Below are 72,089 nucleotides of genomic sequence, written 5' to 3'. Positions count from 1 at the left end.
CGTTACTACAAAGCTTTAGCATTCCGCATACTGCGTGCAGTGTTACCGTTGCCGCCATTACGTGACACGACTCGGCAAGCGTGAGCCAGTACAGGATTCCTGCCGTCCAGCAAAACAAAAAAATATGTTTTAGCACTCCGGGGAACCGTTCCGTGCGTATAGTGTACAGGCCGCAGGCTTTTTGGCCGCCTTTAAAAGTAAACTCATTGAAATATTGGGAATTTTTGAATGACGGTTGCCGCGCGTATGCTGCGCCTCACTAAACAGTTTGGCCGCCAGGAAAACGAAATTGTTACGACTGATTCCGCTAAGTCCGGTAGCTCAACATAAGATTTTGCCAATCCATTAATGTGGGCGAGTTGGTTGCTGGAGCATTGAAGCATATTAAAACAGCGCGGTAGAGACGAGACAAATAGTTGGTTAGTCCTGTGTGTCCTCCTCTTTTTCTCGCCTCTACCTCCTTGTTTTAATATGCTTCATTGTATATCGGTTTACTTGAATTAATTATGGATAGCATAAACCCACTCTAGTTGAGCAAATTATTGTACAGTGTCTGGTCAGTATTGATTTTTTAAATGGAAATGCGAAGTAAAGAAAAGCCAGAAAAAAAAGCTTCGCTATATCTTGACCACGGATAAGGGGTCGACGCCTAAAAATACTCCTTTTGACCCCCCCCCCCCCCCCCTATAAAAATATCCTTTTTTTTGTGTGCCCAGCTCTGACGAAACTTAACGGAATATTTCTGTAAAAAAGCCATCACCTAAGACAGTTGCCGTTGCAGTGGCTTATGCACCCATTTCATTTGTGGAGACCTAGGCGGGAATCGTCGATGTGCGATAGCTTTGTGTACTTGCAGGAGCAAAGCTGTGGTTACCCTGTAGTAAAAAGCCAGATGAGGCTCTCGTGCACAATTGTTGTGCAGGAAACTAATGGTGTAACTAAACTTCCTCAAATATGGCAAGAAACAATACATATGACAGTTTTTAATAAACACCAAGCTTAGCACGCTGCATTTTGGAAAACATCGCCATTTCGCTGATGTTGACGTGCTCTTTCACTCTGGAGTATTTCCTCGACATGGTGGTTCGGGTCAGAGTACCCGAAACGGCAATTAAGCGTACGGTACGTGGACTGCCGAAACTCTATTAATGCCGTGGAAGCAGCGCCTTGGATTTCGCCCTCAATTTGCGTCCGTCGGCGAACATTGTATCCGTTTCCGGTTTACGCTTGCACTGATGATGATGATGCTTCGCGGCTTCCACTTTGTAACTGGGTGTCCTTGCAGAGCGACCTTAGTCGTAAGCTGCTGTATAATCACTTCGCCACAAACAAATTACCCTTTATGGTATGTTCGTGCTAGCCTTATTTTCTAGTTTGGGTGTCTTTCTAGCTTATTCTCTGCTCTTTTCCCACCAATGTTCTTAAATTCTTTTACTAGCATCTACTGTTTTCCAATTCACTTTTCCGTTAACCTTAAGGCCAAAGGTTTCGGAAGCTGGATGTCTCCTTCAATGAGGACTGGGCGGATACCTTTGCCCTCCGTTAAAATATGTCGCGTGGTTTCTGGAAGTTAATATTTCACCTGTGTCTAATTCGGGTCAACTTCAGCAATGTGATGGCACCATCTGTTGTGCGACTGAGGAGTTTATCCTATAAATTATATGCTTGTGCCCGCGGGTTGGTGCACGAGCAGCTTATAGTAGCTTCGTTGGAAGATTTTGCGAGTTAGCAAAAACAAAGAAACCATTGGGTTCTACGCTCAGCGTAGGGATTGAATTTCGGCGATGCCGTGGTTCTTGGGTGTGCTATTTCATTGGTTGCAGCATTCCATGCACCCATCATCGAAGCGAACTCATCAGGTAAATGGCGGGTCCCCGCATTTTTTTCTAACGCATGCCGAAATTTTATTAAATTTGCGGCAATTGTTCATTCTGTTATTTTCTCAACAAAATACTTCCGGTTGCATACGAAACATAATCTACTGTTCTCTTTAGCGTCAGTCATTCGTCAGAACAATGGTGCGAGAAGGTTTGGACCAGAGGGATTCACGGAAGGTAATGTATTCTGCTCTTTACGGCCCGCCGGCTCACCCATTGAGCGCGCGTCGAACTGACTCACACCAACGGCTTTTCGACTCGCCCCGTGCGTTTACACAAGTCTACGTAACCCTGCGTTGAGTCGAAAAAAACCTATTTATCTCGACTCAACTCTCTTTCGCCGGGTTCATGTCAATGCTGCTATTGTGTTTTTAACTTCCTCTCCTCCATATATTTTGCGGTGTTGTTATGCTAAACAACGTGCACCTACCTACTCGCCCGATTGTACCTATAGATTGAAATGATTTGTTTTAGTCGCCGTTTCGTCAAGAGTTGGCCAGTCCCTCTATAGGGGAATGTGCGACTGCACACATGCATGGAATTACTATGCGCACTGGAGCCCACCAAACTGGTTGTGTGTCCGATTTCCCCCCGAAGAAATACACACAAAAAAATGCAACAATCACGGTCACCATGTCAGGCGCAGTAATACAGACCCCGTCGACGGGCAAACATGCCGACGATCGATACCGCGACGCTGTGCATTGCAGGAGCTTATAAGCGGTGCTGTTCGTCGCTGTTTTCCTGACACAAGGCGAGATAATTCAGGCCAAGGACATCAATGTCTCATCAAACGCGAAAAGAGACCATAGTCGCTGTCCGTCAACATGAGTGGTGCCAGAATGGCGCTGCTGTGAAAAGAAAAAGAAAAGGAACCAAATAAAACTCACTTAACAAACAAATAAACAAACAAACAAACAAACAAACAAACAAACAAACAAACAAACAAACAAACAAACAAACAAACAAACAAACAAACAAAAAAACAAACAAAAAGTCCCGGGCCATCTCCACTAACGTGAAAACTGGGGAGGGGCGAAGCATGCAGTGTCTAAGAGTATTCTTGGCGCCTTGGCATTTTTGCCAACGGAGGTGAAACCGTTGGAGGGGCAGAGGTATACAGCGTTGCTGTAAAAGTCTGGTGCCTTTGAAGCCCGAAGCGTTCTAGCGCGAAGCGTAAACGAGTGTCCCGCTGTTTTCTTAGTGCGCGCAACGAAGTTTCCAGCGCGAGGCGTAAGCGAGTGTCCCGGTGTTTCTTTAGTACGCGTTACGAAGCGTTCTAGCACGAGTCGTAAACGAGTGTCCCAGTGTTTTATTACCGTGACTACATGAGACGACGATTACGACTACGACAGTAGATGCGGACAGCCCGGGCACTAAATGGCCTCGCCCCTAAAAAAGAACACGGGTTGCGAGAGTAGGAGCACAGTGCTAACAACTACGCTAACCCGGCTCTCTGCCAGAATGCGACCAGAACAAGTATAATCCTCTTACGTGCCCTGCGACAGGTGAACGTGACAGTGCGTGAGTGGAACAGCTGTACGTGGAAGAGAGCTCTGGTTGTGGATAAGCTCCCGCGCGAATAGCAGCCAGTCTGCTGGTCGGAGTAATTTGCGTGAAAAGTCGAAGGAACGAAAGCAAAGAAAGAGGTTCCAACACGATGTAGCTGTAACTTTGATAAGCGCTGCACTTTTGCCAACTAAGCGCGCAAGTATACCTAAGTTCCCGAGCAATTATCACTCATGAAGCTCGACAACCGGTATAATTAGGCGAAATTGGAATTTAATTAATATAATTCTTGCGAGCCGCGCAATGGGGCCTATTCCCACTGCGAAGTTTAGGCAGTCTTCAAGGACAAGTTCGGCGATTGCGACACACGTGTAGGTAAAACATTAGAGGCCCTTTGGTGGCTTTTGAAGAACTTTTCTGGTTCCCCGAATGGAATTTCAGCGTGTTAAATATTGAAGGAAAGCGGACAAGACCACATGACGTAGACATCTGGTTTATTAGGAAAGGGCAGAGTTCCTTTAAGAAGTTTGAACAGAATCGATTCGGGCTCGGTAAAACAACTATATACACTCCAGAAACGCCATCTCCTTTCTTTAACGAAGCCCTAGCAACCGGCGCTTCATAAAGGAAGCATCCTTGCGAAATCAGGCTGCCACGCCGCTTTTAGACGTGTGACGCAACAATCAGTCCGCAAAACAAAAAATAAACAAAAGCTTACACTGAACAACAGTGGTGAGTAGAATTTGCGAAAGGTTTATACCGAACGTTTCTGCTTTGCTCTCCTTTCCACGCGCCCCGAAAATGGAGCAATTCCTTGCTCTTGGGCAACGCGGCGAGGTTTCGCAAAGTGGTGCACCGTGGTAAGAATATCAGGGTTGTCGCAATCTCGGGCTCCAAATTAGGAAACATAGTCTGTGGTGCGTGGGAGAACGTATAAGCGACCTACGTGCACACGTGTTTACTGATGTTAAAATGTTAAAAAGTGCCGCGTAAAATTGCTAAACCAGTAAACGGGTGGTTAGTTCGCTCAATCGATGTTTCGTTCGCCGTGGTATTTTAGGAGTTCAGTGTATAGAGAACTAATCTCCATCAGTGTACGGGTTGCGTAAGGTGAATTCTGTCTGGTTTCCCACCCTGGCATGATGAAATCCCGTTACCAGTCTCCGTGATGCTGCCTCTGGCTTTCTCGCTGATCGCTAAGGTGCCGTCTAGCGGGAACGCTCGTCGGAGGCTGCGTCAGTATCGGCACGCGGTCGATGATTACACTCGCGTCACAATAGTAGGGTCCTGTCGGCATCGCATTTTAAAGCGTAGCATTCTTTGCCGAGTGCCCCTACAGCCGGGACCGTGTAACGCCGTGCATATCCACAAAAATGCTGATTTCGCGAGAGTTCCACTTCTAATCGCTATCATAGCGTAAATGGTGATAAGGGGTCAGAAAGGCTTTAGAAAAAACAAAAAAAATTTGGCTGGAAAAAACTCACACTCGAGAGAAGCGGCATAAGATTGCTACGCAATAGTAGATAGTTCTCTGAATTTCTGCAGACTTTTTTTTATGAGTAGTGTTCTCTGGGTGACACACACTGGGGGAAAACAGCTACAAAAGCAGAATTCACACCAATCTCCTTAAGTGTGGTTCACTTGTAAACAGGAATGCATTGCCGGGAGGTCATTTTACCCGGGGCAGTATCAACCATCTTATATCAAAAGACGAAGGTCCACAGACCTTATCGGTGTAAGATTGACCTTTTCGAGCTGACAAAGCTGACACAGATCGCTTGAAAGTCGGCTACACCTTTAAACACAAGCAAATATCATGGAAGACAATCTTTTTGGGGCAATATAGGCCATCTTATGTCAAAATATGAAGGATCTAGGACCTTATTAGTGTAAGTTCGGTCTTTGCAAGCTGGTTTTCCCACATAGCGTTTTCCGCGCGGACGCCTAGAAATTCTTCTCCCTAGACATAGACAGCTTCGCTGTACAACCCTGTGGTTCTTTGCTCGGGCTGACAGGAAGAAGGGACGAGATGACAAAAACAATCGTGATGTACAGCCGACGTTTCGGAGAGTCCTCTTGCCCGTGACTTTGGAGTCATGTGTGTGAACCGGTGTGAACCGGCTCTCGGCGTGAACCGGCGGGGTCGTCTGCTCTCGGTTCCTCGCGGACTCTTCTCGTCACGGGACATATCAGGGCATATATGAACAGTTGCGATGCGGTTTGCCGGCTCCTCATCCGCAGCAGCAATGACAGCGCGGAGACAGTATTTCGCTAGCGGTGTTGGATCAGAGAGCAAACTATATAGAAGATATTGTTAAAACAAAGAAAAACAAACGAACCTGGGCTGGCCATGTAGTGAGACGAACCTACAGCCGGTGGACAGTTAGGATAACAGAGTGGATACCAATAGATGGGTATAAAAGAAGGGGAAGGCCAGTTGTCCGTTGTAGGGACGAAATAAGGGAATTCAGGGGGTAAACTGTGGACTCAAGCAGCGCAGGACAGGAATGGTTGGAGGTCAATGGGACCGGCCACCGTCCTGCAGTGGACCTGAGTAGGCCTAAGAGGACGACGACGACGACGACGACAATGATGGTGATGATGATGTTAAAATGGCCATGACGACAAAATACAACTTTGCTCAGTTGGAAAGAACTAGCCTCACTCAATTCATTTCCAGCGACGAATTACGTTTTTAAAGCAAAAACAAAAACGCAAGGAATGTTTAAAAACTATCAAATTTCGAGTTACCGCGACGGAGAATGGGTCGGAGAGGCGTGATAAAATTAAAAGAAAGATAGTTTACCAGTGTGTGAACTGCACGTTAGCATTAGTTTAAGTGATGCGATCAAACTGAAGTAGAGGCCCCACTACAATGGCCCTATCATGTTTCTTGGCGGTGGCTTAAGGGGGTGGCAGCCAGTCGCACAAAGGAGATTTTCTGACGTCATAGAGACGTCATCGGAAAGCGACTGGGAAGTCGCTACTGCCTGATCTGTTTCCCTAAATGTTTCATTTATTTATTTGAAGTTTGTAATAAATATAATACCAATATTATCCGGAGAGGGCAGTTCTTTTAAAGAAATCAAACTTGCATTTTTTTCTCACGGCCTCTTTAAATGACATCGTCCGAAGTGGACGCGTCATAAAGAATTTCTTGAACTCCTTGATGCACAAGAGCAAGCTAAGATAAACAGTTAGAGCTGCAAAAATTAATCTGCTAATTTTTTTCTTCTACGGACACCCCGTTGCTAAATGGTTCCCGGAAGATCTCAAATACATATGGCCTGGCTGAAGAAGCTGAACTTATGGGTGTCCTGGGTGCTGTCCATTCCATCCGCGACCATTGTGACTCACTCTAATACCAGACATTTCGCATCATTACGGATTCTCACGTCGCCATTAAAGAATTGAGCAGAAAATTTTCACCTGATTATACGGCCACAAATACACAATCCGAGACCTTCAAACGGAAGGCATCGCCATCCGCATCTTCTGGTCCTCCGGACAGACGCCTGGGGCACATGGGAACCACGCGGCTCACACCGCCGCTCGGGAGAGACGACACACCTCCAGTGGTTTCCAGTGCCCCATTGCAAGACCTACCACGACCAGACTGGCACTTTCCCTTGGGAAATTCAAGGCAGAGAGTCGCAAGAGGCTTCAAGATACCACCCCGGTGGGTGTACTGGGCCCGCTCAAGACGCCCACACGCTCGGGGGAGGTGGTAGCTAATAAGATTTATGCTAACACGGCCCTAACCCCTCCTGTACTACATAAATGGACCCGCGGAGCCAGCTCGCACATCCAACGCTGCCCATATTGTGACGAGAAGTGCATCCCTAACCAATATCATTTGATTTGGCACTGTGCACACTTCAAGACCGGTCGCGAGCCACTATTGAACCTCGTTTCTCCACCCGCAGATGAAGAAGCGCATTTGCAACGCGTTCGAGAGGACCCCTCAGTGCTTGAGAACGTTATTGAATACGCACTGACCAGCGGTCTCTACAAGTCGACTCCTGTCATAAACGTAGCACCTATCTCTTCACGAAATTTGCGAACTATATGTTCACGGAATTCAAAATGCTATCCACCATTTCAAGCGATTGAACCTTGAACAGAGTTCTTTTTAGCATATTCCCTCCCTTCCATCGTGTTCCTCTCCTTCCCCAACAGGGTATTCATGCCCCATCTAATAATAAAGGTATTTCTCCTCCTCTCGTTTCTTAAATCACCATATGTGACGGTTCTTCCCGAGGTACATTTTGTGACAGCTGTAACGGCAGTGTGTTGGTTAGTAGCAGTCGTATTGACTTACAGAGAATATTGTAGTAGTTAACGCAGTATTTTGTTTTTAATTCACGATTAGCTTCTGTTATGGCCAACTCCCCCTGCTGCTTCGTAGTTTTGTTTGAAGAAAAAATAGATAAAGAAACTAGCATTTTCCCGTTGAGGCGACGTCATTTCAAAAAATCAAAATTAGAAAAAAAAACCGGCACTATCGGGCTGCAAGGAAATTTACACCCGTTGGGATCTTTCACGCTGGTTGGGAGTTTGCATTCACAGCTTTTGGAGCAGCCTGTATTCGCCACCAGGGGCAGGGTTCTTCAAAAAATAAACCAACAGCAAACGTAATTTTTTTACGTTCACGCGTTACGAATACTCCTTAAAACGTTCAGACGGACCTTGTATTATTTTCTTGTTTTTTTTTTGTTTGGGGCATTCCATTTACAAAGTGGTTTGGTACGGGTGCACTGCATTTTTGTGTTGCTTTTGCGGTGTTTTTGGCATCGGTTATACTTTATGATAAAGTAACTATGTAGTTGCAAGGTCGGATGAATACCGATTTTTTTTTTAGGCACAGAAACTACGTAGCAAAAAATAACGGTTGCAGGACGGGAAAAAAACAAGCACCTAAAGAAACACCCGAGCTTGAAGGAAAATAAACACAGGAAACATAGAACCCCAATTCATATACCTAGGCGCAGCTTTGACGCGTAAAACAGCATTTGAATATCTTGGTTCAATAAGGAAACAAGGTAGCGAAATTGTACGTTCAGATGGTTTCTAAAATACAGGTGCTTTCGATGCTACCCAGGCCTCATGCAAATGGAACCATTTTCTTCCTGGCTTTTAACTTTCCCCGACAAATTTAACTGCGGCGTAAAACCGTGGCGCGTGCCTTGCTTTTCAACTCCACTTGTTACCTTGAGAGAGTGGGATGCGTGCACGTAATGCTTGCATCCCCACCATTACGTGCCAGGCTGATAACTTTACTTTATCGCTTGCTAAACTAAAATTGGAAGAGGAATGTCAAGAAATGAAAGAGGAAAGAAATCAAAACCAAGAAAAGAAAAACACAGTAAAACAAAATAAAACCTGGCGAGAGGCGCGTGAGTCATAGTCTTTTAGGCATGATTCCAACTGTAGTCGACGAAAGGCTAGAGCAGCTCGCCAAAAAGAAATGGGAACGTCTGTTTCGCAATACTAGCACAGTTGTATTCGCATGTACGGACGCGATAAAAAGAGGGTGACATAACCTTGAACGAACGACGTGCTTTTGCGTAAATTTTGTTCAAGGTTGCCTTATACGAGAGGTGAAGTGGCGGCAAGCCGTTCTGTTAGACGGCCGTACAGTTGAATTAAATACCCGTATATTTCGGCATTTAATAGGCCGGTGGCAGGCGCGTGTTAAGAAACGACTCAGGCACGTCTTGATTTGAACGCCCCACCCGTCGCAGATGCCTTCGAAAAACTGGCACAAGACGGCGGATTGACGGTAGCTTTGATGAGTCATTCATTTTATTGTTGCTTGACCACAGTTTGAACTACGTCATAACGTGGGCAAGCTTGACTGGGACAAACTAATTCGCTTGTAATATTTTTCCTCAATGTGAATGATATTCTGCCGCTTGAAACAAGAGCCGGTACCCTATCGGCAGCCGGTACACATCTTGAGTAAACGGAACGGTGTCGCAAAAAGAAAGACACTTGTACGAAATACGTCCCCCCCTTTGCAGATATTACTGGACACCTCTCTACTTTCTTTGCCGATGGGAAACTGTGTACACGTTGCAAGCCACGCTAACCTACTCCTTCGCATTGCGACCGCAATAACAGCAGCAACATGACCTTGGATTGCTGCCGATGGCGTTCTGTCGCCCCCGTAGGCGTTCTGTGAGAAAACTAAGCATTTCCCCATAGACCGCTTGGTCGACCCAAAAACTGTGATGAGATCTCTGGACACGCGGCGCGTGCGTCGAACCGGGCTTCAATTGCGTCAAAACGGTTCCTTGAAAATCGCGAAAAAGGAACGGTTCTAGATGAGACAATACACGCATCAATCATTAGGAAAGAGTACAATAGTACACATTCATCTCATAAACCACGGAGCGGCATACATTTAGATCGTTCGTAGATGCGTTTACTTAGTGCGGGAAAAAGTCGTCGCTTGGGTTCGTTCTTGGTTTGCGATTTGGTTCTTTGAAGGTTTGACGATTGATTGGACGCACTTTTAGCTGTCGCGCTTCCCTCAACTTTCATTAAGAAGGGATGGAAAGTAGTTGTGTAAGTGTCGCGCTTCACGTTTGCAGCAAGGAATGTGTGTACCGAAGCACAGCTAGCTACTGAAAAACGAACACTAACGCAATACCAAAACAATACACCCTGTACCTCGCTTGAGTTGTTTGTATAAGGCGATGACCCACGCCCTTAGGAAACATCCCAGCATTGTAACTATGGTCATGATCATCTTCCACGTCATTACTAGCTCCACTCTTTTTACTAGCAGTGAGAGGGTGCGCTGACCAGCTCTAACCCAGAAGGACAATAACGTCTGGTATATCGGGCGAAACAGGCCGCCCAGAGCCACAGCTTCCGGGTCGAAAAAGGCCTCTCACTAATGGTCAACCTGGCTCAATCAAACAAGCTTGACTGCACTAATAAACGAAACATTCCGTCTCAGTGTTTGTGCACGCCGGCACGTCTGGTGCGATTCTACAATTTAATTAAACGCGGTGATAGGCTCATCTACGCACCTAAACCAACATGAAAGGTGCCAAACCGTCCCTATTGACGAAAAGATTGTATTGAACTGGTTAAAGGGAGTATTTGTTCTATCAAAACACCCCAGAAATAAAAAAATTCACGCATCTCCACGAAGTGAATCATGACGAGTGGGCGAAGCACTGGGGATCGTTCTTACCGAAAATCACCCGTGGCATTGCCCACTCGCGCATGTAAATGAGAGGCAACGCGTGTTTACAGTATATACAATTCCAATCCAATTCAATCCGATACAACTCACTTCAATCCAATCCAATCCAATCCAATTCATTTCAATCCAATCCAATCCAATTCAATTCAATCCAATGCTCCTCGCGCATGCGCAACACTGTACACGGAGGGCAATCCCCGGACAAAGCGAGGTGCTAAGGTGCTTCGCCCCTAAAAAAAGGGAGAACTCCTGAGGCTCAAACCCACAATGTCAGCGTTAGAAGCCACGACGCTGCCCGCTATAAGCCATAGACGCCAAAATGCCAGCTCAACTTAGCAGTTAATCAGGGGCGGTATTCTTGAGTTTTGTCCCTTTTGCGTCCCTTTCAAAAGTGTCCCTTTTGGCGAGCCCCGATTGGCTAAAAGCAAACAACCGGAAGTGACATAACGCAAGCGCAACAAACCTACTGCCAACGCCCACTGCTTAACCGGAAGTACGTCAAGATGAAAGGGACTCAAAAGGGACGTTTTCAAAAGGGACAGTTACGAGAATACCGCCCCAGGAAGGTTATGACAGTGTTCCAAGCTAATCAGTATAGTAGATGCTAGGTGCAACAGATTGATTGATTGTAGGGTTTAACTCACCGACGCAACACAGGCGATGAGGTGCGCGGTAGTGGAGGGCTCCGGATTAATTTTGACCACCTGAGGATCTTTAACGTGCGCCTACATCTCGTACACACGGGCGTTTTTGCTTTTCGCCTCCGTCAGAAAAGCGGCTAGATGCAACAGGAAGTGCACGGCGTGCACTGAGTTGGAAACGGAATGTCGCCGCTAATAAACGTTTATTCACCATCTTCCGTGAGGCGAAATTCCGTACATGCATACAGAGACAAGCCAGGAAGTTAAGGTGTGGTGCAAAGAGCTAATTAAACGTGTTAATATGCCATCTCTAGCCCCTAAACCGTCCCAAAAATGATTAAAGCCGCCTTATTTACGAAATGAATGTGTAGAAGTGAGCCAACTGCATTTAACGATTAAAAAATCTCGGGTCTTGCAAATATTTTGTCGTAAAGTGGCTAGCTCGGCAAGTTGGTACGGGTCGCAAGAGAGAAGAAGAGAGAAGAAAAAATTCACAGCATATCCACGGGGTGAATGATGATGAGTGGGCGAAGCTCCTGAGGGGAAATCATCGGTAAAACCGTGACTCTTCAGTGAAAGTTCGCCCACTACATCTGTGTCCGAACGTAACGTCTAGAAAGTCTCGCTTAAACCGCGCGTCGGCACCTTAGGGCTGAGCTCGCCTGATGCGTTTTGCAGACGCCTCACGAGCTCTCACTGCATCGGGGTCTGCCTGCCGATACGCGCGCTTTCTCGCCGCTTCCCGTTCTCTGACGTTTTGGAGATCCTCTTCGCGCCGCAGCTGTGCCGCTTCGCGTACGGCAGGGTCCTCGCGCCGTTGCCGTGACGCCTGGGCCTCTCGTTCTGGAACGCTGGGATCTTGGCGGCGTCGTCGCGCAGCCAGACGACACGCTTCGGCCTCCCGCTCTCGTACGGCAGGATCTTGGCGGCGGCGTCACGCAGCTTCACGGAGCGCTTCTGCCTCGCGGGCTCGCACATCTGCAGCCTTATCCATCGGGCGACTCCGAGCGCGCGCCAACAGCGAACGGATTTTATTACAACGCTCCCGCCATCTAGTAAACAATCCAAGAACTAAACTAGAGGTAGCCACGCCATCTAGTAAACAATCCAAGCGCATCTTTTCATCATATAGAAGTACCGCCATCTAGTAAACAATCCAAGAACTAAACTAGAGGTAGCCACGCCATCTAGTAAACAATCCAAGAACTAAACTAGAGGTGGCTACATACCTACGTCGAGGATGGACAGACCCACGCCCTAAGGAGCTTCGCCCCTAAAAAGAAAGGAAAGGCCGGGAGGTCAACCAGGTGTAGAGCCCGGTTTGCTACCCTGCACTGGGGGAATGGGACTCAGGGAATAAAAAGGGGGGGAGAAGAAGAAGAGATAGGAGTGGGAAAGCGCGCACGCTAGTCCCGTTTCGGGCACTATAGTCTTTCAAGTAAGTTCGTTTCACTTAGGAAACGTAAAAGGGCTTTCCCCGCCTTCTGCGAGGTCGATGGTAAAGACCGATAACTTAGAATAGTTTCCACCGTAAATGGTCGATTGTCCAATCGGCTCAGCGCGGTGGCAAGCACGCTCCTCTCCGACGAGTATTCGGGGCAGCGACACAGCACATGTTCTATAGTCTCTTCCGCCCCGCAGGCGTCACAATGGGCGCTGCTGGCCATCCCGATGAGGAAGGAGTAGGCTTTCGTGAAGGTCACTCCCAACCACAGTCTACAAAGTAAAGTTGACTGGGGTCGAGACAGCCCATACGGAATACGGCGCTGAAGAAGAGGATCCTGAATATACAGACGGGGATTCGAAAAGTCCGGCTACGGCCCCCTACACCAACTGGGGACAGAGAAAAGAGAAAAATTCCATCAAGCCATCACAGCCGGCCATGGCGTAATTTTCCAGTGGCTTCCAGGTCACTGCGGAGTCATCGGTAACGTGTTGGCGGATGAAGCTGCCCGTACAGGCCATGAGAGCGACCGCACCATTCTGCTTCCGCTTTCAAGGACCGATGCCGCCAGGACGCTTCGCTCCCTTGCACGCAAGATTACCATGCAGCAATGAAACACACGGGTCGCAAAAATACCGAGAGATTGTAGGGGCATTTCACATTCACAGACCCGCCGCGGTGGCTCAGTGGCTAAGGCGCTGCGCTGCTGAGAACGAGGTCGTGGGTTCGATTCCCGGCCGCGGCGGCCGCTTTTCTGATGGAGGCGAAAAGCAAAAACGTCCGTGTGTATGAGATTTCGGCACACGCTGAAGATCCCCAGGAGTTTAAAATTAATCCGTAGCCCTCCACTACGGCGCCTCATCGCCTGCGTTGCGTCGGCGCGTTAAACCCTACAATCAATCAATCAATCAATCAATCAATCAATCAATCAATCAATCAATCAATCAATCAATCAATCAATCAATCAATCAATCAATCAATCAATCAATCAATCAATCAATCAATCAATCAATCAATCAATCAATCAATCAATCAATCAATCAATCAATTTCACATTCACAGAATGAAGGACGCGTGCGTTAGCAAGCCATCGTTAGCCCTGAGGAAAGCAGAAATTTGTTTCCTAGAGAAGACACTACGGCGATAAGAAGCAACGCTGCCCGTATGTTCATGTAACTTATGGGTTACCAATTCATCTACATTCATTTCTTGTTTCTATTTTTGCTTTTGTTGTTTCCTTATGTAATTTTTTTTGCCTTCCACGTGCCGAGAGTCATGACTCATTTTTATATATGCAGAATGCGCAATCAATAATCTTCAGCTGAGAGTCATCGCTCGTCCTGTGTTCCTTTCTTTCGTGAGTTGTCATTTGTGCTGTGCCACACCAAGAATGTTTTGTCACTGCAGCGCCACAACTCATGCTAAGGCCATCCGCGTTTAAACCCGCGCTTCTATTTTTAGGCTACTGAGGTAACACAGCGGGGTTCTTTTAGCAATGGACCTTTTCCACCTCAAGAACAGAGCTAATAGCGGCGAATACGAACATCACAATTGGTGGCTTTTTCGACCTGGATTGCCGGTGAGACTATTGTACGATATTAAGAACGTTTAAAAGGAATCGGTGCTTCTTACAGACGCGTCCTACGCCGTCTAAAGCGACCAGATGAAACCTCCGACGTCATCTTGAATATCCGGCGACGAGTCAGCACGCTGCGGACCCGCGGACGTCTTGTGACCTTTTTCTGAATACCGGCTCACGCGGGAATCTCAGGCAATGGCAAGACCCACGCACTTGCGCAACAAGCCTCAAGGGATGCATCAACTGGGAAAAGATGCATCCCCCGGGCTCACCCCTTCTTTTCTGAGCATGCACATTCTCCTGAGCATCCTTCGGTCGTAGTGCCATTATTTGCATCTCAGGATGAGCAGACGGATGAGAACTGTGAAAACACAGTGGAGGAACCCTTACCTACTTCGAGCTCGGAATTCTACACCCTCCGCAAGGCGGAAAGGAAGTTACAACTACGAGCGGCTCTAGGAGTTAAGCGTCAAGACATTCTTCAGAATTGGCCCAGGAAATGGCACACTATCGTTCTCAGGATTAGAACTGGATCGGAAAAAACACCACACGTACGCGCTACAAGATACGGCAGTCTAGATGATCCCGAGTGTTCCCGGTGCTCAGCCAATAACGACATTGCACAAAGCGTGTGGGACTGCCCTCGCTTTGCCGACTGTCGACAACAAGCCTTCAGAAACGTAGGATTGGCAAGCCCACCCAGCCTTAATGATTGGCTGTATCCAAGTCGTTCTAATCAGAGCGAAGAACGGCGCCTGTTCACTGCTCTGGCCTTCACCATGTCCTTTAATTTAACACACATTTGATGTATCATACTTTTTTTCCCCAACTCCCATTACCTAATCCCTCTCCCCTAGACAACAAAATTCTCTAAAGCGTAACATGGCGTCTTTTTATCCCTTGTAGATAAAATAAGTGCCTGTTACGACCACCACATAATCCCCGGGCGCTCTCGCGGTGATGGCCAAGAGGCTTTCTTTACAGTCGCATCATGCTGCGGTTCTTCTTTATGCGCAAAGGGCATTCTTTATATGCGCAGTTGACGAATTTGAGCGCGTTTCTCAGTGTCAATGATTGCTCGTCCAATGACTTAGCGCTTTTGCAGTGGCCACCGTATGGCAGTCAGAATATGCTTGATGTTTATACCTGCGTGGCCACGAAATCCGTTGAAGTAGCAACTCTGATTAGAGCAAGCCGCCAAAAGTAATGGTGGCGCCCGCAAGCGCATGCGCCGATAAACATCGTGGAAAAGGTCCATCGCTGAAAGCTATTGCCGGAGTGTTCGAAGGAACCATGAGATGGGGCTGCGTGCATACAGGTAGTGGTGGGCTTGTACCCACAAGAGAACGGAATTCCGCTTCCACGAGAAGGAGGAGAAACCAGAGAAGAAGAAGCAAATGAAGACGAAGAAGACGACGAAGGAGAAGAACATGCTGCCCGATGAGAAAGGTGCCCACGCTTCTGAAGCGCCTACAATGCCCACTCCCTGCAGTGTACACGAGAAGCGCCCCAGCGAAGTGCTTTGCGACGACTACCCGCAGCTCGTCGACCTGCTGATGGCCGCTTCTCCACCGACGTCGACCAGGCTGCGGCTGAGCGACCTCAGGCGGGTCCTGGGCTGCCGGCCGACCGGAGACCTACTCAGGGCTTACGTCGAGAGCTCGGAAGCGGAGGGCAACGACTCGCTCGCCCTACGCGAGTGCAGGGCCGCGTTCCGGGCCAGCGAGTACCTGGACGCGAGGCCCTGGCTGCTCCACATCCTGCGCTTCTCGACCATCCTGGTGATGGCCAGGCGACACCGACAGGCCGCCATCGTCAAGCGCGTGGCCAGTCTCACGTCTGGTGGGCAGGGGGAGGGCCGCGATGTCACCTGCCCGAAAACGATGACGTGTTGCTCCTCGGCGGGCATAGTCTTCGCTCCCGCTCCCTTCTTCATCTTGACCGTCTCGTTGATTCAGGTGAGTCGTCTTACAAGCTTCGAGAAGCAGAAAAAAATTGCATAGAAAGGTCCAATCTCAAGCCGGTAGCCTGGATCTCATTAGCTAGACTAACTGAGAGATGCAGGCAGAAATGTTTGGACAATGCAATTCGACTGCAGAATAAATAATGGTGGAAACTCGTTATCGTAATCAAGAATAAGCCAAGTTTAATTGGTCGTTCCGAAAAATCAACATGCCGCTCTCAATTTTTCTGCAACGTTGTCAGATGCGATAGAATTCAACGGAAGGTCTGACACTTATATACGCTGTTGATATTTAAGCCACATGAAAAGCTTGAAAACCCCAAAAAACCCTTTTTTTTTTCAAACGTGCCGCTTAGGGCATCACACACACGCACGCACGCACTTACGCCAACACACGCGCGTACGCACACAGAACAGAGCTCTTATGTAGGTATTTATTGAAAGGTTCCAGGGGCATTTTTGAACGCATGCTCATATTGTTTCCAGAACGATGTTTTTTTAACAAGGCACGTGTGTGTGATTAAGAAGCCGACTTTAAACAAAAGTTTAAAATGAATGAAAGAAATCGCAAATTTCAGTATAATCCCGCACCCTCTCGCGTGTTAAAAAACAACCAAATAAAAATATAAAAACGCAAATAACAAAACCAGAAGAAAATAAAATAGTTGCAACAGAATGAACAACATGGCAAGGGTCTTCTAATGCAGTACAATCACGGGACGAAACAAAAATAACAAGGAAACATGTATCCAAAAAGTTAAAAGCCTTAAACAAACCAACTAAGTCATAAAAGTATACTTATTTTAGCGCCCTCACGCACGTAAGTAAAAAGCAACACAAAAATTAAGAGATAGTTGTCGATACGTTCGGGTTATTCATCCCTTCCTGTTACACGGGGAAAAACAGTTAGAAAGCGGTTGAAACACGGTTTCACGAAACGCTTAGCCAAAAAACTGCTCGCTACACGCGCTGTTCGTGGAGATGTTGGAACGTTCATAGCTTCGATCCGAAAAAATAAGAGCCGGCCACCCAGCTCTCAGCGAGATGTCCTTCCAACGGAGTGGCTGCATGGCCTTTTATTATACAAGGTGCATAATAAGAGTATTTGCAAAAGGTTGTACATAGACCAACACAGAAGCCTCAACGTGTAATCTTGCTGCTGGGAACATCATTAACGACGAGTGCCGGCGTCAACTTATAAGAGCCGTTGCAATGACGTCTGTTGGCGTCCCCACAAGAGCAGAAAAGAGCAGTTCATTTTTATTCAGCTCTGCTTCGCGACACGTAAGCGCGACATTCGCTAACTTTTGCTAACTACCGTTTTTACACAAATTACACAGCAAAGAGGCAGTCCCCTTACTCTGTATCTTTTTTAGCGTTACAATGTGAACCTTTTATTACAGCCGAGCTACTACAGGCTAAGTTCTGATCATAACTGCTTGCGTCGACAGGGTGTTCAGAAAAAAAGTCGCGTCAAAAATTTGAATCTTGTGGCAAAGCCAACTTTCTCACGAAAGCTGTGTAGCTCTCCGTCTGTGTGTGTCCTATAAAAAGGCATACTTAAATTGGCCGATAAGACGACTTTATTATTACGGCGAGTTTAGTTTACTTGTCAAGAGGGCTTAGTTCATAGTGAAGTTACGAACGTTACAGAATTCCCGCCTGCTGTCAAGACATGACCGTCTATGGAGGGAATGCGGTCACTAAAAACGGCTGTGATTCTTGCTATATAGAAACTGTCCGAAACAAATTATAGGACAATTGGCTGCTAAGATGACTCTAACATCACGCCGAGTTTCATTTACATTTCTTATTTATGTAGTGCACAGTGATGTTGTAGATACTATTGTTAAGTTCCCGTCTGCTGTGAATACACGGTTCTGCGGGAGGGAAACGGACAGAATAACAGTGTAATCTGTCCACCAGAACAAAAGTCTAATCTGTCCAAGTTTCATTCAGATAATTAATTAAAGTGTACTCAATCACAAATTAGAAGCAGACGTGTTTTGTCTCGGGCACTTCTTGGACTGCGCCCAGCTCCGCTGGGCATCCTTCTTCATAGAGCGGAAGGGCGCTTAATTTTTTCTTGAAAGGTTAGCAAAAATAGCAGCATGTACCTTAAAACACGTGGCATTACATTTCAAAATTTCCCGTTCCTTGCAAGGCCGAGAAACTTCCTCATTGTCCCCCCTGTTCCGTCTCCTTCCAGGACGCGCTGGAAGCACCGAGAGACATCCTGCTAATTCCTAACCATCGCGTTGCGTAGAATAGACTCTTTCTTAATGGTAACGATGCCCACAACTTGGTTGTTACCGGTTTTGTTTGGTCCGGTACAGTGCTTGTCCTGAACAAAGGAGGCGAAGCAATTGCTAGCAGATCGATGCTTCGCTAAGGGAAGCCTACATGTACTGATAGGGCCGTGGAGTTCATTATATCCCTGTCGAAAAACGCAAAACAAAATTGAGGGCCATTTGGACCGGCCGAAACCACAACTGGTTCAATTGAAATGCAAATGGTTCCATTTCGTCCAACAGTGTGTTTGGCAAGTACAACTGGGCCTCCAATTGTTTTTCTTTTTGGCTGGGACAATACACTGCAGAAGTTCAAAATTTTCGCCATGCTCTTACGTGCGTGCTGCGTGCGCAATGATTGAAGTCGACGTTGATTTTCTTTCGTTTTGATTCTGCGTACAGGGTTAGAAGGCGGAAAGGCAGAGATCTTTCCTCTGAGAACAATCGGGAGGGAACGCTGCTTGCTGGACAACAAGCAGCTACTATTGCTTATGTACGCAGTACAAGGAAAAAAGAACTAGGGGCCACGTACGTTGGCTCGAAACTGCAACAGGGGAAAGAATTGAGTGAAGTATAAATCACCCGCGATCATCCAAGGCGTTTCAAAGTATCAAGTGAATTGAATTTCGTTTTTATATAAAAACATTTTGAAATGGTCGTTGTCAATTATCAGGCTGAGATATATGAAATGAGGTTTGGATTTATAAATTGAAGGACACTTAATTTCTTCCAACTACGGGAATGCAATGACAAGCACGTATCCTTCGACCGTAAGTAAGTGGTTTTCAAATGGGGGTCCCCAGACCCCAAGGGATCCGTGAGAGCCCTTCCCAATGTCCTCTACTCCCTCCGTGTCACATCCATCTTTCCTTTTTTCCGAACTTCGCCGCCAAAGCAGAAGAGTGGCTTTGTCGCATGGTGTAGGTTTTATTTCTCCGCGGCGCATGACGTTTAAAGTCGGCTTTTTTGCACAACACTCCCATCTTGCGAGAAGGCTGCACACAGAAAATGCGGGCGTTAAAACTTGAAATCTCTATGAGCGAGTTTAGCTGCAAGTGCATATTGCTTGACAATATGCAACGTATCAGCCCACCTTGTCGTGAGATTCCTTCGCACTTCTTCATGCCTAGAAGGGGTCACCGGCATGATCATTTTTGAGAACTGCTGCTGCAAGGAAACAACTGCTGCAAGTGAAGACGCTCGTATCGTCCAATGCAGGTGGCCACGTTCGCATACCACTGCGTGGTGCCATCTTGCGGCGAAGCATCCGCGAACCGCGACAAAGGCCAGCCCTGCCGGATTCCCTGCAACAGCTCCCTCATCTTCGACCCTCATCGACGCCACGAGGTCTGGCGGTACCTTTCATACGCCCTCGTACACGACGGCTTCCTGCACCTAGGTGGAAACGTGTTCTTCCAGGTAGCCCTGGGCTTCCCGCTGGAAGTGGTTCACTCCTGGAGGCCCATAATGCTCATCTACGTCAGCGGGCTGCTCTGCGGTCCGCTCGCCCAGTCTGTGTTCAGTCCCAGCGCCTACATAGCGGGCTGTTCGAGCGGAGTTTACTCGCTGCAGACGGCCCACTTGGCGCACATCGTGGCCAACTTCAGAGACATGGAACTGGTTGGAGTCAGGGTGGCCACGCTGCTGGTCCTGTACGGAAACGACCTGTACTGGGTGGTGGAAGGTCCGCTGCAATGGCAGGGTCAAGAGCTGAGCTACGCAGGTCACTACGCGGGGGCCTTGGCGGGCCTCGTCGTGGGGTACCCGGCACTCAGAACTGCGGGAACTCGACACTGTTGCTACTGGCGTCCTGCTCAGGAGGCCTGATCGGGAGTGTTTTGGCGGGCACACATTCTTGGTGGCCAGTGGTTTATAAATTTAATGGAAAACTTTCACCCGTACCAAGGACGTTTGGTCATTCAAATGCTTTTGTTATTTGCACCAAGGACCTTTAGTCATTCAAGCACTTTTGTTATTTGCCATTTATTCTAGACTATAGTTACGTAGTCTAATTTATTCTGTAGATGGTGACAGGAAACGAGCGTAAAGATTGTCGTCGTAGGAACAGTAGGGGCAACTATGTAGTTGGGGACATCTGAAGTATTTTGCATCCTTCCTGTTGTGAAGGGGACTGTATTTGTGGCTGGTATTAAAGGTTGGCGATATTTTGAAATTTAATGAGTACAGAGCCTGCACTGTGTTTAAACAAACCATGTGCAGGTCAATTTCTGCCCAATACTGGGCTGTTGTGCCTTAGTCTTATGGTCTGTTAGTTCTTGAATGCTATTGGCGCCGAGAATTTGGGTCAGAGCAATCGTTAGAAGCTGAGTAAAATTTTAATCAGCACTAAATTCTGTTCGTCTCGAATCGCGGTCTGTATATCATATGAAGGGAGTAATAGAACACAAAGCCTCCAGCATTACACCTTTCGTTGTTCGCAAAATTGACTAAGTGATGAACAAAGTTCTTCTTTGATGTCCAGCAAACAGGGGAAGAAAATTTTTAATTTTGCAGGGCCAAATTTTCTTATTTCGATAAGTGTCAAAGATAGTGTCAGGCTGCGCTATTCTATGCTACCAATTCAAATGACGAGCCATGTTTTTTTTTTATGAGAAAAAGTTGAGGGCGAACTGAAACGGCTCGGAAGCGTTGATGTGACGATCAATTGATCAACGGGACCTCCAGAAGAAGATAAGCCACCTAGCATAAATAGCACCTTAGTAAAACTCCTCTGTAATCAGCTGCGACGTCTCCGTACAAAAATCCAGACAGAAAAAATAAATCGGTTGTTTCCAGGAGTGGCGGCTACAGGGAAACAGACAAGGCGTCGCTCACGTTTCCCTCAACCCTTCCCTGGTAATTTGCATATGTCGACATATCGAACACGCTGAGGCGCGCCTGGTACGGGCTAACGCGTCAGCCACATCGCCATTGTAAATTTCTGCGTAGGCCTTCGAAGCGGCCTCTTCTGCAGTACGTGTCTCCATCTTAAGTTGAGCTCTGTGTTCGTTTCTTTCGCGATTCTCGATTTTCGTACGAACATCTTCCCAAAAGGTGTCCTTGATTGTTTCAAGAACATGGGTAACAGCGTGGCTGCCGGGCGCAAGCAGAAAATATGGCACGAGGAGATACCTTTTTGGACCAAGATCTACGAACAGTTGCAGCGGGGGGACAAGGTCTACGTGGTCGGGCTGATCGCATTTCTCACTCCAATGTCGAAATGCCCTCCTAGAATCCTTGACGAACTCCATGAGCTCGTCAGCGAGAATGAACACTCCGCTATAACTCTCGACGAGTTCCTGTTGGTAGCCACGTCGGGCCGGCCAGCCAGCGTCTCGCAGAGACGCTTTTACAGAGTGATCACCGTGGCCGCCAACGTGTACACCGGCACCATCCAGCGAGCCAGGATGGTTCGCATGGCCATGGTCGACTACCCGGCGTTCCTGATACCGCTGCTGTTCTTCGGCGCTGTCTCCCTGACTCAGATAGTCACGTTCCTACACCACATGTTCTGGTGCTGCCCTGGAGGCTCCGACAAAATTGAAGATTACTTCCGCTTCGACAACAAGTTCATCCTCTCCGCTGAGCGCAAGCGCGAGACGTGGCGCACCGTCTCGCTCGTGCTGTTTCACGCCAACGGGCTCTCCCTTGTCGTCAACGTGGCCGTACAACTCCTGGTCTGCCTCCCGCTGGGTTCAATCCACAGCCCCTGGAAAGTTCCCGTTCTGTACATGGCCGGAGCGTTCACTTCGTCGCAGGTTGCCTACGTCTGCGGTTCGCTCTTTATGGTTGGAGCATCGGGGGCTGTGTACGCCGTCCTGTGGGGTCATGTGGCTGACGTCGTCGTCAACCACTCCCAGTTCCCTTCAGCTGTGGGCCGCGTCATCCTCGTGCTGCTGTTTACCGCGGCCGACGTGGCCGAGGTGCACTACCTCAACCCGGTACCAAGCCTGGGGACCCTGCCGCACGCTACCGGTGTCCTGGTCGGCCTCACGATGGGCGTTGCTGTTCTGCACAAGTCGAAGGGCAGAACCTGGGAGAAAATTATAATCCGAGGAGTCGGGCTCTTTTACGTGCTTTTAATTGCATATTCCATTGCACTGATCACGTTTGGCTCGACGATGTGAGCGAGAGAAATAATACAAGCAGGGGATAGAAAAAGCACCCGCATACACGCGAACTTCGCCATCGTTAAGATCCCGTTACATTTGCGTTAGAGTAGCTGCAGTTTTGCACGTTTCGGTTTTAAGAACTTTCAGATTCATCCTATAAGCATTAGAAGCTGTCACGTCGCGTTCCGAAGGAGTGTGAAAGAATTAACGTGCTTCAAAAGTTAAACGCACCACAGCTTTTGTCGGACCCATTGTCTGAGCGTTTTCAGGTGGATTACGTGATGTGTATAAATTCCGCACTTATGAGGGACTGGGCTTTTTTCAACACTCTGAAGCCGTGCTGGGTGAGGAAACCGACACCACAAGTGCACAATTTGCCCACACGTAGCTTAGTGCGAGTACTTGTGTTACAAAATAAAAGAGGAAAACGGTAACAATAAATGCCACATTATTTTGAATATTTTTAAGAATTCTCTTATATTCTTAACAGCTGTCGGTCTAAAAATGAGTATAATAATACAGATAAACACGAATATGTAAGCCTGTAGCTGCAGACATCACTGTTTAGTCTCATTCAAGATATTAGTAGTTCTTTCAGAACCTAAATAATCTAGGAAGCATCTGTTGTTTTCTAAGCGTTAGATCACTATAACATTTAACAATAAAGAAACGCTTATTCTACTTGCGTGACGCTAGTATAACCTCGTAGATATTAATTAAACTGAATTACGTATCCCTCAAAAGCCACCAGAACACAGCAAATGCTTAAGTCGTCCCCTTCTGAAGCAGTTTTTATGAAACATCTTTTTCCCCGAAACATCCTGTAGTTTTCTTAAAAACGGAAGCGTGGAATTGACTTTTGTCGCCACAAAATATTTCTGGACCATAACAAGCTCATCCCCCCCCCCCCTCCCACACACACACTCATTGCAAGACGACGTGAATATAATGGTAGAGCAATATAAGGAGCGACAAAGTGTCCCCTCATCGCTAGACATAACGGGACCGCTGAGTTGGGAGACCGCGCTGCTCAGTACGGACCCCCAGATCCATAAAAAAGGGATCCACCTGGCTGAGGGTGCCGCTGGGGCCCACGGGTTCCTGGCCGCCACCTGAGGAAGAGGAGAAGCTACATCCTCCTTTCGAAGTGGATTCGAATTGAAGTTATTCTCTCTCTCTGTGGGTAAACCCTATGGGTTCGTTGCGTTTCATATTGAATCATGTGAACAAGATTAAATCATTGAATACATTTTTCTGTGTAGCTTCTAATACTGCAACTTAAAGTTGAAAAATGATTAAAAAACAGTTGTACTCATTCATATTTTTCATTTCACAACCATACTGAAACGTTCCGTATATACGGAATTATGGGAATACGGAGTTCATACGGATTATGCCGCCCCTAAGCACACCAAAAGTAGATGTTAGTATAAAAAACCGCGAATCACATTAGTGTGCGCAATAAAAACGTTTGGCCCAGGTTTCGTGTTTTTATCTTCAATAATAAGCAAAATGACGCTCCGTATGTTTTCCGTATAATCCGTATATACAGAATTCATACGGACAATGATTTGGCGGTTATAGTAAACTTACAGACATAAAATTGGGGTCAAATTTTTTAGATAAGTATGCGCTATTTCGTTCACATGTGTTTCTCAAAAATATTTCGTGTTTTGTTGCAGCTTTGTGCCATTCTAGGAAAGTACTGCGTATTCCCATATTTCCGTATATACGGAACTTTTCAGGAGGGATATATATATATAATTCAGGCGAAATCAGGCTCATGCGTTAGTGCTATCTAAATAAAAGCTAGCGCAGTGTTCATGCTAAATAAACTTCGACACCTGTTCAATATTGGCCCCAAAAAGCGCGAATAGAATAGAAAATTCGTGCAGGGTTTCACTGTTGAATAATTTGAATGGATGCTTTTAGGGAACAGTTTTAATTCGATTAAAAAGTTATAACGTGGTTTCTTATCTTTTTTCTTCTAAAAAAGGATGCGTAGTCTACAGCTGTGATTAGCAGTGTTTTCAAATATAACAAGAAAGCGTTTTGCCTTGCTCACTGTTTTTCGTCACACAGATTGAGGCTAGCCTGCAGACGAACGCGTGAGTATATATTTGTGCAACCCGTTCGTGTAGTGACAGCCTGCTTATTGGTTGGCGTCTCAGCAGCACCGGAGCTTTCAACGTATGCATTTTAACTTACTGAAAAAAAAACATGAATAAAGCACTGTTTGTATTCACAGACGAGTTGTATTGCCTGCGTTACGTCTCGAGTACTTGCTGTTTCTTGGCTGCGTCAATGCGCCATAGTGTAGAGTCAAATCTGGGCACACGGTACTTTTGGGGTGAATGTGTATAGTAAAAAAAAAAAACAGACTGCTAAAAAATTAAAAAGAGAAAGAAGCCTTTATTGAATAAACGATCTGTCACGAAGTCGTCGCCTGGGTGGGAGAGGTCTCCCTTGTCCCGGAAGCTCTGGGATGCGCAGATACCCAGGTCCAGCAAACCAGGTAGAGCGGATATTCCAGGCGGAAGCTGGGCATTCAGTGCCCCCCCCCCCCCCCCCCCCCCCCCCCCCCCTAGAGAGGCTGTTGTCGGGACGGGTGGCACCCGCCACGTGCCGACTTCTGAAAGAACACCCGCCTGTCCATCGGGTTGACATTGTGTGGGCTCCCGCCCACTCTGCATTGACGGGGAAAAATTTTGCTCATCGACATGCTCGAGACCTCACTCACCCAGCCGCTGAAACCGGGGCTGTTTCCGCACCTCTCCTCACCTACCAAGAAATCACCCAATACTACCGAACCACGAGACAGACATTCCCCAGTCCTCACACATCTTTGACCAAAAGCCAAGAAATCACACTCAGACAAATTCTAGGAGGTACTTTTCCCCACCCCATCCGTATGCATTTACTCTTCCTTACACAGTACTCTGATAACAGGCGCGTAGCCAGGATTTTTATTCGGGGGGGGCTAAGGTTGTTCTCGATCGCCCCCCCCCCCCCACCCCCCCACCGAAAGAAAAAAAAAAGCGCGGCAGTTTGCAAGCGCCCTTAAAGGCTACGAAGATAAAATACATGTTGGGTTCATTAAAAAGACTGTCTTGTCCCAATAACAACGATACCAGTTCTATCTCAAACTAATCAAAGGAATAATCGACATAATAAATTAAACATTGGGCGTTCTGCTGCAGAGCAAGAGGACGCGGGTTCGATTCCCGGGCGCAGCGGCCGCTTTTCTGATGAAGGTGAAAAGCAAAAACGCCCGTATGTACAAGATTTCGGCGCACGTTAAAGATCCCCAGGTGGTCAAAATTAATCAGGAGCCCCTCCACTACGGCGCGTTAAACCCTACAATCCATCAATCAGTCAATTAAACATTTGAAGCAGTGGCGAATCCCCGCCCACTTCCCGGTGGCGATTTCACTATGACATCACAGTATCTTGTATGAACGATTGGCCCAACGACCTAAGTCACCGCCAAGGAACATTGCGCGATTGTAGAGGGGACTCCATTGATCTTATCATTTGAATTCTAACGTGCAGTTAACATACTCATAACTACGTTTTAGTGCTGGCCTATATACATCACTCCTGCCCATATTACTTCACTGCAGCGCACAATTTGAAAATTTATGACATTGCATTGCTTCGATTGAAAAAACGTCTGTGATTGAAATGGAGCTGTGCGAGTTACCAGTGCTATTAAATTGAACTAGGTTGTATTTTGTCTTCAAATAGGCCCTTTAAGGTTCTCTCATGATATTGGTGTTGATTGTGATTGTATTTGTGCCAGGTGAAGTTGTAAACTGGGCGAAAATCCGCAGACCGCGTGGTGCAAATCTGCTCCCGTGATACGGGACGTACATTGCACGCACGGGCACATTGTGCAGGCATTGCACTAAATGGTCACAGTTTCACGTGATTACTTGCTTTATTTCAACATGTGCAGTATGGTGCCTGTGACATCCGAAATAACATTACGTAGGCCATAAAAATGAGATCTTTTTATTTAGTTGATGTTTAAATGCAGAAATTGTTTTGATTATAAGCCTTCTGCGCCCGTACAGAATCTTCCAGTGTAAGGCCAATGAAGCAAAGTTTGTGCAGAATACACCGAGTCTATGCACTTACGTTATATGTAGCGCAGGTTTTATCTTAAGAAAAAAAACGACAGGCTATGAATTATGCATACAAGAAGCGTTACACAGACATCACGCGCGAGAACTGCGCTGTTAACGGCGAAAATTACACAAACATGGTAGGATTAGCCCTCACGCAAAGCGGAATAATTCAGCCATCGGTACTGTCAAGCCATGTCAATTGAAATTTCGGTTCTGTTTTGATTCTGTGACGCAGTTCACCTCATAGCTTCTAAGGACGCCAGGTAGATATGAGAAGCTGGTGCTTTGTAACATCGCCAATCTGGTTAATGTTTCGGTACGCCCAAATGTCGACTCTGTTGTAAAAAGCTCGGCCTTGGTGTTCTGAAATACTTGCATTATTCTCTGTCAAGTTTTCAATTCTTCGTGCGTAAATTCCCTACAGTCTGCCTGAAGGAGTGTACAATTCAGCAACTTTTGTGGGGCGGCAATCCCCTTTAGGTGTAAGTACCACTCTTGGATGAGGTAGAGCAAATCACTGCAAAGTTCACTATTCAATGCAATAACGAACTTTAAATTCATCAAGAACAAATATTAACGCAAAGACGGCGTTGTTTGACCATACTCTTGCGGTTAGGCATGCAAGTTGAGCAAAACCTTGCTGCATTTGGAATTTTGTCGTGAGATCTCAGGAAAGAATTATAATGAGGTCCTACCATTCTGGTTTCAAATATTAATGAAAGGACATACTGTTTAGTGGACGCATGCGCTGCCATTGTTGAGCCGAGCACACACTAGCGGTTTTAAAGGTAAACGATAAAACAGCATTGGAGGACGCACAGGAATCTTGCGGTTTTCGTTAGCGACTCGGGAAATGGAAATATATTATTATGTTGGGACGCTCCTTGGTCCACCAGAAAACAGGGTGCAGTGGGAAGCTGCACATGACCTTCAGGCTTGGGTCGATGCTCGAAATGAGTCAGCATTTTGTTGCCCGCAGCACCAAGAAAACATGCGTAATGGCATGGCCCTGCGTAGATAAATGCCACAGACTACAGTATTTCAGCATGAAATGGGCACTAATGGTACAGTTATTGTGGTACAGCGACCGTGATGTTTAAATTGAAGCATGGTTTCAGGCTACGACACAATACATTGGCAAAAAATTGCAAATGTGTTTGCAGTGATAATTCATCGGTCATTTGGGTTACTTAAGTATTGCTCGAAATTTACTTCATGCGATATTTTAGAACGTATAACAGTAGTGGATCCCGGCAAAATCACTTCAGCGCGCACCCGTATGTGGGGCGGGGGGCGGAAGTGTACTGGTGTTCTTGAGAGGGCCTGTGGTCTGTAGCCTGTTTTTTTTAATTACGACATTCGTTCATCATGCCAAATCGTTTGAGCATTGAAAGAACGATACTCTTGAGCCCACAAAACTTCAAAAAAAAAAAAAGGCCAGAAAGAGCAGAAGGAAAATTCTACTAGAAAGGCACGTTGGTTTCTTCGCCACCAATACGAAGGTCCTTCACTTGCGCACACTGTTAAGATGATTTTAAAATTGGGTGTAGCAGTGAATGCGCGCGTCAGTGTGAAACGCGGCAACAAAAGTTCCGATAACGGGCACACCATGCGACAGCGCCTACCTCACATTGAGTTGCGTGAATGTAGATGAAGTTGCAGAGAACACAAATATATTTTTAACTCTTCATGTACTTCATAGACAGCGGTAACTTAACGCTGTCCCGATACGCTTTGAGTAACCCTCGTCAACTTTGTGCATCATAGGATAGTTAAGCATTTATATGAGTAGAATTTACGTTTTCCCTCTTTCAAAGGTACCTACCCGGTTCATAGCTGGCGCTCCTTTCAACAACCAATTCAAACGCAAAAATTGCATTAGAAATAAAAGTAGATATAATTTTTTTCGCTTGCAGACATAAAGGTACTGAGACGTCGTGTAAATATTAGGAAGCAATTATTTAAATATTAAAAGATACAGTGATCACGCAAGTCAGTGATCACGCAAGCATAAATCAGGGGTCAAGGGAAGAAAATGACTTACAATTGCGGCCTCTTTTGTGTGTTGCATGGCACTTCGAGTGTGAGCTTCCCAAAGCCAGGGCGCTTCTGCCCTTGCACCGTTCTCTCATGTCGGCGTTGTTGTGACTCAGGCCCCTGACTATACACAGCTCTGGGCAGCCGCCGCCCAGGCAAAAAGCGGCCGTGGACGCAATGGAGGGGCTTTAGTTGTGACCGAGGTCGAAGATGGCCATCGGGTATTGGTTACTGTCGCGACCGCCGTCTGCCCGTGGTAGGGCTGGTGACTGTCGCGCCTTCGCGCTTACAATAAAGCCGCGCCGGATTCGCCGAACCAATGCGATACGCTGCTGTCGCATTCATGTAAACCCGCTTTGGGGGCAGCGCGCCCTTTTTGTCAAGTGGGTGTTCCCCAGTTTCCTAGGTTAGCGAAAAATACCACCGAACGAATCTGCCTAATCGCGGAGGAGAAAATGTCTGTCTGGAACAGCGCTTTCAGGAGAGGACATGCAGTGCGCGCAAGCTGAGACCATACAATTATCCCACGCCAACACCCTCCCGGGCTCCACAGAAACGTGAAAAAGAATGAAGGGGTGACGTGCAGAAGAGGGGCATACTTTGCTGTGCGCCTCACCCACAAAGGCCCTCTGCTCTCCCCCCCCCCCCGGCAGTCATCCAGCTAAAGCAGACGTTTCGCCCAATACGCAGACCCATCGTTTTCTTCAGAACCACCACCGTTTACACGTGGTTCTGCTTACGCATACAAGGATCGTCTTTTCCCTTTCAGGCCTTCATCGTGCCAGTCTTCACCCATCAATGACCGGCGGTCCCTCTTTTTTTTGCGCACTCCATGCTTCCCCGGCCATACCGTGACGAGTCAATCTACTCTGCTGAGAACGACTCAGCCGGGCAATTATTCTCTGTGGGGCGACATGCCACACACAAAGGGACACAACGCACGCCTTTGGCGTCCCGTGGGCTGAGGCTGCTGAGCTTACCCGAAGGCGCCATCGCTTTTGGAGCTGCACCCCTCCGCAATTATCCTGACCTGGGTGCTTCGTTTTGTGTAAGCACAAATGCGTCAGGACAGGCATTCAGTGGTGAATGTTTTTAATAGTAGCACGTCCGAAGGTTATGCCCCTTTGTTCACAGGCGACGTACCAGGCAGCACGGCGCTGGCCGGAAAAATTTCGGGGGGGGGGGCTTGAGCCCGGTCAGCCCCCCCCTGGCTACGCCACTGTCTGATAAGTGTAAATTTTGCCACGAACCAGGAACTCTGACACACATATTATTCTACTGCACAAAAAACTCGGAGGCGCGAACCCGTCCCCCTCCCCTGAGCAGTGGGAGATACTGCTCTCCAGCTGTTGACCTGAGGACCAGCTCTTGCTTGTGACCAGGGCTACGGCAGCCTGGACAGCAGATGGGCTCCTGGATTGAGGAACCACTCTCGCATTATTGCGTAATAAAGCTCTCTCTCTCTCTCTCTCTCTCTCTCTCTCTCTCTCTCTCTCTCTCTCTCTCTCTCCCTCTCTCTCTCTCTCTCTCTCTCTCTCTTTCTCTCCAGGCGGAATTGGAGAGGAGAGATAAAGTTGGTGTGGGGTCGAGCCCATGGGGAAGAGCAGCTCTAGCATATGGAAGAATATTGTATGGGGAATTGCTGTGGAGAATAGTGCCGTGATAGTAGGCGTTGGTCTGGAGTGGGATCACGGCGACTGAATCTGCTTTGCTTGGTTCGAGGGAGCGTGGGAGAGGAGGCACCGTTGCAAGTGGTAGTTATCAGGAACGTCGGTGTAGCGACGAGAGATGGAGGAATCTAGGCAAATAGGCCTTCAAGGTGAGCGCCTGCTGAGGATGCTCGGTGTGGATGAGAGCTAGAGAGCGATTTCAGTGAGTCTCTATTTTGACCCGTTTAGAAAAAGGACCAGTGCAATTAGGCTGTTTCTTGAACAACAAAATATTATAAACCGTATCAATTTTTGAAAGCACGTTTGGTATGGTTGTACTCTCGTTAAACGCCTATTTTTCGTATAACTATTAGGAGTTGTCATCACATTGTGTTATGCTTTTATGGATGTCATGTGCTTACGTAACTTCTGTATTCGTCTGTTTAAAAATTAAGAAAAAAATGTGTGAACTGCCACGTTGTCAATTTACATGGGTCGGGGCGCATGTCAAACTGCTTTCACTGTTTTTTGTCCTGCCTGCTGCTTCCAAGCAAAATAAAGAGGTCATGATGATTTGATGTAAAATGTGGGGAGTCACTTAAGGCGCTGAATAAATTCGTTAAAATATGATTACGACTAGGCTGAGAAGTTATATTTTGGTAGAATATTCAATGGTCACTTCTTAAACAAAAAAAAAAGTTTGCTTGTAGTCGCCACCAAACTGCTGTTTTTACTTACGCGTAAGCATAAAACCTTACGAAATAGCACAAACTAGGCAGGTTTATGGTTACGCCAGCTAAAACATTCCTCCTTCTTCGTCTTTGTCGTTGGTTCACCAGTGGGTATAATTACCTCTGTAGCACTTTCTCAAATTATTTTTCACGATTACTTTCTTTCCTTAGAGGGTTACGCTGGCCCAATAACTGTTTCTGGGTCTTGGAGTGTTGCCACAGGGTTCACAATAATGAGAAATGATCGGCTGTCTTCTCAGTAATCTATTCAGCACGTCTACTAGTATTCTCAGTTATATTTGTTTATCCGGCTGTTCTATAAATTCCCCAACGAGCTCAGTAAGAAAGCCGCCAGAGGGACCAGGTGCTATTAGGGTTGTATTACGTCGCGACGGAGTTGTGACGAAAGGAAACCGGGCGGAAATATACCCCGTGATCTCGAGTCCATGCCTGGCGCTTTTTAATGCGAAATCATTAAATGCTACTTCATGCGCAATAGCAGCGTCAAGCATCGGCGTGACCCGAACATGGTGCCGAAAATGGCCAAAAGTGCGAACGGAATAAAAGTAAAAGACTAATAAAATTAGGTGAATTTGATTTGGGTTGGGAATTCCAACCCGGGTCCTATCGGATCGGCAGCATGACCGATGCTTGGCTCCACCAAACGAAAGAGTGACCCAGTGGGCGGTTGTGGCTTGTTCTTTGACGTGGGCACATGGGTTAGACACATACATTAAGATATACAGGGATATATTTTGCATGCTAATTACCGAATTAGCTAAGCACATTTACGATGATAGCGAATTTGTAGGGCTCTCAACACCGAACACGACAAGAGACAAAAAAACGACGCAAAGAAAAAAAAATGATCATGAGGGTGGTAATCAGTGGCCTCACCGCACCACTGGAGACCTGCAGGAGTAATGTTATCGTGGTAATTACAAAAGAAGCAAGCGATGTTGTCGCTAATAGCGTAAATGTAGCGCTAACAATGACGATTGACGGATACTCTCAGTCATAGTAATAAAGGCAATGAAACAGATAACGGAAATGGTAATGAGATGAGGCAATCGCACCACTGGACACGGGAACGTTTGTGTATGATAGGGCAGTCTCTACTGCGATGGACCCTCGAGCGTCTACCTAAGGGGTAGCTTTAAGAAAGGGTTTCCCGAGTAAATACGCATTCATAATAAGATGCAACGGAGCACAAAAATGACACACAGTGACCAAATAGGCAGGCGCTAGCTGCACCTAAGCTACCAGCACCCGCTTCAGGTCATCAGACGGCGAGGTAAAGATAGTCGCAACACGACGTAACCACCGCCGATCTACCATCTGACATAGAGGCATGGGTAGCTTGAAAGAAAATGTAGTGCTATCGCGTTCGCAAACGTAAGCAGTAGTAATTTGTGTCTATAATTTTTTTCGTTCCCGATTGTTATGTTAGTTTTATCGAAACCATTAGATGAGATAGTGAGAAGGGAGATGTTCTCCCTTGAAAAGAACCAGGGAAGCAAATTTTTCTTTGATTCGGCGGCGGCCTTGAAAATTCCGCCGGTCGGCGCGCAGTCCCAATCGCGCGTGCTTAAACCGCTGCAAGTGTTCCGGAACTCGTATTTCACTCGCGCTGTTGTTCGCCATATTTATATTTCCGCTAGAGTCGTGCAGAACGTATGTTGAGTCACATTTGGTCGCAGGTGGCGTTCGTTTCCGTTAATGCGAAAATGCCACCCCCCCTCACTTTCTTTCCCCCTTCCCCTTCACTTCCCGAGAGCGAACAGTAATTTATGGCCGTGTAGCTATGCGCCACTCAAGGACGAACGCCAAGGTGTGTCGTAAACAGACGGGAGGAGGAAATATGCGCCATTTTCGGTATATCAGCGTCAGTTTATGCACTTTCTTCGCCGAATGACCTCCATCCATGCGACGCCGATAGAAGAGAGCAGCTGCGCTGCCATCGTCGTCTCCTTTTTGTTGCCCCCTTGAAAAGATCGCTCGTTACAAGCGAAAACGACCGAGTTATTATTGGGCGGACTGCGCCTACTGGCCCACCACTTTTCCGATGCGCAAGGCATGGTGGAAACGGAACTTTTGTAGAAACCCAATGACGCTTCAGGTCAAGTTACGAGAACGTCTGGGTGTTTTGAAATACGACGCTACGTGTGCACGCTTCGTAGGTAGCAATAATTATTTTCTGCGAAAACTGCTGTGCAAGCAGCCTGTAAGGTTTTTGAAGAGTGTAAAATATTGCCACACCGTGCTCTGGCGCACTGAAAACATGGAAATTTGGGGCGTGTCTTTTATCAGGCAGAAATGGAATTCTCCCAATGAATGCTAGTAAACGAAAGCATGTATACATTTAAATATCACGTTATGGCGCAATTAAGTGAGTCCCATTGCGTAATATTTGATAGTAGTAAGGGTTATTACCATGAGGCAGCACCAGGCTTCACACGAAGTTGCTAATATGGCTATTTGGGGTTGAGTTTTGTAAGTTTGTTCACAATGCGTCGATGTTAATTGTTCGAAAAAAAGGCGCGAAACGTTCACCAGCTTAACCTATGATATAGTTTATTGTCGCGGTATAAGGAGTATGCAGCCACATTACAGTGGCAATGGATTCTAAGAGCGGCCACCACGTTTTTGTGCTGTTTGGACATTAGTTTTGCAGTTTAAGCCGTTCTTATCACGGTTGTTTTCGAGAAAACAACCAACGCGTCACTTTATTTCAAAGTTACGCGAGGAGCAGCAGCAGCAGATTGTAAATCTGAACGCCCAATCTAAAACGCTTTGTTTACGCACAGCTCCCGAGCTTTTTATGCTGTTTACTGTGAACTCGCCAACTAATACGATCAAGGATAATCGCCGTTGCAACTGTTCGGTGATTGAAACGCGGTCAGGGTGCTGCGTCTCTGCGTTTCGGCGACGCCCTCAACAAAGCCAGGGAAGGCCGTTACAAACGGCAGAAGAGACGACGATTGGATGCGCAGTCAGCTCTTAACCAGCTCCACTCGATACTACAGCTTGAGGAGGTGAGGCAACGTCGAAATGTCGTCGTGCGTTGAAAAGAGTTTATTGCAGCCCGGGAGTTGCGTTTCTCTGGTGATCAGCTTGAGCCCCACGGTTGCAGGGCTTCAGACTCAAGGACGGTAGGTGCGGCCGATGCTTGTCCGAGTGCCGACAGAAGCGGTTGCCGTGGAGCGAAGAGATCGTTACTTGATTATTCACAGCAGAGAAACGACGGATTTGAGAATACGCGATAGAACGTGCAGATTTGTGCAGACTATACGTAAAGTGGGCAAAACCTATTACCAAACTGTTCGGTACAGCCAAAGCCTCATAGTACCTAAGTACGCGAGAATCGACCCAAGGGGTGATCTTTCTGGCCGAAGCTATTCGATAGAATCCTCGGGATATAGCCCTCGATCGAATACAAGAACATGACTCTCATACGTTGGTGTGTTGATTTTTGTAGTGTTTAGAAAGCGCCACCTGTTGACATCACCTTTTCAATCACCGCCTAAAACGGTATGACTGGTTACATTTTGAAACATGCCTATGCACTGGGGTGGTCCTCCCGCAGCAGTGTAGTGTATTAGAAAAAAAAAAACTCTCTCCACGATAGAAAAACAGCAAAATAAAAACTCCCGGTCCATCTACACGTACGTGGAACCTGGGGAGGGGCGAAGCCTGCACGCGTGTAAAGTGTATTCTTCGCACCTTGGTGTTTTTGCCAAAGGAGATGAAACCGTTGGGGTAGAGCTATAGAGCATTGCTGTGAAAATCTCGTGTCTTTGAAGCACGGAGCGTTCTAACGGGAGGCGTAAACGAGTGTCTTACGAAGCGTTCCAGCGCTAGGCGTAAACGAGTGTTCCGGTGTTTTTTAGTACGCGTTATGAAGCGTTCGAGTGCGAGGCGTAAACGAGCGTCCCGGTGTTCTTTTTTCAGTACGCATTACGTCCTACTGCGAGGCGTAAACGAGTGTCCCGGTGATTTTGGTACTGTGACTACATGAGATGACGGTTACGACAGTGACATGAGGCGCCAGCAGCCCGAGCCCCTAAGGGGCTTCGCCTCTAATATATTAAGTTCCCTTCCACTCTGGGAAGGTGGATGACCGACAGGGCTGTTTATGTGCTCTTGGTTCACCACAAACCCCCGCTCAAATCGCGCTGTCGCCCCGGAGAAGCATTCAGAAGGATTTTAGTGACGCCGACACCTTGCGTTTAGTTTTCCACCTCACGGTATTCGGTGTGCCGACGGGCACGAGAGAGAAGCGAAATTTATTTTGAAAAAGCTGGCCCCGTCTTAGTGGGGGGTCTCCTGCCGCTGCGTTCGCGCCCATTGCCGGCTATTTTTTTCTTTATGGGTAGGCTTCACTGAGCGACGCGCCATGTGGAAAAGCCCGCTTACAAAAAACACGCTTACACCGATATTCTCAACGTCGACTTCCCTTTTAAACGCAGATTCTTTGCTGGGTAGACCTTTTTAATGGGGCAATATGTGCCACCGTACAACAAGATATGTAGCGCCGGAGGTGAACAGGGGGCTGAAGAGAGAGAGAGAGTGAGGCGAAGTGAGGCTTTTCGCGGAAGCGGCTTTTCGCGATCTAGGCAGACAAAAAAAGAAAAAGAAAACGCAGGAGTTAGCAAATAGCATCTTAGCTGTAAAGCACCAGATAAACATAGAACGAAAAGAAGCAAAATAAGACGAGAACATAGCAAGTGCCTAGAAGACCCAAATGCAGATTGTTTTCCCGGACCCCTCATGCTCGACGTCACCGCGCTGCGTAGGTGCTTGCCTGTCAATTGCCTGAATCAGTCTAAAGAACCTACACAAAGATGTTAACGCTACCTTCCAGCACATACAGGCCACCAGGGTGCCGGCTCTTGTGTGGGAGACGACTGTGTCGTATGGGAGCACAAATAATCTATAAGGAGGTGCTTCCAAGGGGACGTCACCCGTTAATTCCTCTCCCGCGACCATGACGACATTTGTCGACCAAAAGGCGCTCGCGCACAGCGGTTCTACTTGCACCCTTTTGAGAAGGCTGTGGTTTCACGAAACAAGCTCGGTCCCAGAAGGAGAAAAAAAATAGGATAAGCAAAAGCATTAGGTCTTATTCTTGTACGTTCTCAAGCATCATTACCCGTTTGCGTCTTTACGAGACCACAGGTATTTATCAACGTAGACGCTCTTCTAAGGCATTAATTCTAACCGTATTTTAACGGCGAAGCTGGTTAGCAAATGGTAATTTTTCGTGTCCGCAGTTAGAAATACCAAGAAATTGCCGAGCGCTTGTGTGTGCGCGCCTTGCGGCGACTGCCCAGCGTCTTCGGCGCACGTTTGCAAGCCAAGCATACCCACTTAGGGAGATTGGCTAAGATTGGACAAAAAAAGAAACTTTAGCGTTCGCCGTAATCGCGGCAACACCTGCTAGGAACGAGAAAGACGCGTAATAGAGTATGCGCCCCTCCAATGCGATGTCCAATGATTACTACCTCAAAAAAATGAAGGGGGCTCACACTTATAGCAACAATAAGGGAGTAAAGGTCGTTGCGGCAGCGAAGAAGAAGCAAATCGGCTGTAATCGTGTACAGTTAAACCTGGACGTAACAAACCTCTATGTAACAAATTCCTGCATTTAACGAAGTTTTTCAATTCCCCATTCGCACCCTCATTGAAGCCCGTGTGTTTGTGACCTGTATGTAACGAAGGCATCGCGACGGTTGACCTTGATGTAACTAATTTGCTACGCTGATGAGTCGTTGTTCTTCGCACTTTTTCTGAAAAATCGGCTGGAGAAATGCACTAATATAGCGAATTTCGCCCACACCGCAAACTACACTGCGTTTCGACGTGTGAGTGCGGGGTCGTTTAGGTGCTAGGTCCACCTGCCTTCGTGTAGTCACGCGTCTCCACTGCTATCTGTGGTGTCGGTTCGTCGGTGATGAGTTCTGCTGCCAAAAAATGAGAAGTTTGCCTTTTCAAGACAAGCTCGCAATTTTAGAGGCCGTCTTCGCTGCCCAAAAAGCAGAACGTCGCCGCCTAATACAGTGTTCCAGCTAGCACCCGCTCGATAATTTTTAGTGCGGAAAAGAGCATCCGGTTCGCGAAAATGCTCCCTTTCAGCATACACGTGGTTCTTGAAACGCGTTAAGGCACCCAAAAAACTCATAAGGCAAAAGCGATAGCTAAGTTACGTTTGTGAATACAGGGGTAAATGAACTTGCCTCTTTGGAGTGCCGTGTAGTGACTAAGCCAGTGGGAAAGCAGCAGGCAAAAATCTCGCAGTTCTTCACTGTGAAGTAAATCCTTGAAGGGTGGATTTGCCGGCACTGATGTCTAGCCATTTGGTTTTGTTTCTGCTTCATTCACGCGAGCCTCAACTCAAAACCTGCATGTAACGAAAAATTGCGAATTTTCGTCAACTTCGTTATATCCAGGTTTGACTGTACCTAACCTGTCGGGATGGTCGTGAAGGTTGCGTACGGCTTCGTTAACTTCAATTCTTTCGCGTTAGTGTGACCTTCCTTCATTTTTTAAATGATCATAAATGCTATCCTTGTTACCTTGTTGCAGTAGCTGAAGCAGCCGTCGAACATCATCAGCCAAGTAAACGGGAAAATTTTGCATGCAGCCGTACGGCTACAAATGGAAGCTTGGATCAGGACGTTTTTCTTCAACTGAGAAACTTTTCTTTGTAGCCGTGCGGCTTCATTTGAAGTGGATGCCAAATTTTCCTTTGCGGAAACTTACCTTGACTTGGGATTTACCTTGAAATGGTGGAACAGCATCACATGTTTTAGCACAGGTCTGGGCTTGTGACGAGTAATGAACCTGACAGCTACCTTACACTCTTTATTTGCCCTCGTTAGCTATAATTGTTTGCACTTGTAAAGGAGTCGAAACTTACCCCAATCTGCTGTAGTACATAATTGTGAGCCAAGATTTATCGTTTGCTTGGGATCACGATAAAGCATTAGTATAGTAACATAACAAAATTTGAACGTTAGTACGTAATTGTCAGCCAACATTTATCGCTTGCTTGGGATCACGGTACAGCATTAGTATAGTACCATAACAATATTTGAACGTTTGAAATGCTAAATATGAACAAGCAAGATCCCTCAGATATGTTTCTTTTTACACTTTTCTGTTACGGGGTGCAAAACTGATCCTGTCAGCGCTGACATTAAAAGCATGAAAGATGAGACTCTTACTCTCAAGCGCTCTGCAACCAACCACTCTGCGAACTTCAAGCTCTCTGCGAACTTCGAGATGCAGTGAAGAGGAGTTGGTTCACTGAGCAGGAACTGCATGAAAAAGGCGGCACTGTTGCCCTACACGGGTGTTCGATCGTTTACGGTGCTCAAATCTGCTTTAAATAATGAAGGCCCTATCCTCGCACTCCAAGAACAATATGTTAGTCAGGTTTAAAGGAGTGATGGTCTTTCTGATGTATCTAGGGCGGTGGGATAGTTCAATGTCCAAAAGGAACCAGAGTGCTGAATATGTGAAACGTGGCTCGATGCCTGCTTTGGCCGTCGGGGCCAGCTATTTATTGGCCTGAGGAAGAAGAGTTTATGAAGGCCCTTCTTTTGGAATTTATTCTCAACTCTGGTTGGAACGTGCGTGTCATTCGTGATTGCTTTGAGGCCTTTACCCACCAGCCAAGTGCTCTTGTCGCACGTGCCGGCATCTGGTCGTAGTAAAAACACCACAACGTCATATATGTTTTTATTGGAATCTCTGTAGAAACAAAAAAGTTCATTACAGAGGACTGCAACGTCAGGGCAAATCCTACTGGAGGCCAGAAAACTTCTTGTGCGGTTGATTTCAAATGGGGTCTCGCGTGATTGGCTCCACGCGCGAAGACGTCATGAATAGAAACCGGAACTTTAAGTAAAATGCCTCTTTCCCCCTTAAGTCCGTATCAAGCTTATTTGACATATAAGCATGAACTAAGGGAAATGAAACCTTTTAAGGAATACCTTATTGTGCCTTTAAGTGCATATTTCGAGGTTCGTGGCTATATGGGGTTTTAGCGCCTAAAAATGCCTTTTTTTGGTTATATATTTCGTTTTGGGGTCTTTCGCGTTCATGTTCCGCTAAAACGTTCCCCGCTTCGGAAGCCCGGGACTCAGCGTTTGCCTCACGCGGTTTGCAAGGAAAATCCCCATGTCTGGCCACGGCCTCCGCGATCGGCTGCCGGCGGCGCGCCGTTGCGGCGCGCCGCCGGCAGCCGATCGCGGAGGCCGTGGTCTGGCCAAGCACGCCGAGACGCGGCAACCCGTGCTCTAGCCGCCACCACCACCTCCTGACGTAACTCCGAGCAACTAAACTAGGCCTCCAGAGGCCCGAACACATCGAACCCGCACCCAACGGCGCCCCCGGGTGTCAGCATGAGCTTTTTGTTCTATGTTATTCTGCCGCGCTGTGTCCGGTTGTGAATGACGAAAACTTTTGCCGATGTGCCCTGTCTATTTCTAATGCCACGAAAACAAACAAAGAAGGTCATGAACGCGACACAACCGTGCATGAGCAGCTCAAGGTCTAAGATGCCGACCAAAACAAAACCACGTGAACATCTGACCACGAAAGTTTCAAGGTGATGCCGCGAACACATACCTGACCAGCAGCCGATCTCGGGGTCATCGCCAGCCGTCAAGTCGCAGCAGGTATAGCACGAACGAGGAATGGAGAGAAATGTTATAAATCGAGCATCTCATCACTTCTTCGGTCTGCTCGCCATAACCGTAAGCTGCCGTGACGGGTAATTTTCAAGGTCGTTCGCAATCTAGCTCTAAGAGTTAGTTGAAAATAATCTGGCGTGCTCTCAAATGCTTTTAATCGATATAAAGACCGTAGCTTCTAAATGTTGTTATTCCCATCAGCTTTGCTGGGCATCGTATTCTGCAGGACAGGATTACTCAATTGTTTATCCGGTATCATTGCACTTTACTGCGCTATCCATAGGATTCATCGGTGTTATAGGATTGCATCCTCAAGATTCGATTACCGAATGTGCCTCTTCCACCAGAGCCTGTTGTTACACCTTGGAACATGGCTAATGGTGCAAAACTTTTAACGTAATCACTTATGGGTTATTCGCAGCTTTGCAGCAGACAAGAGCGTCGAAGCCCAGGCGACTCTAGCCACGCTACACTTGCGCGTAACTTGGCGCATTCGTGTTCGTATTTCACATTCTGAGCAGAAATCAGTTAGCAGCGGATAACTTGCTAACCATTCTAAATCAGAATGCTGGGCTTATGTATAAGGTACGGGAAAGGTCCGCCGCCATACCGGAAAGTCCGGTTGGTGACAGACCGGTTCCGAATCTTAAATCAGCCTTGGGCATCTCACGTAAAGTGCCTAGATACTCTGTACTGAAAGAACTTCCAAAAGCTCTAAGCGGCAAACATTTATGTTGTCATGGTACATGGCGGACAATCCCCATGGTGCCGTGGCCCACCATCAACTACAATGACGACGAGGAGGAAACTGTGCGCGGAAGAAAGTTGTACATCGCTTCATCGCTACATGGTTCGTGTGCCTGCTCTGCCACCACGTAACAATGTTAAGATGGAATTATACCATGGAGGGTTCCAAAGTACAAGCACACTCCAATTTCAGTGGATGTTGAGTGTGTTTTGTTTTTTGCACACAAATATTGACTGAAAGGAGGTATAACTTCCTATCATAAAACATTGTCACGGCTGGTTTGTCTGGATTTAAGCCTTTTTTTTTAGTGCCGCACCACACAATTTTTATGTAAATTTGATCAAATGGCGACTCTTGTGTGGTGCATTTTCACGAAGAAAATAAAATTACTTTCCCATAGCCCAATATTTACCCGCTGTTTCCATTGCTAGTAAAGAATTTCTCCTAAAATTTGCTGCGTAAGTAAATAATTTGGGCCCATACATGCCTAAACTAGAATTTTTGACGCCTATACAGTGTGTCCCAGCTATCATGCACCAAGATTAAAAAAAAACAATGGCGTTACTTGAAGAAGACCTAGTGCATAATGTTTGCTGTACTGTGGAGAAGCGGACAGTAATTTATTCGTTAATTGGACTTCACTAATTAATTGGAATTTATTATCTAACTCAAGAATTACTGTCCTAATCACTGAAGTGTCGATGAGGCACTTGTAGGCACCCACGAGGGGCATCGAACTGCGGTATTTTTAGCGACGAACTAATTGTGTACTCATTTATTCTGACTGATTAAGAAAACCCGCGAAATATGAAAAATACCACGTGAGGGTGCTTCCGAGCGCCTCATAAACAAGCGTCCCCAAAGAAGCTGATTGAAAGCAACTGCTTCGCCTGTCACCCGCCCGAAGAGACAGCGCATCACCTTGATAATGGCATGCATGGAAGGAGCAGCAACAGCAAGATTCGCGGGGCGCGTGTGCAGATAAGGCACAAACTCGGTCGCGATTTCTTCCTTCTTCCTTTCGTTTATTTCGTTCTGGCTAACTCAAAGGCAGCCTGTTTGAGGGAATTGCTTTACGATGAGCACGAAGGTGCCGTCACGTGGTATTTTTCATATTTCGCGGGTTTTCTTTATCAGTCAGAATAAATGAGTGTGCAATTAGTTCAACGCTGAAAATACCGCAGTTAGATGCCCCTCGTGGGTACCTACAAGTGCCTCATTGACACTTCAGTGATTAGGACACTAATTCTCGAGTCAGATAATTAATTACAATTAATTAGTCAAGTGTTATTAACGAATAAAATGCTGCCCGCTTTTCCACAGTACTGCAAACATTATGCACTAGGTTTTCTTTGAGTTACGCCATTACTCTTTTTTTTAATCTTTGTGCATGATGGCTCGGACACCCTGTATATGCCTAAATGACACTTTTTTGGGCATAATATAGGTGCCTAAAACGTTGATTTTTTGTGCTTAAAGTTCCGGTCTCTAGCGATGAATGATTAAACATGGCCCGGGCAGCCAATCCCGCGAAACTTCATGAAAAATCAACCCCACCGGACATTTTCGGCACCTAGTAGTGTTCGCCGACTATGTTTGAACTTGTAATGCTACAAGTTCAAACATGCATTGTGTTGGCTGAGCGAGGCTTCGTAATTTCTGGGAGCGTCGGATTGTGTACCAAGATGGAATTATTTGCCAACGGTTGTTCACTTTTTGGCATTGTGTAGTAATTGTTACCAGCTGAATATGATTTGTATGGCTTTCTGGTGGAACCAAATAAAAGTTCCTTCATTTTCGCCGGATTTCTTTCATGAAACAGCATTAGGTTATGCATTTATTTCTTGTATAGTTATATCAAAACCTTTTGCCCCAGCAAAAGGTTTTGTATTTTAAAAGGTACTTTGCATAAGAAATGTATGTAAAACATAAATGAATGCATTTGACCACCTCTCTATATAGCGTACATGTTTTGATAGCATAGCGCAGGCTCATAACAAATGTTAAAATTTTGGCTACAAAACTTTTGCCACCTAGTACCCTTTCAACCCTTTCAGTACCCTTTCAACCCTTTCAGTCCAGCCCTTTAAATTTTGAAATTTAAGTTTAGGTAAGGCAGAGCTTATTTTACTCTTCGGCCTTGCATTAAAAGGTCTAACAACACGCATGGGATATCAGCGCAACGCTTTACTGCAGCAAAAATGCAATGTGCAGTCGTGCTGATTCACCCAGACGCATTAATATTTAAATATATGCGTCTTTGGCATACGCCTATAAACACAAAGTATCTGCACATCTTTCGAAGTCAACGAAGCTCCCCACCCCAGTTTAGCGCCCTCCCCACTTGTGTGAGCTTTGTCCCTGTTATGGCAAAGAAAATATTGGGCTGAGAATTACCACGAAGAGCTTTGTACAGCGGTGGCCCCATATTGGACAGGGCACTCAGGGCCTAAGTCAGCAACCTTTGACGCTCATAAATGCCTTGCGGGCACTAGGCAACAGTTTGTCCAGTGAAACTCCACGGGTAATTTGCATATTGAACAGATTTTATTATTGCTTCACTAATACATTCAATGTGATTGCATTCGCTGATCAATTGGACAGAGCACTTTGGTCAACGCCAAGTTGTGTGGTGGCGTTCCGGAGTGTATTTTTACCTAAGGCAGAATAAAATATAAATTGTATTGGGTCCAACAGCTTATGTTTTATTATATCCTAAATGCCGATAATTAGGCATGAAACGTCTTTAGTTATATTCATTATTCACCTATAAGGTACGGTAACAGCCAGTGCGACTGGCTAAAAACTCTGAGTGGTGAGATGGAAGCGGAAAACGCAACGTATTCGTTTAGTGTATAAACGCTTTCAATTGCAAGGGCTCGTTTCAAACGGGTGAGTGTTTTAGGCAGACAAATTTTCCAACAGCATATTCGTAACAAATACGTATGCGCAACCAGAATGAAGCATCATAAAGATGCAATCAAGGTGTTATATGATTTGGTGCGTAGGAATTGATGGCAGCAATTTGATCTCTGACGACATATTATGCAAACATATGTGTTCGTTCCTTGTGGACATCACCTCTTTTGTAACGAAATGAAGTGGGAATGCATCGTGGCAGTACTTCATGCTTATACAAAGATATGTGTTCGGTTTTTGCAGCAATGATTGGGTATTGAGTTGAACTCTTCCGTGGCGATCTTGTTGGCTGAAATGTGTCAGAATTACTACTAAAACAAACTTACTACTAAAACAAAGCCTTCAAAGTACAGACAAAAATGTACAGGTTCACGTTTGCTATACAGCATATTTATTTCTTAAATGAAAATAACCGGGGAGGAAAAACCGGGAAAATGATACCACCAAAGAAATAGGAAACAATATGAGACAAAAATACAAATGCAAAACATCGGCATCAAGGCCCACTCTTGGGGTCCATCATTTTAGACCCAAAAGGTTCCCGAAAAGGGACGAGTGGTTCCCCAAATTCGATAGAAGAAAATCCTAAATCTTGCGATAAATCAAAGCACAATCTTGCGATTCGCAATGAGACCACAGCTTTCGCTACGGATGGTTGACTTCACATCTTGGCCATTTAACCCTTGAGTGTTCCAAAGATCGGACACCGTGTGGTACTCTCCCACCTCCGAGGAACGCAGGCGCGGAAAGGAATCTACGTTGACTTGGTTGCTATAAGAGAATAAGTTACTAATCTGTAGGAGATTCAAATGTACGTATGTGAACGGAGCTGTCGCACTTGTTTTTAGTGTGGCCACGACGCCTGCAGCACTCCGCTCGAACAACTAGTACAATTATACACTACTTCGGTCTTTTTTTATTATACTGCACCATTCAACTCACTGCGCGGACGCGCGCACACACAAGAAAACCAGGGCATGCGCATATACCAATATTCGAAATGACAATAAATATTAATACCAACTACCCAAAACAAGTACCTAAGTACGCTTGTCTCATAGCGGAAGATCAGTGTAACACCACAGACCGGTGTAAAGAGCCCAGGTCTGCGTTATCACTGAACAGCCGCCGCTCCCTCTCAGCTCCTGTATCAAAAGATAGAGCTGTCATTTTAAACTATGTACACTGTCGCCCTTTCACGTCATGGTTTTCAGCGACTCGACTATATGAGCAGATACGCGTCATGTCGTTTGATCTGCTCGGTCTAATATAGAAGGCTACATAGCGGGTGAAGAAGAGCTAGCTGGAATGCTAAGGCCCCGTCCGGGGCCTTCAATTCATTGCCAACCTTACGACGCTGCTAGCTTAGGTGCCACAGCTTTAAACAGATGTGGGTTGGTGCTCTCGATCCCCAGTGACCACACCGTTTAAAGACAAAGAGAGCTGCCTGAGTCAAGCAAGTACGTCATGTCTTCTTGCAGCTTACAAAAGCAAGGATAAGATGCTAGCAACGTTGGCGACGATTTCATCTTGTCGCAATGTGTTAATAGTGTCTTGCTTCACGTAACCGCTAGTTTAATGGTTTCGTATTGGTTAGTTGAACATGCCCTTGCGAGATGGAGGTCATGTAGCGCTGTTCCTTCCAGCTACAGCTGCTTTCAACAGTTGGATGGATTGTTAAGGACAGCAGCAAAAAACGGAACATGACTCCTTCTTGCGAACTCGCTTTTAGCGAAACAGCACGTTTTCAACTAAACATGCCAACAGGGTTTAGGCGAGGAAATATGTTTTCTTCGTGATGAAGCGTTCACACAAATCCTGATTCCACAAGCACGGCGAACAAGAGGAAGGTGAAGTATAGGGCCAGAAGAACACCGCCGTAGACGCGCTTGCTGTTGAATCGCAAAACTGTCATGGTGCCCAGTGAAGACAAGAGGCTGGTGGCCAGGGCCGAGAACAGAACTGTGATAAGCTTGGTGTACTGGAGCTGGAGAAAAGAAATACAGGGGACGGGCTGTAGTAACGCAAAGGGCTACGGTTTGCGGTTGTTTATTAAAAAAAGCTGCACTGAAGCGACCTGTCATCATACGCTGGAAAACTCATTACACGTGGCAATAAAGAAATGGGGCTTTATGTAAGTTTCAGTTTCGAAATAAAAATGTGGACTACGCTATTTTTATAAATCTTCAAAAACATGAGAACATCATGTGCTTTTAATAGTAATAATCGTGCTTACGCTTCCTCTTGGGATTTCCATTAATGAATTTTCAGTTTTAAAGTTTTTCGAAGTAACATTGGGCCTTCGGTATTTTGCGTAGGTGAAGCAGCCAATAGTTCAGGCTACACGGAGTTCTTCAAGTTCTAAGAAACATCCCGTAGACTGATATTTAACATTTTTCTTCTTCGGAAATAAGACAACGGTGGCACAAATATCACACTTGTGAATTCATACTTGGTAACATAACGTCTTTACCGGCAAGGCACCATGGCGTGAACTAATTTTCCTAGTTATTTTGTTATTTTGTCTCTAAATATATTGCTTGACAGTACGATATTCAGTTTTATATAAAGCAAATATTTTTTTGTACACTGTTAAAGAATTATGAAGCTTCCTTGATCTTGTAAAATAAAACTCTGCTTGATTAAATAGGACGTTTCTTTGCAACAAACACGGTAAAACAACAGGACAGAAGAGCAGTCCCTTATTCAATTTATACTTGATGATTCATGATTGAATTTAAAAATGAAGCTTCAGGTAATTTAGGCATTTAAACAAGGCACCCTGAAGGTGGATTTATAAAGAGCCCTTCCCATAGAGAAGTTCTCTTATTTGCTAATAGTTAGTGCACTTACCACAAGGACACCGTTTGTTCCCGCCAGCTGAATGATGGTCGGGATTCCAACGCCGAGCAGAAGGGCTGAGTTGACTGTCAAGGTTTCTTACTATCTGATGAAACATTTCCACGCTAACGCGAACAGTACAGAAAAAATCGCGTGATTAGAAAATTTGTGATGGACGATTTCCTAACGAAGCAAAGGTAATATGAAAATAAGACGCAACTTTCCTTCGTTAACTCCACAACAATTTTTTGTGCTGGCTTACATGTCTATGTACGAGGTCAAGAAGAAAACTAAAATCGGTCTATTTTCGCTCAAGCTAGTATAGCCTGGTAGAGCATTTCATCTATGCTGTGGCGTGTCCTGGCGCTCTGTGACTACTTCAGACAGTAAACATGAAACTCAGGCTTACATTTCAGAACAATTCGCTAACCTAACTTTTATGTTGTAGATAAAATAGCTAAACTACTTAAGTTTTAATGTTATCGATTTAAAAAAAACGAGTGACTTGTGTTCTCTAAAATGTCACTATATACGGACACTGTCTCGTTGTTGCAAGAGTCGCACACAAATGGTGCCACGATCTTATCCCATGGAGTCATCGCACACGCCAGTCTTTATTTTTTTTTCAAATGTTGTGGACTACATGTACCTGGGATTGGGGGTGGGGGCGCCGTATTGGATTGCTTCTGATTGATTTGGACAACCCGGGAATCTCAAACATGCGACATAATGTCCACACACGGGTGTTTTGCGGCCACCGCGACCGCACCCGAACCCGCGTCGTCGGGCTCAGCAGCACACCTCTTTAGCCACTGCGCCATCGTGGAGGGTACCCGCAAATGTTCGCTTTGTGCACCAATCTCTATTTGGTTTCCTTGTTATATAGAGCTATTTTAAACTTCAAGCATGGGCATTGCGAATTCGAAGCACGCCATCCACGAAAACTTTTGATTCGGTTATGGATGGCGTCAGCCTATCTTTAAACCTTCACGGTGACATGGCAGGTGACACAATTTTTCTTCTTTTTGCACCGCAAACGCAGTTAATCTCAAAAATCTAAAATTTTTTATCTTGCCAAAGTTGTCTTTTGACTAAAGCAAAGGTAAATGACTCCTCTTTAATGCCATTGAGGGTGGGAGGATAAATAAAAGTGTACATTTTGCGTCGATGGGTGCCCGTGATTACATTGCCGGCATTAAGGGTGAAAGTATCGTTGATAGGGTGCTCCCTTATTCTTAATGTGGCCGTTGAACAACAGTAACGATCTTACCCGACGACAAATGTGATGTAAAAGCTGCTTACAACACCTTGTGCACAAAAGGATACTCAGACAGGGTGTTCCAAAACACGCTGAAATGGCCATCTTCGGGTAGCCCTTTCTCGCAATGTTTACATTGGCCAGGAAATCTGGAAGATGGTGGGAAGAGTAGGTTAGGGTAATGTTCCCCGGACGCTTTTACAGAGTATCTACACACAAGTCCCCACAATAGAAATGTATTGTTCCCACAAATCAACGCAGTCGTCTTCTCTTGTTTCTAATGAGGATGACGCATTCGTCGATATTCATCCTGATAACATGTTTAAATAACACCATACCCTTTAATAAATCTTATCAATGCAATATTATTAAAAGGTAGACTTTTTATGGTATTTTGAAGGGCTTTTGGTATTGTACAATTTCAGGCCACTTATAAGAAATGTCCAGCTTGGAAAGAAGACAGCCGCCGTGAGCGGGACTCATAAGCAATAGGCATGTGCACAAAAAGAGGCAGTGGCTTTACTATGCAATCAATGTACAGTTTTCTGAAGAAAATACGCACCAAGAAGGCCGTTACCCCATGCCAGTATGGTGAGTCCGAGTATGGCGTCACTGATGCGGAACACGATTCCGACGGCCTGTGATGTTAAAAAGAAGCACAATTTCAGTTTGGTGCTTTTCAGTAAATCAACTACATTACGTGCCTACAGCCTAATTGAACGTGCACGCACGCTTCGTCCCAATGCACCTGAACATCCCGCATCTGTTTGCGTGGTGAAAATATGGGGAATAACAAGGGTAAACACACGATTTGGATAGAAAATTCGGTGTGCGCTGTGACACAGCATAACCAAAATTATCATGTAAGTTGCATTGTGTAATGTGATGCACAGAACCCGTTGTTTTAAGTAAAATCCTATGCCAAGAATAAGCATAAAAATTAAGACTACACGTACGAAGTTCTTATGAGACAGTGAATGCAAAAGCGTTAGGTAAAGAAACAAAGTGGTGGATTACGTGTCCACCTAGCATAACGAATTGGTGAGTTTGAGATATTTTCGTTAGCGCATTTCTCCATAAACTGGGGTAGAAGGAAAAGTAAGATAGTATACGTCCACACAAATTTTCAAGCATTTGAATTAAGCGAGCTCACGTGCGTTCTCTATCTAAACTAACCGCTGGCGAATGTTCGCCAGTTTTACGCACTTGGAAAACTACAATTTTGTGCCCTTAAGCAGATGAAAAGTAACGTATTACCTTACCAGCTATTGCAATATAGCTATACAAATTCATTATAGATACCAATCAAATCCTTAAATAATTTCGTGCCTTGGTGAAGTGGCTTTGTAACCAACAATGCCATTGCTAGGCTAAATGATAGCAACTACACTGCTTTCATTTGCCCTTTTGTTCACCTGGAGCAAGACGACAATCTCCATGGAGATCACGTAGATCCAGGCGACACCGACAAAGAAACCGACGTAGCCGAATGCGAAGTGGTACTTGGGCGCTTTGTCGTTGGTAGACGTGAGTAGCACCACCTTGCCGACCAGAGCTCCCGCTGCGGCGACAATCGCCCACAGAGGAAGCACGCCACTTATCTGCACAGTGCCCACTGGGAGCGAATAAGACAAGCAAAGGCTGTGAGCGACAATGAAGTGACGAGAACTTTGCTAAAAGTTGCTCGAGACTCTCCTTGTAGTTTTAGCGCGACGTAGGAAAGTAAGATACTGTAAGAGGCAAGAACGACTGATTTGCTGTGATCCCGTTTCTTTGGTCGAGCTTAACATACTGCTGAGGAATACAAACGAGCCTCAACCCACAGCCTACTCAATTGAGGGCCCCACCAATGGGCTCATGACTTGCATAAATTAAGGCAACCGAGGAATGGGAACACCTACAAAGGAGAGCTCATAACCATGGGACGTTGGAGGGTGTTTTATCGCATATTTCTTTTGTGGTGTTCATTTTTACTGAATCATGATTACCGAGTATTACCTTGTGTTACCCGGCGGCGTTGAAGTTGTGAGGGCGAGGATGTAATGTGGCTAACATCTACACCTGATGGATGTAATGGATGATTTAGTGGAGGTAACATCTCACTAACATCTCCATTGTATTTCTGCATATTTATACTCCGGTTTTACCGGTTTTTATGTACTTTTTAACAAGACACCCCACAGTGATAAACTATGGGACCTCTTTCTGAATTCCTTACCAATTTATGTACTATAGTATTCGAAAACTCTCAAATAAACTTCAAACCTGAAGATGTACTGTGAGCTCTTTCAAGATAGTTCTGCAGAGACACACTGCCGGGCAATTTCTGTAGCTTTAGTTAAGAAATGTTCTCATGTCAAAGGTTTATTTTAAAGACAAGCGTTTGTGGTGTGAGTTTGTGAGAGACATGCACTGAATTGTTAGTATTTAAACTTTCTCGCACTTAGGAACAAGCCGTTTCAATGGAGTGTTGGTACACATCAAATTCGGCCTGAATAGTGCTGTTGTAAGGCGGTGAAGCGTTGCCCGAGCGTTTGTGCACATAGATGAATTTTTCCTACGCAGTGATGGAAATATGTTTCCGATATAAATTGTAGATTCTAGCGTTAAGGCTTATTTCGCAAAAAAGGTATGTACTACCAATAATATTCCGCTTACGTCCAAAAACGAAGACAAGGAACACTGGTGCGGTGATGCAGTGAATCACATTGAGAGGGCGGCACCAGTTGTTGTTCCTCTTTGTCAGATCTACGACGGGCGTGGTGATCGCGAGAGTGAAGAAAACCGGTATCTGCAAAAACCGGGATCGAGTACACTCAACACATGCAAAGTAGTTTAAATATCAAATAAAATCGCCTGTGAAAGTAAACTCCGTGGTAACAACAGAGGCAGAAAAAATAACTGCCTTCAGCTATAAAACATGCAGAAGCACACGCTGAAACACCGATTTTATTCACATTTGATTAGATTTTAGTTGTTTTTCACGGGAATAGAATAACACAACCGTAGCTAAACCAATTTAATCGTGTCCATGACGTTAAAATGTAAGAATTGCTTAGTCAACAATTCATATTCAATCGCAATTTTGGCATGTGTGGCTTGCCAAATCACGAGTTATTATCGTACCTGAAGCGGCATCAATGTTGGACCTTATACCGCTTTGGCAATCATCACGAAACAATCCTGAGCAACGCTGAATAGCAGGATTTCGCCTGCTGGGTGTGAGAAACACTCGCGAAATGACGACCCTAGACGCCCTAACTCTTGGTAATGCTTTTGTGATAATCCTTGACCCTGTTCTGCATAAATATAAAGATCAATGACTTCCCTACAAGATTACAGAATTTCGAGCGCTCGAATCATAATGTCGTTAGCTTTTCTTATCGTGCCAACAATAGGCTGGAGCAGGTTTTTTGTTTGGCTTGCTCCATTATAACCTATATTGAGCTCACCGCACTTGTTGAACGCATTTTATTCTGCAAGAAAAATTATCACTATACCATGATATGGCCCATACAACCATAATTTCGCAGCGTATCACCATTTTCTGAAGACGAAAAACTCTTGTACGTTTCTAAAGCCGATAATATTAGGTCGCAGCCATTACGAGACTAAACTATAACCTCGCATTTTCTTTCTCATGCTCAGGTATGGTGAAGTTCTTGTTCACCCCAAAAAAAAATCAATTTTCAGAAGTATGTTTGCCTGAATATAACGCTGTTTACACCAGTAGAAGAGTCATATTGAGCGGTAACAACACGAACATGATCCGTTATAAAATATTGCCCGTGCACAAGAGCGTTTTCTTTTTCACGGTGCTGCGAAAGCCACGCTGTTTGGTTATTTGTCGTTTTTAATGCGCACTTATCGAACAAGATTTTTTTACTGAGGTATTGATAAGTACGTACCTTAAAAATGCTGACGAGGTACATCATAAATGGTTCCTTGTCTTTCTCGTCGAGGTTTACGGACAGCAGTTTGTTGATCACGTCAAGAACAAGATGCGTTCCGTTCTCTTCTTTGGCTTCTGGTGGGGAAGGAGCCTTCTCTGGGTTCGACGTTCGTCTTGGTTTCTCGATCGTTATTTCGAGGGTATCAACTGCAAAAAAGAAGGGCTTTGAGCTTGTGGAAGCCAAAGTTGGGCTCCTATATAAAAACCCTGCGGAAATTTGTAGTACACCTACAGTGTTCTCGTTGCCCTAAGTATAATTCTATGGTTAATATCACTGGCTTAAGGAATAATCTCGTGCTTTTTCCCTGAATATTTGACAAATAGGGCAACCGTAACAACCAAACGGAACCCGTCCAAATTGGCTCACCGTCGACTTCCTCCTCAAGACAGTCTGCACCGAGATTAATGTAGTAGACGCCCTCATCGGGATCTGGTTGTGTGTTGTTCTTCACAGGTGCCTCCACATCGCTTGCCGGCTCGGTGTTCAAATACCTAAAGGCTGTGGGGACACAAAATATTTCATCAACCAAAACTTTGAGGTGTACAAATAGCATGCCCAATTTCAAACTGCTGTTTATGGGCCTGTTTAGGAATTTTGACATCTATTTGCTTCGGCCATAGAGTCTGGTAGATACTTTCCAGTCAAGTCTTTCTCTTGCATTTGTAGGGACCATTGGCTTAGCTTGAACTCATAATTTTGAGTTGTGTTGGGTTACGTTATTGAAACTAGTACAATTTATTTTTCAGTGGGATCTGCGAAAGATTCTATTCTCTCTTTTTCATGAGAGGCAGATAAAACTACGAATTTTTCAAGCACAAAACTTGGTTGAGGATAAACGAGTCGGAAAAGTGCCAAGTAAATCTTTAGCGACCTCAATAATAGCACAGCGATTGTGCAAACTTACCGATGGGAACGACGTAGCTGCGCTCCGGATCATCAAAGTTTGCACGCCTTCCTTTGAACGTAAATTCCGTCGCAACAACATCTGTTTCTGTAATCGAACGGGGGAGGAGGGCAGAGACGTGCCGGTAAGATATGCGGCTCAGGAATTGGCGGCAGCCACATAAAAACGACACAAGTGAAGAGAACAGGTACCCTCGACGCATACCAGATGATCCACCATAAAAGGACTTGAGAAGACCGCCACAAGAACACACCCAACGCACTCGCAATCTACGTTCGCGTTCGCGTACTCCCTACAGGCGACCCGGGGAAGCAGCAGCTCGTGCGTTCGGCGTGTCCTTGCGCCGGTCTTCTCGGCGTCCCTTTATGCTGAACGCAAAATACCTGCTCGCGTTACCGGTTCATTCCCATTTGTTGCGATGTACCTGTTCTTTGGACCAAGAATTGCGGTACCGGTACCTGATGGTTTGTTCTTTTTTGTTCGGACTTGGCCGTGTGGTACGTACTCATTCGTGTCTTAAGCGTAAGGTTGGCAATTGCCAGCGTGTGTTTTTGGCGTTTTAGCGTTCTTGGGCGGGACACCACTCAGTGGGCGGTGAGGCGCCATCTTAGCGCTGGTGCCTGGAAGACAAAGACCCAAAAGTTAAGGCATCTGTCCTGCGCTCGAGCACTCGGGGTTTTTCCGTCTGCAAAAAGAGCATCGATATTGACAGCCACATTACACTGCCACTTGCCCTTCAGTGGATTTACCTTCAACAGCAGAAATTTTGTGCGGACTTTTTTTTTATCCGTGACGTTTGTCGTTTCTTGAAGAAGAAGATTAAACCTTTCATTTGATATCGAATAATGCCTTAGGGCTGCATGTAACTTTTTCAAATGCTCAAAGTACCGTAAAAACTACTGCATGCCTTCAAACAATATTTTCTTTTTTTCGCAATGAATATTAGGGCCTTAATAATTGCACGAAAATAAGAAGAGCAGTAAAATATTCATATAAGTGCCACAACCAAATGATTTCTACCCTTAAACTTGAAGATTACTAAACGCGGGTCACCTAAACTCAGTACTCGAACGCAGGATATGCAAGCAAGAAGCCATAGCATGCAAGTTCCCGACACCAAGAAAATAACGATGACAGCGGAGAAAGCAAAACGGGATGGCAACTTCAAAAATTCAGCAGGTCTTTTGTGCGCGTATATACGCACATCACAACCCAATTGATAATACACAAAGTGGACGAAGACAAGAGAACACAAACGAACAGAACAACAGCATAGACACACGTCCACAAGCAAGACATTACCGAGCTAACAAAGAATGTTCCCCGTGCAAAACCTTCACTTAGCCCAGAGAAACTAGTTTGCAAAAAAGTAACATTTTCCTGGTTTGTATTTATCATGCTCACCAATCCCTAGTTGTAGCAGAAACAGTGCGCGATAGCAAGCAAAACAAAACTCAGAGAGCTTACAACTCTCGAGGTGTCTCTGGAAGAAGGGAAGGAACAGTATACGTCACGCTGTTGCGTGCGGTGAGTAAAAGAAAGAGGGAAGGGGATAACAGTAGCGCCTTACGGTTGCCGACGTGCGTGAGAAAACAGAAACACCAACTCCGACTTTTAGCAGCCACGCCCCTAGAGAAACAGGGTGCGCTCTTTCCGGCAGCACACAGCGGCGCACCTTTCTCCTCCATAGGCCAGAGAAGAGAGAAGCAACCGTTTGTCGCAAGCGGTCTGCTAGAAGTTCGAGAGACGAGCCACTGCCTCCGCACGCACGAGCCGGCTGCCCTCAGCAGTGCACGCACGGCAACTGGTGGACGGGTGTGGTGGTGTCGTAGCGCCGCATGGCGCCCTGGTTTGGCAGGTTGCACTGCAAACCACGGGCGCCAGAACCGTTGGTCTTGTGGCGAAGCACCTACCGTTCTTGGCAGGCTTTTCGTCCTCGCACGCTTTTTCCTGGTCGCGCTGTTTGCGATCCTGGTCTTTGGCCAGGTACCTCTGGTAAACTATACCGCTCACGATGACCACAGTAATGTACGCGCAGTACAGGCAAATGAAACCTGCGAGCAGGAAGGAGGCAAGGAGGAGGAAAAAAACGGATGATGTTTTGTAACTACCGTTGCCAAAGTATCGACTGGCATTTACACAGCTCCAGCGCCAAAGCATCTGTCGGTATATACACATCTAGTACGCACCCTGTTTACGCATGTCTGCACAGATTTAAAAATACACTACTCATTAGCAATTTTAGCCCCGATGCTTTTCCAGGAGCTTTAAGATACAACTTCACCACATTTTTTTGGCCTCAGAGTGGATCTCCCATTAGAGGAAAAATGCTAGGAGGACTTGTTGAAAGTTCTTACGCCCCTTAAAGCATAACTGAAATCAGTTCAACGCTTTATTTCGAGGTAAGGGACTTTAAATTCCTGGAATCTAGAAAGCGGTTTGTTTCATGTTGTCAGCATTATAATTACCTGTTACTTGCATGTCTTACCTATAGCATGCATTATGTTGATCTGGCCGGCGTAGAACAGGTAGAAAGCCCAGGACGCGGCGGAAAAGTAGAAAACGCAGTCTCTGAAGAATGGTCGCGCCGCCATCTTGAATGGTCTCGTGAGAAACACCGAACCAGCCACGACTGTTGTGACGAATATTCCTCCGCCTGTTAAAAGCAATGAAAATCAACCACGCCAAATGTCCCAGAATAACCATTTTTTGTTGATGTGAAATGTTTTGACAACAAACTGAGCGTTATGAGGCATAATAAAATCCAAGGAAGGTCGAGCCATATCAATGCGTTCTAACAGCGTAGATTGGATTGACATTACGTGACGCAAACTTCAGATATGTTTCCTTTCTCTTCGAGTAGTATGTGCTGTAATTTTATTATCCCGAGACATTTCTGTCACCTCACTCTAAAGTAAAATTAGACGAGGTGTATATTGCTCAGAATTGATGTTTGTTTGGGTGTTATTTTCGATCAGCACTCAGAACTGTTTTGGCTAACCATATATTTCTAAATTGACGAATTACACATTAAAGAGACCCTGCAACACTCTTCGTGCAGTGCAAGTAAACCTGCGTGACGTTTAGATTAGACTTCCAGGAACACCCGAGCCAAATAATACACGTGCACGTGAAGCGGTAAGTGCGCAAATCGCCGTGAAAGACACGGAAAAACCAAGCGCTCTCTCTTCAATTCTCCTCATTATGCACCCCTGGCATGGCCTCTGCGACGTCAATTGGGCCATGGCTGTCCTGGCTGTCCTATTGGCTGTCGCCGGTCAACTTCGCGGCTAAATTCTGGCATTTCCTGTGACGATCAGCCGTCGTCGGCGCTGTGTATAAACCTCTCCTATGTCTGAACCTGTCCGCATGCTTTTGGTGTTTTTTTTTGTTTTGACTGCGCGCGGAGTTTGAGTGACGAACTAAATATTCCACTTTCAACGAGCCCACTCGACAACAAACGTTTATTGCTCCAAAAACGCCCTACCAGCCTGAGCGCTTGCTTGCGAGCAGGCCACCATGCCTGCTTTTTTTTTTTTGTGGCACCAGACCGGAAATAGAGCCGTCTACGTTGCGGGGAAAAGGACAAAACTCCCGGGCCTGTGACATATCGAAGGCTGGTGAACAGAGCGCCGCGCGCCGCCCCCCTCTCCGGGAGAGAGCGCGCAGCTTTCGTCGCGTTGTCCGCGGTTGAGTTGAGAGGGAACTGTTATGCGCGATTTTTAATCGCGCGTAGTTTCGGTGATAGTGAACGGATTTTCATAATTATTGCGGGAGGAGATTGCTGTGACAATAGACTTTACCCCAAAATACATTCCGAGTAGTCGATGGTAACTGTTGCAGGATCCCTTTAAGATGGAAGTATTTTAAGCCCAATATGATTAGACGAACACAACACTGAAAAGAAAACTAGTCCCTCGTCCATTTACAGATGTGGGAAGTGCGAAACTATTGCCATGAAAAGTTACTTAACAGAACAAAAGAGGAGAATTAAATTGCGTAGCATTCATCATTAGGTACCACTGGGATGAGTATTTTAAAGGAAAAGGGATCGTCACTGAACCAATTAAGTCTAATCAAACAGTAAGAAGTGTAAACTACGTACCGATAAGACCTCCGATGACAAGTTCGTATGAGCCCTGCCTTATTCCAGCAATTGAAGAGAAGATGTCCGGGGCACCATTCCCGAAAGCCAGAAGTGTGACCCCATGTGTTTCAGTCAAGGGACAACGTAGCACAGAGCAACAACAAATGTTTTCATTTTTAGGCAGCTTTGATAGAAATATCGAATGTCAAAGAAACCCACTGAACATGGCAAGGCATAGCAACAGTTTTCCTGGATAAAATCAGTTGGCGTGAATAAATTGCAATGTTGTTATTACGAGTTGTTAACTTGAAGGACCACGATTAAAAAACTGTAATTCCCATGATGAATGTTGTTCTTTATTGAAATCGGAAATTAGTTTTAAGGGAAGCAAAAACGAGTGAAGTAGTAAAATGTATCGTTTTGGAGGCCAAAATTGACCTCGTAAAGATCTGAGATACACATATGTAGCGTAACTTTACACACAAAGGATACTGCCATGTTTTGGGACATGTGAAGCGTCTTTGAGATCACGAACAACGATGGCGTTAGGCTGAAAAAAAAAAGAACGCATTGGGGCAAAGGGTACTACTTACGAGAATTTTCGTAGGAAGGAAGCATGGACGTAAATTACTCATTTGGGTAAAATCACAGTGGACGTACGCGTTTACAAGTATGCTGACGAAGCAATGAGATTTAATTCTCCTCAACAGAAACGGCTGGAACCTAAGTATAACTAGCCCGAAGAAAGAAGCCACTATAGTTCGACACACTTGTTCATAATGTTAATCAAGTGCTTTGGGAATATACGGGCCTGAAACTATTTCTTTCCAATGCCTTGATCCACTAAATGACCTTCACTCGGTGGCAAAATAAGCCGGGGCACGCGATCGCGTGGCAAAATGGATCGCCGCGCCATCTGACGATGCACTTTTGCTGTCGAGTCATCGATGCGCGCGTGCGCGTCCACCCACAATCACTGCCCTATCTATCCTTCCACTCAAGAAGCACAGCTGATCACATTCAGCGTTTGGCGCTAGGGTACACTTTCTCGGCTCAACACGTCTCCCTCGCACGCGCTTCGGTAGTGAATGGCGAGGGTTAAGTGTGCGTGGCTCGCTCTGCCCTGATCCGACCGATAACATATCTTGCCTTTCTGGGTGACGAATTTCTGCCTCGTATCTTGAATCGCGTGTTTGTATTTCTTGCCTAAAACATGCCGTTGGTTGTTAACTAAGAATATGCACACCGTCGGCGTCCATCGCTGGAGCGTGTGGGAGTGTAACGTGTTAAGAAAGTGACCCCCTATCGCCAAATGCTGAATGTGATCAGCTTTGCCACTTGAAGCGAAGAAAAAAACAAGGTATCGATCGTGGGTGAACGCGCACGCACACATCGATGTTTTGACACCAGTAGTGCATCGGCAGGTGGCGTGGCGATGCATTTTGCCACGCGCTCGCGTGCCCCGCCCTATTTTGCCACCGGGTGGGCCAATCAAAATATTACCGAAAACTAAAAAATAAAAGAAACGTCTGAGCATTTTCAGAATAGGACCATTTGAAGCGTGCATGACCTGGTGAGGACATGACTGTATCCTACCATTGTATCTCGCTGTATACAATTTAGTAGACTGGCGCTCTAAATCATAATGATTTTCATATAGTTTTCCAGCATCACGATTATGTTATAACGATAAATATAACAACGGTCCTGCTGCTTTTGCAGCTAGCTGTGACTCTTTTGATAGAAGGCTTCGTTCGCAAAGCGCTATGGTTACAAACGACCGATTCTTTAAGCACTGCACAGTTTGCCGAAGAAATTGGTGAATTTATGAAGCCCTTTCTTGCAGAACGGAAAAAGTTTGGCCGTGTTGGTTGATAGTCACACAGAAAACAAGCCCACTAATAAACAAAAGACGAAGCAAGGACAGGAGCGCTTGTCCTGTCCTCGTCTCGTTTGTTGTTTATTACTGCGCTTGTTTTCTGTGTGGTCTTACTTGCAGCTGGTAATGCTACCCGCACCAGCTGAAGGCTGGTGCAAACCCATCTGAAGGCTGTTATGCACAAGCAGAAAACTGGTTTCCTTGCACTTTGGAATAGAAGAAGTAACTTACAAGTCACCGGACGTAACTCCAAGGGCCACAAAGAGTACTAGCAGCCAGCCCAGCTATCCAAGAAAGAGGAAGAGAGAAAAAAAAACAGCACCCCAGGATTACATCAGGAGCATGATTTGCAACAACGGCTATAAAATAATACTAACGACTGCGCTCCGGCCTTAATGTTACATTTTGTTCCTTGGAGAAAGTGGCGCATTATATATTTCATTAGCCCAGAGGTTTAGACTAGTACACAGCGTTTTTAGTTGTCCTGCATTAGCAGTGTTCTTATTGCACCTGAAGAAGGCAGTACAGAAGGTCAGTTGTTCTCAGGTGCCAAGGGCGCATGCTTATTTCGCTAGTCCTGTAAAGTATTTTTTGTGTATGGTAAAGATTTTTCGCGGAACGACTTTTAGGGTCTCGAAGTTTGATTTCCCAAATGCTAAGTTTTTACTCTCAAGAGTAAACGATGCAGCTTGCTGTGCTATCCGAACGAATTCGCAGATACCTTCAGCACCATACGTTCGTAAACTTGTATCAGGATTCCAGGGAGAGGCAAGGATGAAAAGGGAAACTGGTGGGGAACAGGAGGCGGAGAACTAACAGTAACGCGGAATCCGTTAACCCTAGAAGCTAGACCGTTGCTGCGTGGCAAATCCGGGAGGGGATATAGGGCGTATACATCTGGCCCGCTTCAGTTGTAAGAAATCTCATATCTCAGCTTAAAAATGTTTTGCTCTCGGTGAAAACATCGAGGATATGCTGTTGTCTTCAACCACGATGCGCCCTGGCTAATATAGTAGATGGAAATTTCTAGTTATGTTTGAAGTAGCTTCCGAAAGATTCTAGAATACATTCACGACCCTTTAATTCTACGAAGGATCGCCCATAGAAAATGTAAACTTCCGTTTGCTTCTGCTAGTAAGATATGAGATGGAGTTATTGCATGATGTACCCGTCTGAAGCGCAAGGCCTTGTGTGCCGTAGCACGGGCAAACTATTGCTCTTATCTGAGCTTAGTCATCACGGAATGTTGTTTGCGACCAGCTACTGTGACGTCCTTCTTATTACGCAAGAGATGTCTATAAAGTTAGCTAGCCTCTATAACCTGCGTTATGACACATGATAGGAAGGAATTTCATTGTGCAATGACGCGTAAATCTTCTCCACAGACATTCTTGAGATTTTTTTTTATTTTCAGCGACGGCGGGCTTCTCTTTTTGACCAGTTTGCTTAGGTCATAGAGAAACACACCTACACGTATAAAAGTCGCTCAGGCGTTGGTATATCACATGTCACTGCATAGATTTAGCTGAATATCATGTTTTGTTAACTTGGCTATTCTGCAGAAAAAATGCAGCGCGTGAGAAAAGATAAATAAGGAGGAATTTTTCATTATTTTCTTTATTTGCTTGACACAATCTCGAACATATCGTTGCAGCTTTTATTTATGCTTCGTGTGGACTTAGGCGCTTCTCTTTTTTTCTTACGAGCTTTTTAGCAACAGCGACCAGCTTTACGAACTGCGAGGCAGACGTGCTGAATTGATATTTTGATGAGGGAGAAGGGCCGCTATGAGCTTTGTTTGACTATGGAGGCTGGTGAACTCACCGTTAGCACGAGGGAGCCCGCGTAGTGTTCTGGGCCGAGGAGGCAATAGATCACCTCCAGGTAGTTGACGAAGCCCATGTTGGGCACGCATGATGGTTCAGTACGCACGAAGCTGCACCTGTCAGTCAGGTTCCAGCTCGTCACGTCCCGACACTGCGAGAGAAGTGTTGCTTTTGTTATACGGGGCCATCAGACCTTTCGCATGGCTGTATATCTTCTTGCAATATGAGCATTGACACTTTTCAACGTCATTTAAAATTTGTCCGTTGGGCGTTAACGACATGACAAGAATTCTGAAAAAAAAAAGCGTTGAAGCAGTTGTCGGAAATATCTGGCGCAACAGAATATCGAATCAATGCCAAAATGCATGCGCCTTAGAAAATCTGTTGTTCTCTTTAAACGTTTTCAGGTGGCCTTTCACACGTGAGCTTCACGATATATGATGACTACTGCTACATATTTGTTCCGCAAGTAATTACAACCGCGTCTCTGAAAATCACATGTGAATGACTAGGTGCACAAATATGCATTGGTGCTTACATAGTATAAGCCTCACAAATTTCGGTATTTGTTTCGTTGCAAACTTAAAACGTGTCGTCATAACTTAGCAGCGGTAAGCCTTGGACACGTTTGATGCAAAAAAAAAGTGTTTCAAAGTATTTTTGGTGAACGTACATTTTTGAAATTTCGTGGAGAGTATGCAAAAAAAAAAATTTACCGCCAAGGCAAAAGTTCTCACGATAAGCGCCGAGGAGTAAATCTCGTTATCACATTTTCAACAGGTAATGAAAAAAGTTCTTCCAGTGTGACTTCCACGTTCATAAAGACATTTTGGTCAAACCAAAAAAATTTCAAACGATTTGAACTAAAGAATCGCAAGCTTACCCGAATTTTTGCAATTTTTGGCAAAAAGTACAGGTGGCAAACAGGGCGACTGTTACGTAATATTAAAAGGCTGAACCAAATTCATGCATAACAGAATAAATGTATTTTAATTAACTAAATATGCAAACCGAAATAAAATGCGTCCTGTTTCCGCAGCAAAATATATTGACGGGACACAGATATTGTGCCATATGTCCACGTACTCCATCAATACAGTTTTTGATTCAGCAAAACGTACTCTGAGACACGTAGCAATCCAATTACGTGAAGATACAAGCACCCATCTTCGCTTCAATATATGGTGTCGTCTGCATATTTCTTATTGTATGATATCGTTGCCACTAGTGGTGTTATTTTGTATGTCTTCATCACGATATTTCGAAACAGTGAAAACACGTGTGATGTGAGAAAGAGAAACACCTCAGCGTAGTGTCCAAATGGAAAGGCCTGTGAACACTAAACACCCGGAAGAACTGAGTTTTTAATATTTTAACTAGAAAGCTGCTGATTAAACCACAAAAACTAGGGCAAATACAATACTTATGAGCGAGTGACTAAAACTGATATTAATTATAACAAAAATAAAGGCAGTACAGAGAAAGTTTCATCTGTAGGCAATGCCCAGGAATGGCAATTTTTCTGGGTCTTCATACTTCAGAGAAAAAAAATGACAAATAAAATACATTTTAATCCCAAACTTACCGAAACCGCCATAAACTCGACCGCAGCTGTGGACACCATTCCGGAGTATGGTAGACACTAACGCGAGGCCTCAGGCACGAGGTAGCTTCTGAGAACTGATCGGGTCGAAAAGGCACAATGTAAAAGTGGCTCCAAAGTCGTCCGCTCGGATGCATGGGCTGAAGGTGCGAACCTGTGCTAGGCGTGCGGAACCTGCGCGCGCTTAAGTAGCCGCACTCGTAAGTCACTGGCTGCATCACCATTGGTCCAGACAAAGAGACCACGTGATCGCAGTGCACGTCCGCTTGCGTCGTGCGTGCCAATCACGGCGCATCATCCGGTGCACTTCGGACCCGCGACGACACAAAACAAATGCGGTGACGACGACGACGACGGTGCGAATGATGTGATGTCGTTTTTGTTTTTCCGCCGTGTCCTCTCCCGGACGCCCTTTACCTCATTGCTCTCTCAACCAGTGTCCTCGCAGTGCGGCCTCTCCTCCCCCTTTATCCCCAGCCAACCATCCACTGTTCTGTCCCACAGCGCCGTCGTAAGCTGGACGTACAGGAGGGGCTGTAAAAAACAACATCACCGTCTCGCCTCCGTCCTGCTCAGCTATGCATCGCCGTTCCTTATCGCGGTACTGGAAGGTGCGAACACGGTACTATTAAGAGGGAGGCTATGATGTCGTTAGATACGACCTCCTCGCGGTTAGATAGGCGGGCGACTCGGTTATGGCTGCATACCGCCTTGTCTCGACCACGTCCGCTGTTGCGTCGACACTTTTGAGCTGGGAATCGCAGCAGTGTTGCACGCGATAGCAAGAGCCGCACCCCACCTTACTTGAGTACCGTGAGGGGACAAAAAAACACGTTGCGCTATCTTCACGCGAGTGATACGACATTATGTGTCTTTGTTCTTCGGGGAGAAAAAAATGATGATGGCTGCGAATAGTGAGAAGGACGGTAGCTGGCGATGTCAAGGAAGACTGCCATTCATTCACTGAGCGTTCGGCATATTGGGCAGAGGATGGACATCAGAGGGCTGAACACAGGAATACTTGCACTGCCATTACATCAGGCGACGTTGCTTGTTACAGGAAGTGTAGACTTGCTGCCTAGTCAACAGATGTAGCGAACCTTTCGACTGATAAGCCGATGGAACGTTATTAATTGTCTTTATTTAGTACAGCGTGGTACAGAAGAAAATGTTTGACAGCGGGCCCACTGTACCCGGAGGTTACCCGTTGCCAGTATGCTCGGCTGACTTGAAAACTGGCAGTGGGAAATAGCGCTATATTTGTACTACCACGGTGTAGTTGCGAAATGAAAAAAACAGCCTGTCCGAATAATATGATTCTTTCTTCATCTTGGGTGATTCCTTCGGTCGTTTCTTTTTCGTGCCACTTCATGGTTGTTGAATTTTCTAGCGAAACTAAGTCGCATTATTTCGTGCAGAAGCTTTTGTCTTCCGTGGCGCTTCGTATTTGCGATGGTCCTTACGCAATATGAATGTAGTATGTGGAACTTCAGTGGATAAACACGTTACCGTTATTCTAGACCCGCAGTAGCTGCCCAGAATTCCACACTAAATGCCACAATAATGCCGAGCTTTTCTGCAGCGTTTAACGGCTGACTGCGAAAAGGAAGGTATGACGGCCGGTTTTAGATGAAAAGGGGTTGGACGACAGAGAGGCAGTTGATATGATTAAAACATGCAAAACAGAGCACTCAAATGCGATGACAGGCTAAAGTGGTTACAATTTAGAGAATTGTGTATAAAATCAAACAAAAGAAAAAAACAACAAACTCTGGAAAGTGAAATGAGGAAAGGAAAGCGGAAAAGCACCTCAATCTCTGGAAACGTTTATGCGACTTCGAACTGCATTCACAATATGCTTGAAAAACAAGATAAAAAAGATATATAGAAATGTACGACGGATTTTTAGCGGATAAAATGAAGTTCAAGTACAGCAGGCACGTGATGTCGTAAGAAGATTAGGGCGCCGAGCAACGGGATCGATCAGATGATAAACCATTTGTATAGCGGAGACTACCTCGTCACTGAAAACATTACTTCCGACTGACAAAAAAGCTCGAATGTGTTTTCCTATTTTACTACTTTAAAATACAGCCACTTCAATCAATGTCCAACGGCGATGGAGTAAGAACACTTGACTAGAACTCTGTTAAGGGAGAGAGCTGCTGTGCTCAGATGAATGTAAAGTGCAATATAAAAAGTGGAGCAAAAGTATTTACTTTAAAGGAAAAGTGTAGTTTGCTGGAAGATGAAAAGCAGGGACACTTTTGATGTCGTTAGAACTAGCTGACAGAAGATATTAGGCTTGACCATTTTCAGGTTACATTCAAATCACTTTACAAGGGTTACACAATAGAGATATCTGTGATGAGTACGAAATGAGGATTTCACCCGTCAAAGACATGCAAATAAAGAACATCAAAAGGACTTTGTTCTCGGCAAATTCTTGCAATGCCGCTCAGTTCCAGCAGCACTGCGGTGCGCATTTTTCAGCAGCCGACAACGGAAGCGAGCACCGGTGACAGTGGAAGGATGCAGCGACGAACCGTGACCACGCGTAACGTTATTCCGATCCAGGCGTGAACGCGCTGCCCGGAGAGACGGCAGCGTGCATGCTCGCGCGCTGCTGCTGCCTCTGCTCATTCATGCAACTGGCGGCCCCGATTCCAAGCTGCCGTGTCCCGGCGAAGGGTAAGTGATAAAGTGACGAGCGTTTATCCAGTCTCACAGCCACGGCACTGTTTGACGAAGGCAAACAAGGGCAGAGGGGCTCATGCGTCGAGAGGCAGCCGCAAAGTGGTTCCCGCACGGCACGTTCTCTGTGAAGACAGGGCTAACGCCACGAAGTCGATTCTCAATGCTAGAATGTTTACACTCACGACAATATTTTAGAGGAAGCAGGAATCACCTTCCTAATTGCACTGATTTCGCACATAAGCAAAATAAAACCAGGAAATAAATTGCCAAGTGAACTTTAGTTTTGCAACGCCCTGCAACCTTCAGAGTCACTGATACCTTTTTGGCGGGAAACGTTTTAAGACTCCTGAGGAACAACATTTGCAACTGACATTTATTTGTGTACTTATTTTTTCTGCCGGAACACAAGTTGGACATATCGGGTTCCGTACACCAGGAGACTGCCTCAGCTTCACAAAAGATCTGTAAATTATTATGCTTGGAGGTGCTGAGAGTTACATTGCATTTGCAACAGATCCTATCGTAGCAAATGTGAGATACTTGAATCAGCCTTCGTGGCATACTTGCAGTGAAAGGGCTTTTTTGTTGAAATGTACTTGCACCCTATAGGAGGTGCAATCCACATGAGGAGCAGACAGCAGGGATTCCTAGGGAAGTTGTTACTGTTAGTATTTTTGGGCACTTTGTTTTGTCGATAGGCGAACCTGCACAGAACAATAGTTTGTCTATACTGTACACACACGCTCACTAGTATGCACATTTTCAAGCAAGCTTCGTTGATTATTTGGGCCTCAGCAACAAGCCCACATTAGGCAGATAACAGCCTAATGCGATAAGACGAAAGCCGGGTTTATGGCTCACATAGGACGGGGAGAAAGAACACTAGACACGTGTACCCGTACTAGTGCAGTCCTCTTTTCTCTGTGCCCCTGTTTTATGTGCAGAATTTGTCAGCCATGAATACACCTAAGCTAAACTACACCGGCTTTCCATCGCATTTCAATTTTTTGAATTCTTCCGATGCTGATTCGTTTCTTCAATCGATTAATTAATTGTTGGGTGTAACGCGCCGACTTTTCACAGGCAATCAGAGAGAGCAAGCGAGAGAGAGAGAGAGAGAGAGAGAGAGAGAGAGAGAGAGAGAGAGAGAGAGAGAGAGAGAGAGAGAGAGAGAGAGAGAGAGAGAGTAAACTTTAATAAAGGAAAGGAGCGAAGTGGTCGGTTTCCTTCGGCCAGGATCCCGTTGGAGCTTCCATGCGTCTCAGCCGGGTGGCTCAGCCGAAGCTGATCTTCGACGCTCGAGCAGGCCCGGCTATGAGGCGCGCCATAGTGGAGGGCTCCGGATTAATTTTGACCACCTGGGTATCTGTTTCTTTTGAACACCTCGGCGGATTAATTTCGACCACCTGGATATCCTTAACGTACGCCGAAATCCCGAACACACTGACACTTTTGTTTTTCTCCTCCATCAGAAAAGCGGCCACCGCGGCCGAAAATCGAACCCGTGGCCTCGTGCTCAGCAGCACAACGCCGTAAGCGGGGGACACATGTCCATCCCAGCAATTTGGTTTCCAACATGGCGAGTCAAAATAGCTAGCAGATTGGATGCGCGCGGGAGCGAACGGTGCCGCGTGTCATCCGGCAGTCAAACCGGTTCTCGGGGCGGAGACGCATGCGGGGACGCGTCCCTTTCCGCTCATGTGTTTGACCCTCTAGCCACTGAGTCACCGCGGCGGGTTTTCTTCAATTGCGCAGGTCGAGGTGTCTCCTTTTAAGTGCGCCCATTTCACGTGTGAAAACCTTAAGGCACGATCTTCGTAATGCATAGAGGTTATTATTTTTAAGTGTGGGCTCATTACGTTGACATTGACAGTTGTGAGAACTAATGAGTGCGATAGCAGGTGTGAAATTTATGCGCACCGGAAGCCCACTTAATGACCACTACAAAAATGCAGTGGTTCATTAAATTGCTTGGAAAATAAGAAAAAGTGAAACATCCCCCTCGCGAGGGGCACGATCAAATGTAGAGCATTTCCGGGGGCGCACGACGTTAAGTAGTTTGCGTTACGTTATTGTTGTTGCACTTGTGGCAACTGCTGACGAGAGAGCGCTCGTCAGCAGTAATTTGAATGAGTCAACGATATAAGGCGCGTTCGTAGCGTCCCATTCTGTGTCGGCTTTGTGGCGCAGTGGGTAGAGCACCATGTACATTGCGTTCCGCCCGCAGGGTCGAGGGATCGAAACCGGGCGCCGGATAGTATTTTTTTTTATATAGTACGAAGGGGTGCGGTGAGGACTACGGACGTCAACGCGGGTGACATCGTGAGTTACTGAAATGCTCTGCATTAAAAAAAACAAGAAAACTTAGAAGCATATCATTTACAATATCCGTGGCAGCGCAGCAAAAGACCATGGGGCCTGTATTGGTGAACCTCTTAGTTTGCTTGGGAGGATTATCCTCACATTTACTCGGTATGAGCTTCGCGTCGAGCTTCACAGGTGTTCGCCAAGTTGTGGCGCTAGAATCCTAGATTTGAGCGTATGCACGGTGCTACGCCACTGTTCTCGCAAAAGCCATTGCGTCGTTAAGTTTAGTCCCGCCGTTCACTAATACAGACTGACCACCACCCTTCGCTAATTTCGCCTGGTATAGCGTGAGGGCCCGTGTCCGTTTAATTTTGAAAATCGTATATAACCCTGTCCGTTTTCGAATGAATCTTGTAATAGATGGGGATGTAGAAAATTTGATCTTACCTGACGTCTGATGGGAATCGCGTATTCAGCCACTTGTAATTTTTGATACCGCATAACTAATTCAAAGTTATGTGTATTTCGACCAACCACAGGCCTACACGTTTTACAGGGCACTTTCTATTGTGTTGCTCCCAAGACTAACTCTAACGTGCAAAGAAATTGTACGGACTTGAAATGCAATACGTGCGCTTCGTACCCAACCGAATTTCACGCCAAGGTGTTGGCTAATAGGTAGTGACAATAAAAGCAATGTTTCCCGAGAATACCCGTTTTACGTGCCAGAGTATCCTTTAGGTTGAGAGGCGCGCCGTACAGAAGTGCAACTGATTGATTTAGAAGGTCTGGGGATTTTTAATGCGCCTTAAAATCAAGGCATATGGCACACGGATGTTGTCGTTGTCCCCCTCTATCAACAATTTCGCTGCGGCAAGCTTTGAACCCGCATCCCCATGCTCAGCAGCATAACGATTTAGCCGCACAGGCAGCGGGGGGTGATGTTTAAAAAGGCACTGGCCTTTGCTCGTTCCGTTTCGGAATCGGGATCTGAACGACGATTTCCGGAGGGTCGTATTGTTAAGGGCTAGCAGTCAAAGTTCACTATAATAGGTTGGTCGAATTGCGGTTTGAAATTTATTGGAGTTCATGACGCTGAAAGCAGCCTGAACACATGTTCCATGGTGTACAGAGCACCAAGATAATTGGGCAAAGCACACTGGGTCCATCGACATTGTGTACATGGTGGTCGAGAGTTATCTGTGCTTGAGCTATTTGTGTTTAATGGCTAATGATATATTTTAAAATGGCGAGCTTCCGCTTTGACACAACACATTTTAGAACAGCAAGCGCTAATCTTAAGTGACATTACGCTAGCGCAGACGAGGTAGAAGCTGTAACGGTACGCAAACCTTAAACACAAACTTCAGGATGCGCAAGTGCGTTGTCTGCACTCACTATAGCTGAAATATTTGTTTTGAGGATAGCGGCTGTGTTAGTACGCAACCCGTCGACAAACGGCACAGCCTGTTTACCGAGTGCTGCGTAGCCAAGCGCTCGTCGGCATCGCGGTTACGAGCAGTTCAGGCTCTTGCCCATATTATCCGGACATATATGCGAGTACAAGATGATAACGCATGGTCTGGCTTAGTTAAGAGCGTTATCTAGAGCAAACGTCGGGGGTGGAGTTTTGCATTATCCAGTGAATCAGCAACAACATCTTTTGCCTTAGGTGTGCAGCAAGATTAGGCCACGCCACATGAAACCGCTTTCAGCTGGTTTTCGGTCACTTTCCCGTATTGTCTGAAGGGAAGCTTCGATGTCAAACGGAGCTTGTGTGGGTTTTTGTTGTCGTCATCGCTCAGTACTGCAATTATCAGTAAAAAGCAAGAAGAATGGCATAGAGGAGTGAATTCTTGCTCTACTGACTTTTTTGTTTACTCCACGTCGACACACGCATTAATTTCACGGTAGCGCTTGTTTAGAACGTTAGCACAAGTCGCTGGAGGGTAACTGGATTTGTAAAGCAATACGAATTTGCTCTATCCAGTCTAAAATTACAACAGGAATACCGCAAAAACCTAACAAGAAAAAACATTGTTGTGACAACAGAAGTCCTGTTGTTACGACAAAGCCATCTGTTGCTACGACACACATTTTTGTCGCAACGACAAAGTCCACCTTCTCAATGAAGCATTCCTGTAGTCACAACAAAACTGCCATTTACGCTACTCTTCACAATGGGCAATAATATTCAAACCATGTGCAACTACTGACGGAACATCAGGATCACGACAAGACAAGAATTCGGTCGGACGGGACATAAAAATCAGGACAGGAATACGGCACACGAGGGAACACCATAATCACGACAAGACAAGAATACGACAAAACGACAGTACGACACGCCAAAAAACGACAAACTATAGAAATTTTTCCTGCCGTCTTTTTCGACGGGGTATAGTTTACGACAGTTATAGGACTATGCACCCAATACATTGGCTGGAAGTACAGATGGTGTGCGATGCGCTCATACGAAGTAAAGGTTATTTGGGCTAAGCCTGTAGGGTTAGGCGGAAGCCGATCGGGCGACGCAGCAAGAATGTTTCCAATAGACGCGCAGTAAACGATGCCGAAAGAAAAAAAAAAAACAAGAAAACGACGCCATGTTGACAGATAGGGTAGGAGGTAAACGCCTGAAAAGCAAGAAGATACGAAACGAGGGAAAGTGGAACAGATGACTCCGCATGGGAAACAGGTAGCTTTCGCAGCGCTCATGCATAGCCTGCTTTTCCATCTGTTCAGGCATCGCCAAAAAACGGCCCCAAAGCTACAAGGGCCACCTGCAATGAAACCAATACCAATCAACCCCGACCATAAAGCAACAAGAAATGCCGCTGTGTGACTAAACAAAAAAAATCGGGTCCAATGCACGCTGTGAATGTGGGTGGACTGCGAAGCTGTAAATGATCCACACTACAATTACCCATGCGGCGTCACTTGAATTCACACACGTGGCTCTTCAAAGAGTTACACCAGAGACTCTGCCAACCGTTACCTGGGATTCGCCGGGGTGGCGTCCCGAACGCAGCAGCGTCTGAAGAGAAAACGGAGAGGAGCGTCCTCGAAGGGTCAGGCGAAGGGCGTCACGCGCGGCTATGGCGTCATCTCTCTCACTGCCTCCCCCTCACTCTTGTTTCATGTATCGCCTCCAAAAGGCGTCCTTCACCTCCCCAGTCGCTGATTACAAACCACCGTCTGTCTCCCCGTCTCAAAGTGTGGGCGTAGCCAAGTCGGCAAGACGACGGGCTCTCACTTCGCTTTTCCATTCGGACCCAGGTTCGATACCTGGCGGTACCAGTAGTTTGTGTAGCCTGGATGTAGCCAGTAGCCAGTAGTAGCCTGGAATGTTTGTTTGTGTAGCCAGTAGTAGCCTGCGAGTTTGTGCTGACGCGGGGACGAAAATTTTCTTGGCTGGTTAGAGGTATACTGCTTCGCAGTAAGATGTTATGTGCGCTCGTGTGAGTGATAACGAAACGTGTAGAGAAAGCTTCTGAACAAACGAGAGGTATTTGATAAGAAAGATAGCAAGCCGAGCATGCCCGGCACTTGTGAGCGAAAAGATTTGGAGAAATAGGATGCCTGCAAAGAATGAGCCGGCTGCAGGGGCAATTGAAATTTGGCTGTGCGCACACCGAAGCAGAAGAAACACGGTCAAGTTTGCATGCGGCGAGTGGCCTATAATGTAGCCAAGTTCAGTGTGTAAAGTTCATTCACATAAAACAGTTGTAGGTACACCCATACTAAGCGGGCGGCCTTGAACATACGCTATCCGTTACTCAGTAAAATGAGCTCGTTCCGGTTGCAACATAACCAGTGTAAGTAGTAGGAAAGGCATTCTGTTATCATTAGAGTCGTGACAATACCGGAAGATGTTGCAGAGCTTGGAAATGTGCGACATAGAGTTGACCGCACCTTAAAAGAACTGTCTGTAACATTTATAAGGACCCCAGCCTTCGTGCTTCTCTGCAAAATCTTTGCCCTCCGTCATAAATCTGGAGCGCCAAGTTATGTTTATCGCTGACAATCTTGTCCTACTGTTTGCATACAGAGCGAACGTTCAGCTAGCTGTAAGTAGTGTCGTCTTGGTTAAAAAGTAGCAAACTGTTACGTGCAAAGTGGAGCAGAGGTGGCATGTAGATAATGAAACTAGGCGTTTTTTTTTCCCTGTCGGTTGTCGCAAGCCCTGTAGAGCACATGATCAACCTGCAGCGTGTTGCTGTAATTGTCTTACTAGACAAGCCCTTTTTTGCATTCTGCGTCGGGCCCGACGCGCCAGACTTGAGATTTACCTTGCCCTGAATATATCCCACGCCAGCTTAAACCACTCAGCTATATTGGCAACAGTATTGGAATTTTCCCTATGTGGTTATTTTCGAGTGCTTTAACACTGACGGAAATACGCGACATGCAGTACTTGATTTGAAAAGTGTTCATGAGATGATAAGGGTTCCCGTTAGCAACTAGCAACTCATTTGCAGAGGGCACTAATTTCCATGCGCGCTAACCTAACAAAAAAAAAGGACCATGTATCTGGACGAAATTTAGCTCGCTTTCATTGATTGATTGATCATGGGGTTTCACGCGCCGAAACTACGCATGTTATGAGTCGCGCCGTAGTGGACTGCTCCGGATTAATTTTGACCACCTAGGGATCTTTAACGTGCGCCGAAATCTCATACACACGGGCGTTTTCGCTTTTCGCTTCCCCCAGAAAAGCGGCCGCCGCGGCCGGAAATCAAACTAATGTCCTTGGGCTCAGCATCACAACGCCTTAGCCGCTGAGCCACCGCGGCGGATTAGCGCCTTTTTAGCGTGGAACATTTTTAGGCTAGGCGTTAATGTATAGCCCACGCTTTTGTGATGCTCACAAAAGTGATGCCTGGGGGAGGGTTAGCAGGAGGGGAATAGAGGGAGTCGTCGCTGATCGGCTGACCGACCGCTGAGGGGATGAGGGGATGGTGGGAAGGAGCAATAAGGGGCAAGACGGTGATTGGCCACTCAGTTTATAGAAAGTTTTGTGCACAGATTTTCGGTAGGATTACCTGACCGTTGCGTCAAAGAACGCTTAGCGTATGCAAAAAAATGACCTACGAATTCGCAATACATTTTCTATTGCTTCAAGGGGCTACGAATCCTCGTTGCGTGATGGGGAATGTGGTCCATGATTATGTGAAAAAAAAGTG

At 46.0% G+C, this 72,089-nt stretch overlaps 2 protein-coding genes across 2 annotated transcripts; one reads left to right on the top strand and one right to left on the bottom strand.

The window, feature by feature from the left end:
- The first annotated feature begins 21,600 nt into the window (after positions 1 to 21,600).
- LOC144146323 (rhomboid-related protein 2-like) lies at positions 21,601 to 22,650 on the top strand. The gene has a single exon (XM_077678281.1). The coding sequence runs from the start codon at positions 21,601 to 21,603 to the stop codon at positions 22,648 to 22,650; it is 1,050 nt and encodes a 349-aa protein (XP_077534407.1).
- A 20,504-nt stretch (positions 22,651 to 43,154) lies between these two features.
- LOC144145849 (mitochondrial sodium/calcium exchanger protein-like) lies at positions 43,155 to 62,070 on the bottom strand. The gene is made up of 16 exons (XM_077677649.1): positions 61,882 to 62,070; positions 60,295 to 60,447; positions 58,702 to 58,754; positions 57,085 to 57,141; positions 56,610 to 56,713; positions 54,993 to 55,160; positions 54,418 to 54,558; positions 52,505 to 52,591; positions 51,967 to 52,098; positions 51,556 to 51,746; positions 50,306 to 50,438; positions 49,063 to 49,262; positions 48,210 to 48,285; positions 47,716 to 47,796; positions 46,402 to 46,466; positions 43,155 to 45,535 (listed from the first exon to the last, which is right to left on the bottom strand). Exons 1-16 carry the CDS (start codon positions 61,918 to 61,920, stop codon positions 45,356 to 45,358), a joined length of 1,860 nt encoding a protein of 619 aa, XP_077533775.1. The 5' UTR covers positions 61,921 to 62,070; the 3' UTR covers positions 43,155 to 45,355.
- Between the last annotated feature and the right edge of the window lie 10,019 nt (positions 62,071 to 72,089).

Source organism: Haemaphysalis longicornis, unplaced genomic scaffold, assembly GCF_048455015.1.
Source record: "Haemaphysalis longicornis isolate Haplotype H1 unplaced genomic scaffold, Haemaphysalis longicornis Haplotype H1 scaffold_7, whole genome shotgun sequence".
Classification (NCBI taxonomy): Eukaryota; Metazoa; Arthropoda; class Arachnida; order Ixodida; family Ixodidae; genus Haemaphysalis; species Haemaphysalis longicornis.
This window is presented reverse-complemented; position numbering and strand designations above follow the sequence as displayed.

What these genes read in the sequence shown, in the direction of transcription:
- LOC144146323 (XM_077678281.1), top strand. Translation starts at nt 21,601, where the DNA reads ATGGGTAACAGCGTGGCTGCCGGGCGCAAGCAGAAAATATGGCACGAG.
- LOC144145849 (XM_077677649.1), bottom strand. Translation starts at nt 61,920, where the DNA reads ATGGTGTCCACAGCTGCGGTCGAGTTTATGGCGGTTTCG. An exon ending in CGGGCTCCCTCGTGCTAACG is followed by an intron (nt 58,755 to 60,294) that starts GTGAGTTCACCA and finishes TTTCTTGGATAG; the next exon opens with CTGGGCTGGCTGCTAGTACT. An exon ending in CGAAAAGCCTGCCAAGAACG is followed by an intron (nt 52,592 to 54,417) that starts GTAGGTGCTTCG and finishes GTTCGATTACAG; the next exon opens with AAACAGATGTTGTTGCGACG.